This window comes from Euphorbia lathyris, chromosome 9, assembly GCF_963576675.1.
Source record: "Euphorbia lathyris chromosome 9, ddEupLath1.1, whole genome shotgun sequence".
NCBI classification, from domain to species: domain Eukaryota; kingdom Viridiplantae; phylum Streptophyta; class Magnoliopsida; order Malpighiales; family Euphorbiaceae; genus Euphorbia; species Euphorbia lathyris.
The window spans coordinates 42604205-42676293 of NC_088918.1; the positions used below are offsets into that span (position 1 = coordinate 42604205).

General features: G+C 36.9%; 4 protein-coding genes and 1 long non-coding RNA gene across 7 annotated transcripts; 4 read left to right on the top strand and 1 right to left on the bottom strand.

The window, feature by feature from the left end:
- The first annotated feature begins 27600 nt into the window (after positions 1–27600).
- On the top strand, positions 27601–31530 carry LOC136205727 (serine/threonine-protein kinase AtPK2/AtPK19-like). 3 transcript variants are annotated; one of them, XM_065996465.1, is made up of 7 exons: positions 27601–28558; positions 29075–30032; positions 30218–30300; positions 30372–30492; positions 30590–30763; positions 30913–31020; positions 31105–31530. In XM_065996465.1, the coding sequence occupies exons 2-7, from the start codon at positions 29373–29375 to the stop codon at positions 31387–31389; spliced, it is 1431 nt and encodes a 476-aa protein (XP_065852537.1). In that variant the 5' UTR covers positions 27601–28558; positions 29075–29372; the 3' UTR covers positions 31390–31530. The 3 variants fall into 3 exon arrangements, with proteins under 3 accessions (XP_065852537.1, XP_065852538.1, XP_065852539.1); XM_065996466.1 differs by lacking the exon at positions 27601–28558 and adding an exon at positions 28574–28674; XM_065996467.1 differs by lacking the exon at positions 27601–28558 and adding an exon at positions 28756–28777.
- Positions 31531–31678: 148 nt separating this feature from the next.
- Positions 31679–34653, top strand: LOC136205726 (serine/threonine-protein kinase STN8, chloroplastic). Its single transcript, XM_065996464.1, has 4 exons — positions 31679–32696; positions 32867–33022; positions 33174–33578; positions 33704–34653. Exons 1-4 carry the CDS (start codon positions 32097–32099, stop codon positions 34049–34051), a joined length of 1509 nt encoding a protein of 502 aa, XP_065852536.1. The 5' UTR covers positions 31679–32096; the 3' UTR covers positions 34052–34653.
- Positions 34654–34671: 18 nt separating this feature from the next.
- LOC136205728 (mannan endo-1,4-beta-mannosidase 6) lies at positions 34672–36704 on the bottom strand. Its single transcript, XM_065996468.1, has 5 exons — positions 36215–36704; positions 35953–36147; positions 35753–35875; positions 35342–35553; positions 34672–35236 (listed from the first exon to the last, which is right to left on the bottom strand). The coding sequence occupies exons 1-5, from the start codon at positions 36557–36559 to the stop codon at positions 34804–34806; spliced, it is 1308 nt and encodes a 435-aa protein (XP_065852540.1). The 5' UTR covers positions 36560–36704; the 3' UTR covers positions 34672–34803.
- A 153-nt stretch (positions 36705–36857) lies between these two features.
- LOC136205729 (uncharacterized) lies at positions 36858–55579 on the top strand. Its single transcript, XR_010676060.1, has 8 exons — positions 36858–37054; positions 38703–38952; positions 39034–39114; positions 39207–39287; positions 42633–43162; positions 43403–43477; positions 45320–45422; positions 55435–55579. It is a non-coding gene; the product is annotated as an uncharacterized lncRNA (long non-coding RNA).
- Positions 55580–58606: 3027 nt separating this feature from the next.
- LOC136207185 (receptor-like protein kinase FERONIA) lies at positions 58607–61935 on the top strand. The gene has a single exon (XM_065998490.1). It carries the CDS (start codon positions 58984–58986, stop codon positions 61657–61659), a length of 2676 nt encoding a protein of 891 aa, XP_065854562.1. The 5' UTR covers positions 58607–58983; the 3' UTR covers positions 61660–61935.
- The last annotated feature ends 10154 nt before the right edge of the window (positions 61936–72089 follow it).

Here is a 72089-nt window from a genome sequence, read left to right on the forward strand (position 1 = left end):
TTATTTTAAAACAAAACCGAATTTTATTTAACACGAAACGAAAATTAAATAAATACGTTAATTAAATAAAACGTGACAAAATAAATAAATGACTAAAGGAATAAAAAACTATAACATAAAAAAAATAAATAGAAGGAGAGAAATAAATTAAATAAAATAAAGAGTCTAGTCCTCGGATAATACCTTTAATTCGGTATCTGACAGTCGAAGCCGATTGATTCCACGAACCGCGAGCTCCCATTTTTTATGAAAAATTTAGTAAAAATTGAACTTAGGAAATTTAGAGATTTTCAATTTTAGGAAAAAAAATGTTTTTTTCCCAAAAAATCCACTTCCTCTCTCTAGAAAAATATCTAGTGTGAGAAAGCTCTCCCAAAAATCCTCCCTCCCTTTTCTCCTTGGGATCCGTGCCCTTATATAGGGAAACGGATCCCGGAACAATGGGCGACGCCCAAAAAAAATTGGGCGTCGCCCATTGTGGTTGGGCGGCCGCCCAACCTAGTGTTGGGCGGCCGCCCAACAATGTTGGGCGATCGCCCAACGGCGTTGGGCGAGCGCCCAACGCGAGGTTGGGCGCCCACGCCCAACCCTCGTCGGGCGTCCGCCCGACGTGGTTGGGCGCCCGCCCGGCGACCCTCGGGGCGTGCCCCGCGCCGTCGGACGCGTGCACTCCGTGGCCGCCGAGCGCGCGTTCCGCGCAGCTAGACGCTCGCACGTCGCGGCCGCCGAACGCGTGCCCCGCGCTGTCAGGCACGTGTGCTCAACGGCCCACGAGGGCGTGCACCGCCAGCGGTCCCAGGCATTGCTCGGGGGTCGAGAGCGTGCCACTCGCGGTGTATCCGACGGACGCCGCGCGCACGTCTCGAGCCGTCAAGCGGGCGTTCGACCATCGTCGTCCGCGTGCGGGATGCCGTTGTGTGCCCGCGCCGTGCCGTTAATTTTCCTCAGCTTATTATTCTTTATATATTTTTCAAAACTTCCGGAATCAATCGCTTTGACCGTCTTGTTTCAGGTTTTCGTCACAGGTCCTCCGACTCGGTGTCTACAGCGCCAATCACCGCTTACGTCGCCATGAGGTGTCCACCCCCCGGTCCGCCCGGGAGATTAGGCCGCGGCACCTCGTCTAACACCTATCCTCTGATTTCTTCAGACGTTAGACTTGTCTTCTTCCTGCAGACGTTGTCTTTTTGTGGCAGTTGTCTTTTAGCAATAATCTGTTGACCCATGCATCTCGGAATGTGTCTTTTGCGTAATTCCGAGGATTCAATTATTGGTGCAGAAGGTTTGCAAAACTTGTCTTCTAGTGAACGGATCTCTCATGCTGTCCTGAAGATTACTCAACTTCTACTTTGTTATTCGTCGTCTTCGTTTGTTGTCAATTTCCATGCTGAGTTCTGTTTTGCAAGACAACTTTTGAGAGAGCTTCTAATGCTGAGTTCCATTCCACTTAACTTTGTTGAACTTCAGACTTCTACTCTTTGATACTGAGTTTGATTCTACTCAGCTTGTTCTTTGATCTCATGCTGACTTCGTCCTGTCTTACTTTTTATATCTTTTTGTATTTAAGTTTATACTCAACATTGAACAAACAGATTAGTACAATTAAATCAAAGCACTTAAATTTAATTGTCTCTTAATCATGGATGATTTTGTCAAATCAAAATCTTGTGGAAAGGTGTTTCAACAGGTCGTGCCTTCGAGGATCGTCTTCGTACCCTCAGATGGCACGACCATTTTTGTGCATGCCACCGTATGTACCCTTCGTTGGTCCATGAATTCTACACTTCTCTCACTTCCAACAATATCCCCGGTGCTGTGGTCATCAACTTTCATCTCCAAAACTGACCCTACTCCATCAACACGGCTTGGATCCGTACCCATTTCACCATGAAAACGGATGCTGACCTCACCCATTGGCCCACCGATGCCTCGGCCCGCACCTTTTGGATGACCATCACCGGGTCGGACACTTACGACGTTTCCAACCTCCACCCGGGTAGCATCCATGACCCCGTCCTCTACCTCCTCCATCGCTTCATCAACTACTACTTCTCGGGGAAATTCGAGGCCAACAAGGTCAACAAGCTTGAACTTCTTGTCCTTTATTGAAGCGAGAACGACCTCGCTTTCGACCTCTCCTACCTTGTTGCCACCATGCTCCACCAAATGCCTTCCCGGAAGTGTGCCAAACTCGGGTTGGGGCACTTAATCACCATATATGCCTCCTCTGCTCTTTGCCCCGCCGCCCTTGATCGCCTCCCCCACTTTGAGCCCCGCCCCTTAGATAAAAATGCCTTCCAAACACTCAAGCGTCGTCCCTCCGGTCCGGGTGAAAGTTCGGGGGCGGGACAACAACAAGAGGACGACGAGTGGGACTCGGACTTTGGCCTCAACTTCAGCCCACCTCCCAACCCCGACTTCCAATCGATCTATGCCCGATTGGACGTCTTGAAAGGGAACCAAAGGCAAGATCGCGCGCACTTCAACTCCCGGTTTGACTCCCTTGAAACCAACGTCGCCACCCGCTTCGACACCCTCGAAGCTCATCGCCTCATGGACCAAGCCGCCCTCGCCACTCGCTTCGACACATTCGAGGCCCAACGGCAAGCGGACCGGGCAAACTTCGACGCCTTCACCAATGCCTTCTTCACCCATTTCAACATCCATGGCCATCCTCCTCCACCTTCGCAATAGTTCCTTTATGTTTTTATTTTCGGTTTTTATGTTTTTATGATTTTCTGTCGTTATGTTTTCATTTTTTTGTCTTTTCAGTGTTTTTACATTTCCGTTTTTCAGTTTTCTGTTTTCCGTTTCATGTTTCTTTTCTATTTAGTGTTTTTATTATCTTCATATATATATATCTCTTCCTTCGGTCTCTATTTTATGTTTTGTTCGGTTATTTTTCGCCCTTCGGTTTTATTTTGCACTCACTCGTTATTTACGTGTTCATTTTTCTTATTTTTGCATGCGTTAATAAGGTTTACGCGGAGCGTACTGATGCGTAGCGTACGGGTAGAGCTCTTTAACGACAAAATGTATATTATGATAAGTGCGTTACGACTATGGATGTGATCTTCCTAAATGCTCTATCTCTACTAGACGCCACTACTTAGGGGCAAGTGTACCCCGTCGTACCAAGTAATAATCCGGTTAAGACCGGGTATCGAATCCACAGGATTTATAACTACAAGTATTAAACGACTCGGTTTTATATGTTATCTAAGCAGTGAATACTTTGAGTTGATTCGGGGAAAAACTACAAACTACTCCTAACTATGGGTGAGACAAATTTATATGACCAAAACTCTACGAAGTGATATGGAAGGCGATAAGTTATAAATATGACAAACAATGACTCTCAATATATAAACGGTTAATGATTTACTCTTGCAATGACGACTACGTGTAGTGTGACCGACCCGTGAAGTACGTAGACTACGTGGTTCCTAGTCAATGCGTGTCTAATGCTTGGGACCAGAAATTAGGGCCCGTAAGTTCCGTGGTTTGTCAATTCCTACGGTTTCCGGAGCGTCACTTCCGGTAAGGCAACACCTATATGAATCCCTAAAGATAGCCCGAATGGCGTCGGAAATCGCGTTCTCCTACACAATAATCAATTACGAGTATCAAAACAAGTAGCAAACATCAACACAAATATAGAAAAAGAGATTATGAATCATAAATTATAAATATGGAGAATGTAAATATGAAATACAACCAAGCCTAGTACATAGGAAGAGTACAAGCTAATTAGCAAGTGAAAAGGGAAGAATCCACCCTCGGAACTAGCTAACCGGACTCAAGGCCGTCTCTTAGGACTTGGAGGTGGAGCTTTCGAGCTTGGTGAACGGAGATGGAACGGAACTTTGACGGAATGTCGGAATCAACGAACAAGCTCTCAAGGTGATAGAGAATTGCTATGTAAATTAAAATCTCAAACTATATAACAAGAACTTAAACTATAATAAGAATTGTATAACAAAAGCTTGGGGATTCAAAGGTGTCTAAATGAGTGCTAGTCACTCCTATTTATACACATCAAACTAGGGGTAGAGTTGTAATTTCACAAAATACAAGCATGGAGGAACATGATTTTCTGCAAATTTCCCATGCTACGCCTCGCGTATGGTGGAGTACGCCCCGCGTATTTGCCCATTCCGTCAGAAATCTCCTGCATGTGGACCAAATCCAGATCTTGTTGTCTCAACCACGCCCCGTGTAGACTGGGATGCGCCTCGCGTGGTTGAGTTTCTGAGATTTTATTGCTTGAATTGGGTCTTTTACGCCACGCGTAGCTGAAGCACGCCTCGCGTAAATAAGTCTCTGAGTCTTTTAGGTCGAAGAACTTCCTTACACGCCCCGCGTGTAAGGTGGGACGCCCTGCATAGGAGCAGTTGACTCTGGGAGACCATGCAGTGTGACTTTCAGGATTAGGCTCATTATTTCTGACACATGTCACACACCTCGCGTGGAGGTTGATACGCCCCGCGTATCGGTGAGTAGATTCCACGTGGTGCCTGTGGATTGAACAATTATTTCTGACCAAGTGTTCCACGCCCCGCGTGAAGGGTGATACACCCCGCGTATGTCGATGGATTTTCGCTCCTTGCTCGTACCTGAAATACAAATCTCGAGAGCCGAGTTAGCTTGATGTTTTATTTTCTAAATTAATCAAAAATAAGGAAAATTAACCGAAAGTACGGAATTTATTTTTATTTCGTTATTTTATTAAAACACTCTATTTTTGCAATTAAAAACTTATTTATTTCATCTAAAATTAAACCGTAAATCACGCTAAAAGATAGGGACGAAACGCCCCTATCAAACCTCCTCAGACTTTAAAGTTTTACTTGTCCTCAAGTAAAAGAAATCGAAAGACAAGGGATTGAGATTATTGAGAAACAAACCGTCGGTTGGTTTTACCAAGTGCGTGATTCCGAAGCTAAAGTTTTATGCAAAGTTTTCGGCAAGTACCTACGCAAACAAATGAGTGACCAAAACTTGTTTGAAACCTCCATGATCAAATTTAATAGGCAATATTAACGGGGGTCGATTATCTTTTGAGAACCCGATAGTACCTCACCAAGGGATTTCACTCTTACGCTCAAATTTTGGTGGGTCGGTGTTTTTGCACTCTCCTTTGCACTTACTCGAAGTCACTTTGAGTTTGCATTTTCATCCTGATGATTCCGAAAGCAAAATTCCCTAAACAAGAATGATCCCACCAAGCCACAATAAAGGCACTTTCACTTGTATTCTGGTCCTGGGCTTTATCCTCTTCCTGTTGGCTTATAGTAGCAGGCTTCTGAACCCGTATATAGTCCTACCAACCATAGTTGCATTATCAATGATGAAAGAAAATAAGCAAGTGAGGCAAAATATATGCAGCAAATGGTTTGAAGGGGATTAAAGCATAAGAACAAAAATCTACTTCATTTAGGTTGTTGGGACCGAAAAAATAAGGTTACCTAACACTTTTCTTGTTCAGAACACTGGAGGCCCGTTCAACTCCCTTTTAATTAGTCACAAAGCTAGTGAGCTCTGTAATCTAGTTGTACTAAAACCTATGTGTAAGCTTAAAACTTAATAATCTTTCCTCTACTCCTCCAAATCCTCACCAACTAAAGCTTCAGAAACACTTACCTGAGATATATGAAGATTAGCGATAAACACTCTCAGAGAAATGCAACTACCGTTTTGGATTATGATTTCTCCTCCTATTCTGAGCTTAGGTCGAGGACTGATTCTCCTCAAATGATTCTTCCTTGAGGTGTTTCGTTAAGGTTTTAGGTTAGTAGTAGAAGGCGCGAGATGAATTGATGAGAAGCAGCGATGGTCGAATTGAAGAAAGCATGTGAATGATGGTGGAATTAGGTTTCCGTAAAACATGAAATTTGGGGAAAACTGTGAGGAGGTAGGTCTAAAGCTTCTGAACAATAAAAAAAAAAAAAAATTATCAACAGTTTGAATTTGGCTATTGAGAGAAACCAAAAATATTGGGGGGAGTGTTTGGCGCTTAAAATTTGAGGAATTAAAAGGGGATTTGTAATGAAATTTATTAAATATTTCTTATAGATATGAAAAAATATTTTTTTGCAACAACATTCTTGATGCAAAAACATTATAATTTTCTACAACCAAACTGTTGTTGCAAACAATTGAATCTTTATCTACAATAATAGTATTGTTGCAAAAGTATTATTTCACAATATAAAATATTATTTTTAACTAAATAATATTTATAAAATATAAATAAAATAAGATGTAATATATTTTTGTACTTATTTTTCAATTATATAATTTTTTAAAATTTATTTTATCTATATTTAAAGCTTAAATACTAGTTAAAATTATTAATATTAAAAACTCAAATAAGAAATGTTTATTTTAATATTTTGTAATTCAATACACATTATCTAATTTATTGAAATTAAAAAAAAAAAATTTTGCAACAACACTCTTGTTGCAAAACCATTATAATTTTCCATAACCGAACTGTTGTTACAAATAATTGAATTTTTATCTATAACAATAGTGTTGTTGCAAAAGTATTATTTCACAATATAAAATATTATTTTTCAATCAAATAATTTTTTAATTTTTTGTACTTAAAATATAAATTAAAAAATATGTAATATATTTTTGTACTTATTTTTCAATCAAATAATTTTTTAATTTTTTAAAATTTATTCTATCTATATTATTTAAAGGTCAAATACTAGTTAAACTTTATTAATATTAAAAAAAATAAGAAATGTTTTTTAAGATTTTGTAATTCAATACAAATTATCTAATTTATTGAATATATTATATTATTTTAAATATTTAATTTAATTTCTATAAAAACAATATGTATTTATTTATTTTAATTATTTAAGTACTTTTATTTCATAACAACCTCTTTTATTGCTAAAACATTTGATTTTTACGCAACAACATAAAGTCGTTGGTATAAATGATTTCATTTATTGCAAGAACATGGAGTCGTTGCTATAAATACTTTCATTTACAGCAACAACAAATAGTCGTTGGTATAAATGCTCTAATTTACGGCAACAACATGTAGTTGTTGATATAAATGTTGTCATTAAAAGCAGCAACATGTGGTTGTTGCTAAAAATACTTTCATTTACAGCAATGAAACTATTGTTGCCAAAGTTGTTAACTTTTTTTTTTCCATAGCCTACTAATCAATTTTTTTTGGAGAGAAAGGTAAGAAATTTATAGCAACAATTTTTGGTGACGAGACAAAAAAATTGTTGCTAAAATTCATTTTTGGCAACAATCTTTTCTGTTGTTGCCAAAACTTGTTACCAAAAAGCAATTTTCTTGTAGTGTAGCTCGACTTTCTCATGCGACGGCTCACTGCAGGCTATCCGAATTGGAACTCGAGGGTCCGAACTTCTACTATTTAGGAGAGTTATTGCCTGTCCGGACTCTCTATTTTTGCCCCGCGGGTTTTGCTCGATGTTTGCCGGAAGAGTTCCTAATGGCCTCTCCTGTTGCTGACGATTCAAGTGGGCTACTTGGCGGCTAAGGTCCCTGCAAAACACCTCACTATCGGCCAGAAGGGTTAAGATATCCTTTAACAAGGACGTTACTGACTGGCCATGCACATTATCGGGAGGCAGAGTGTTCCGATTACCGGGTATGGTTTGTGATTGCCCTAGCCCATTTTCCCGATATTCTTGATCAAAGTCGGATGGGGGCCTCAACACATTATTATTATTGCCATACGACAAGTTAGGGTGTTGGTACCGAGGCCACCATCCGCTGTTATTATTATTATGGTGGTGTGAGTAGGAGTTCGGGTTAGGATTATACCTTTGATTGCCATTGCCTCCTATATAACTTACATTTTCGGTGTCGCCGGCGAAAGGGCTGCCGGCTTGGCAATTAAGTCCGTCATGATCTCCACCATAATGATTGCACAACAGAACCTGTGCAACTTTGTTAAGGCTCAACTGGGCTATCAAAGCGTCAAGTTTTTTATTCATTTCCGCCATGGAACGTTTCGGAGCCTCTTTCTCCACGGTGAACATTTGATGTCGTGAAGGTCCGACAAGCCGATCTTCTTGCCACTGTACACTTTTCCTTGCGAGCTCATGGATGAGCTCATATGCTTCACTGGCCAACTTCCTAAACAGGTCCCCACCTGCTGCGGAATCCACGGTGGCACGATTAGTAGGTTTTAATCCGTGATAAAAAGTTCTTACCAAATCGTGCTTGGGGATATCGTGGTGCAGGCAGCTTCGAAGCAAATTTCGGAATCTTGCCCAAGCTGCATGAAGGGCTTCGTGTTCGAGCTGCCGAAAGGTAGTGATGTCGTTCCTCAACTTAACCGTTTTGGAGGGTGGGAAGTAGTAAGAAAGGAACTCCTTCTCAAGTTCCACCCATGATGTAATCGAACCCGCCTCCAACGAGTGCAACCACTCCAACGCTTGTCCTGTCAAAGAAAAAGGAAACAACTTTAGTCGGACGGCCTCAACCGAAACACCATTTTGCCGAGAAGTTTCGGCACACATAAGAAATTTATCGAGGTGTTCATTAGGGTTTTCATGGGGTTCCCCTCCGAATTGACCAAGTTGTTGGATGAGCTGGATCATGCTAGTTTTGATTTCATATGTGTTAGCCGGGATGGTAGGGGCAACGATTCCGTTGCGGTTTTGAGGATGGTGCGGAGCAAGAATCTCCATCATCGAGCGCATGTTATTGCCTCCACCATTGCGGTTATTATTCATGGGTTGCACCGGCGGCCTTTGGTTGACCTCGGCCTGGTTAGCTTCATTGTTGAGGTTTGCCATTTTCTCTCTCCGAATCCTACAAAGAGTACGTTCAATTTCAAGATCAATAGGAACGAGAGAATCACTCCGGGATCGGGTGTGCATAAAATAAATAAATGAAATAATTATAAACAATAAAGAATGTTGTTAGTAAAAAGTATATATAAACAATTTATACAAAAATAATGCTTAGACTAACAATAAAACGTTTTTGTCTAATATTGCAAGAAATTATAAATCCCCGGCAACGACGCCAAAAACTTGATGCGTAGCGTACGGGTAGAGCTCTTTAACGACGAAATGTATATTATGATAAGTGCGTTACGACTATGGATGTGATCTTCCTAAATGCTCTATCTCTACTAGACGCCACTACTTAGGGGCAAGTGTACCCCATCGTACCAAGTAATAATCCGGTTAAGACCGGGTATCGAATCCACGGGATTTATAACTACAAGTATTAAACGACTCGGTTTTATATGTTATCTAAGCAGTGAATACTTTGAGTTGATTCGGGAAACAACTACAAACTACTCCTAACTATGGGTGAGACAAATTTATATAACAAAAACTCTACGAAGTGATATGGAAGGCGATAAGTTATAAATATGACAAACAATGACTCTCAATATATAAACGGTTAATGATTTACTCTTGCAATGACGACTACGTGTAGTGTGACCGACCCGTGAAGTACGTAGACTACGTGGTTCCTAGTTAAGGCGTGTCTAATGCTTGGGACCAGAAATTAGGGCCCGTAAGTTTCGTGGTTTGTCAATTCCTACGGTTTTCGGAGCGTCACTTCCGGTAAGGCAACACCTATATGAATCCCTAAAGATAGCCCGAATGGCGTCAGAAATAGCGTTCTCCTGCACAATAATCAATTACGAGTATCAAAACAAGTAGCAAACATCAACACAAATATAGAAAAAGAGATTATGAATCATAAATTATAAATATGGAGAATGTAAATATGAAATACAACCAAGCCTAGTACATAGGAAGAGTACAAGCTAATTAGCAAGTGAAAAGGGAAGAATCCACCCTCGGAACTAGCTAACCAGACTCAAGGCCGTCTCTTAGGACTTGGAGGTGGAGCTTTCGAGCTTGGTGAACGGAGATGGAACGGAACTTTGATGGAATGCCGGAATCAACGAACAAGCTCTCAAGGTGATAGAGAATTGCTATGTAAATTAAAATCTCAAACTATATAACAAGAACTTAAACTATAATAAGAATTGTATAACAAAAGCTTGGGGATTCAAAGGTGTCTAAATGAGTGCTAGTCACTCCTATTTATACACATCAAGCTAGGGGTAGAGTTGTAATTTCACAAAATACAAGCATGGAGGAACATGATTTTCTGCAGATTTCCCATGCTACGCCTCGCGTATGGTGGAGTACGCCCCGCGTATTTGCCCATTCCGTCAGAAATCTCCTGCATGTGGACCAAATCCAGATCTTGTTGTCTCAACCATGCCCCACGTAGACTGGGATGCTGTTAGACGAGGTGACGCGGCCTAATCTCCCGGGCGGACCGGGGGGTTGACAACCTCATGGCGACGTAAGCGGTGATTGGCGCCGAAAGCAACCAATCGTGGAATCAAGCTGCTCGGCAGGACCGGAGCTCGGAGATATGGAAGAGTCGCCACCCACGAATGGGAAAATGAACACCGATCCCTTGCGGGAGACCGGTGTGGGTTCGGGAAACTTAGGTACGAGACGAGAAGGCTAGCTCCTTTCCGGAGAAAGGCTACTAGGCACCCCGACATCGCCCGGTTATGAACCACCGGCCTCCTACTCAGCATGTTAGGTGATAACGGACTAATCGTATACTTCTTTAAGTTTAAAATTCATTTGAAACCCTTTTCTTTCTCTTTTTAGAAACCGTTTTGAGCATATATTATTGAAAAGCCACATCAGTAAAGAATCACCCATTTATGTTTATACATACACAGAGAGGGGAAAGAAAGAAGTGATTTATTTACACCCGTATTAAATGTGATGTTGTGTGTTCATTCTACATTAACTTATTTCCCCCAAAACGAGTTCATTTACATGGTTCGCACCTTAATCGCCGTTGGAACGATTTAGGTGCGTTTTAAAACCCCGTTTGATGAAATTTACCCGAATCGCCGTTGGAACGACTTGAGTATTTGAAAACGTTTGAGATAAAAACCTTTTAATGAGAAAACATGGTTTAAACATACAAGTCAATTTTATTTTGTACAAATTCTTTGAGAAAATGATTCAAAACTCTATTATTCACAAAGAAAACGATTTTAATTACAATGATCATTTAATCCGCCTTTGGAACGGATTAAGGTTTTAAAACGTGGTGTTTTGAGAAACGATTTGAAATATTAACAAGAATGACTCTATTTATTTACATTAGAAATCTAAAAACTCATTAGTTTAAATAATTCAATTGAAAACTCTCTTTTTATGATTTATTTTCCCCACTTATTTAATGGACTCTTTACTAATTATAATTACCATAATAAACCAATTTAAACCACCATCCATACTCAAACAAAGTCCACTTGAAACATGGACCCATGATTAAGCCCAAAAGAATAAAGAAAGCAATTCTAACATATATATATATATATATTTAAATCAAAAATAGAATATGAAAATAAAAGTTAATACAAAAGGAACTATATGTATATAAAAATAATAGGTACAATATATCTATACTTTGAAAATGTGAAAATAGTAAGTAAATCCTATAACTAAGAAAATAACATTTACCCAAAAATAATTTCATTCAATAATCAAGATAACCCAAATATCCCAAAACTATATATATATATACATAACTAATATAGTTTTAAATATCAAAAATGACACATACTAATATTTATCCATTATTTCTCAAAATATCAAGTAACTAATATTCAAAACATAGCCTAAATCAATAAAAAGGAAATACATATATATATACTTATACTCATATTGTAAAATAGAATAAAAATGATATACAAATATTCTAAAATAAATATATATGCTAAAATTCTAAAATAATTTAAAAAACATATATTACGTAATTATACATATATATATACTAAGGATCAAAAGCTTAAAAGTTAAGAAAAAGGGACTGAAATGGTATTTTTTACATTTTGGCAGATTTACCGACGGAAAATCCGTTGGTAAACAGCATTTAGTGACCGAATTGGTAAATTACAGCAGCACTCCTAAATGTTTCCAGATTTATTCAACAGCTTTAAATTAAATCTAATTCAATCGTTTTGGATTTCCGAACTACCAAAAATGGATCATAGTCGAAAACGGAAGTTCCTAAAACGACGTTTTTATTTTAAAACATTATTTGGAAATTTCTTTTAAATTAAAATGTTATAATTACAACGTTTTTGATACCCGAACTACCTTTTTATCGGATCACGGTTCGTATTGGGATATCAAAACGAGGTTTTTTATTTTAAAACAAAACCGAATTTTATTCAACACGAAACGAAAATTAAATAAATACGCTAATTAAATAAAATGTGACAAAATAAATAAATGACTAAATGAATAAAAACTATAGTATATAAAAAAAATAAATAGGAGAAGAGAATAAATTAAATAAAATAAAGAGTCTAGTCCTCGGATAATACCTTGAATTCGGTATCTGACAGTCGAAGCCGATTGATTCCACGAACCGCGAGCTTCCGTTTTTTATGAAAAATTTAGTAAAAATTGAACTTAGGGAATTTGGAGATTTTCAATTTTTAGGAAAAAAAATGTTTTCTCCTAAAAAAATCAACTTCTTCTCTCTAGAAAAAATATTCTAGTGTGAGAAGCTCTCCCTTCCTCCCTTTTTTTTCTTTTTCTATTTTGCATGGGGATCCGTGCCTTTTATAGGCAAACGGGTCCCCGGACCAATGGGTGACGCCCAAAAGAAATTGGGCGTTGCCCATTGGGGTTGGGCGGCCGCCCAACCTAGTGTTGGGCTATCGCCCAACATTTGTTGGGCGATCGCCCAACAATCGTTGGGCGAGCGCCCAACGCTAGGTTGGGCGCCCGCGCCCAACCTCCGTCGGGCGTTCGCCCGACGTGGTTGGGCGCCCGCCCGACGGCCCTCGGGGCGTGCCTCGAGCCATCGGGCGTGCGCACCCTGCGGCCGCCGAGCGCGCGTCCCGCGCCGCCGGATGCTCACACGTCGCGGCCGTCGAACGCGCGCTTCGCGCTACCGGGCACGTGCGCTCAGCGGCCCACGAGAGCGCGCCCCGTGCCACCGGACCCGGGCATTGCTCGGACGTCGAGAGCGTGCCACTTGCGGTGCGTCCGACAGACGCCGAGCGCACGTCCCGCGCCGCCGAGCGGGCGTTCGACCATTGTCGTCCGCGTGCCGGATGCCGCTAAGCACCCGCGCCGTGCCGCTAATTTTCCTTCACTTATTATTCTTTATATATTTTTCAAAACTTTCGGAATCAATCGCTTCAACCGTCTTGTTTTCAGGTTTTCGTCACAGGTCCTCCGACTCGGTGTCTACAGATGCGCCTCGCGTGGTTGAGTTTCTGAGATTTTATTGCTTGAATTGGGTCTTTTACGCCACGCGTAGCTGAAGCACGCCTCGCGTAAATAAGTCTCTGAGTCTTTTAGGTCGAAGAACTTCCTTACACGCCCCGCGTGTAAGGTGGGACGCCCCGCGTAGGAGCAGTTGACTCTGGGAGACCATGCAGTCTGACTTTTAGGATTAGGCTCATCATTTCTGACACATGTCACACGCCTCACGTGGAGGTTGATACGCCCCGCGTATCGGTGAGTAGATCCCACGTGGTGCCTGTGGATTGAACAATTATTTCTGACCAAGTGTTCCACGCCCCGCGTGAAGGGTGATACGCCCCCGCGTATGTCGGTGGATTTTCGCTCCTTGCTCGTACCTGAAATACAATTCTCGAGAGCCGAGTTAGCTTGACGTTTTATTTTCTAAATTAATCAAAAATAAGGAAAATTAACCGAAAGTACGGAATTTATTTTTATTTCGTTATTTTATTAAAACACTCTATTTTTGTAATTAAACTTATTTATTTCATCTAAAATTAAACCGTAAATCACGCTAAAAGATAGGGACGAAACGCCCCTATCACGTACCCCTGTCTACGCCCCGCGTGAACCGCCTTCTCCAATAAATAACGGCTTCCCACTCGGTCTACGCGGAGCGTACCCCTGTCTACGCCCCGCGTATGTGCGTCTCTGCCCAAAAAAAATTACACCACATCCACCTCTTACGCGGAGCACCCCCTTGGGTGCGCCTCGCGTAAGTCCAGACCTGTAAGGTCCTTGTTTCTCTTTAATTCCATCTTTATTTTTCATTTTGTTTTTGTTTTCATTTCTTTTGCGACGTCTTTGGAATGGACGTCATTTTAATCACGCGGAGGGCCGTGCAACCCTGCACTTACAGTTTGTTTTGCACTAACAAAAACAAAAATAAAAATAAAAATAAAATAAATAAAAATAATTAAACTCATTTATTGGCTCATAAATTACCCAACACACTACCTTCTATGGACAATAATTAAAAGTTCCGTTATTTGTCGTCAAAGGTAAATACATCGAAACATAAAGGATCGGTTTAATTAAGAAATTTAAGTCTTGATTTCGAAGTTATGGAATTTATGCAAAGCCAAGGTTCGTACTAAACAAAAGCATTGAGTCCTAACCCACAAGTGATCTCTATAATGAAATTTAAAAAGACAATAAAAACGGGATTTTTGAAAATTTTATGAGAACTTGAAAGTACACAATTTAACCCGAAATTCATGTGAGGTATTTTTGAGCCTAAAAGAGTTCGTACGAGAACTCTATTTCTTTCACAATTTTCAAGAGCTTTGACTTCACTCAACTCATAGATCCTTCACTCGATCTTTTAAGACTTCCCGAGTCGAGGTCTTTAATATGGAGTAGTATTGTCTAGTTTGGCTGTAGAGGCACGATATGTTCCCTTTCCTCGTGTGTTAGTCCAGTTCTCTTAAGTGCCACATGGTGAGTTTATATTCGTTTGATATCAAATGTCCCCCCGGGTCTAGGGGTGGCAACGGTCCGGGGCAGGGAGGGTTATGCAATTACCACTCCGTCCCCAAATGTTTACGGAACGGTTTCGGGGAATCCCCATTAAGTGATTCGGGGATTTTTTTCATCCCCATCCCCTCCCCACACGGTTTCGGTACGGTTTCGGGGAATCCCCATGCCCAATAAATTAATAGTACTATTTGTAATCGATAATTAAAATAAACCTAATTTAAATAAACTAATTATATTCCGTTGAAATTAGCTAGTTCTCAAAACAAAATAAACTCAATTAAAAATAATACCTCTAGCAGAATTTAAATCACAAATCTATCTGAGCTAGATGAATTTAAAATATAAAATGGTAAACCTAATAATACTCTGTGTAAAGTCTAGTATGAGTTAGAAGAATTTAAATCACAAATCTGAGTTAGAAGAATCTAAACAATCACAAATCATAAACATAAAATTTGATATGAGTTAGAAGAATCCAATGTATGATCAAGTAAAGTTTATGTTTATGATTTGTGATTGTTTAGATTCCCGTGTATATATTATGTCATCCTGTTACTAATTTATATGATACTTTGGTATAAAAATAATAGTTAGAAATTAAAATTAATAATTTTTTTCGGGGATCCTTACGGGCATTTACACGGTAACGGGGCGGTGATCCCCGCGGGGAGGATATAGCAATCCCCATCCCCATCCCCATTTAGATTTCGGGGAAAAAAATTTCCCCATCCCCGTCCCCATCCCCAATTTTTACGGTTTTTCTCCATCCCCGTCGGTTCGGATACCCACGGTTTTCGGATAATCCCCTCCCCATTGCCACCCCTACCCGGGTCTAATTTATTGTTCTTTAGGATAAGAAAACATTGGCTTCGAGAAGCATTGTTATAACCCCCTCACTAGGATCACATGATATCTCACACAACATCAGTTACAGACATGCTTTCAAGTCTCAATCATATAAACTTCAATCTCATATAAACTTTACATATTATAGATAAGAGAAAGCGTTTACAATTTACAATATATGTTTACGTCACTATCCTACATAGAGGATTGATAGGGGCATTTTTTCCCTATCTTTTAGCGTGAATTACGGTTTAATTATGGACTAAATAAGTGAGTTTAATTACAAAAACAATGTGTTTTTAATAAAATAACAAAATAAAAATATATTTTATGCTTTTGATTAATTTCCTTTGTTTTCAGTTAATTTCGGAAAAATAAACGTCAAGCTAACTCGGCTGTCGAGAATTGTATTTTGCAAGTACGAGCAAAGGAGTAAAATCCACCGACACACGCGGGGCGTCTCTACTTATACGCGGGGCGTACATGAGCAATTCTTCAATCTAAGTTTCAGAAGCTCAGGTACGCGGGGCGTGTTCCAAGCCGCGCGGGGCGTCAAAGGCATGATTCAAGCTATTGAACCCTAGAAGCTCAACCACGCGGGGCATACTCCAACCTACGCAGGGCGTGGTTATGACAAACAGTCTGAATCTGATCCACACAGAGTCAATTATGAACGGAATGGGCAAACACGCGAGGTGTCTTCCTGTCCACGCGAGGCGTGTTTATGACATCAGACCTGAATCTGATCCTCATGCAGGAAATTGTCAACGAAATAGGCAAACACACGGGGCGCCTGCCTATCCACGCGGGGCGTGTCATGGGAAAACTGCAGAAATAATGCAACTTGTGTATTTACAATTCTACCCCCGAGCTTGATGTATAAGTAAGAGTGATTAGCACTCATTTCAGTATTCATTTTTCTATGTATTAGAGTTCCTCACACCTTGAGAGCTTGTATAATCCTCCCGTTACTCCACCGAAGTTTCGCTCCATCCGCATTCATCAAGCTCGAGAGTTCCACCTCCAAGTCCTAAGAGACGACTTTGAGTCCGGTTAGCTAGTTTTAAGGGCCGATTCTTCTTCCCTATCTACTTGTTAATTAGCTTGTACTCTTTCTATGTACTAGGCTTGGTTGTATCCCCTATTTTCGTATTCCATATTTATAATACATGATTTACGATTCCGTTTTCACTATACGTGTTAATGTTTATTGCTTGCTTTGATACTTATAATTGATTATTGTGTAGGTCGTTTACGAGCTCCGAAATCTATTAGGAATCACATAGGTGTTGCCTCACCGGAGTTGACAAACCGAAAACCGTAGGAATTGACGAGCCACGGAACTTACGGGCCCTAGTTTCTGATCCTAAGAATTAGAGTCACCTTAAGGGAAAATCACGACTCTAGAACCTCACAGAGTTGTTCGGTCTATAAATAGTCGTCTTTGCAAGAGTAAACTATTAATCGTGTATATTTCGTTTCGTTTATCATAGGTTATAACTTATCATCACCCGTATCCCCCTAAAAGGGCTCGAAATACATGAAAATTGTCTCACCCGTAGTTTAGGAGTAGTTCATAGTTGTCACCCAACCAACTAAAGTATTCACCGCTTAGATAACGTGTAAAACCGAGTAGTTTAATACTTGTAGTTATAAATCCCGTGGATTCGATACCCGGTCTTAACCGGATTATTACTTGATACGACGGGGTACACTTGCCCCTACGTAGTAGCGTCTAGTAGAGTTAAAGCATTTAGAAAGATCACATCCATAACCCTAGCACACACTTATCATTATATTATTATCACTCTACCGGACACACATCAAGGATTTACAAAACAAAAGTACATCAAAATACTCCAAAATGCCTAGGCGAGAATGGACTGACACTGCCGGTGCGACCTTAAACAAGAAGAACTCGACCTAACCTGTAAAAATCTGTTGGCAAGGGGTGAGCTGCCTACTCAATAAACATATTATGCATACATGTATACAAAAGTAATGTAAAGAACACATATCAAAATATATCATCAGTACCAAGTTAGAATTTTCAATGGAAAGATATTCACTTGTTTCACTTATTATAGTAATACTTATTTCAGTAAGGGCCCTGCTATACTAAGATAATACATACATACATACACACACACACACACACACACACACACACACACATATATATATATATATATATATATATATATATATATATATATATAATGGTCCTTGGGCCCAATCTATATCCCAGCTCACTAAATTTGGAATACAATCATTTGTGCTATGGAGGAGTTAAACTCAATTCACGTACTCATATATCTCAACACATGTGCTTCCGGCTCACAATATTCGGATAGCACTCTCAACTAGGACCATTTCACATATCCATCTAAGTAAGCTCATATTCATTTCTTATCCAACCATTATCCAGTTCAAGTATGTGCACAAGGCTCAACATGTCACATTTGTACTCATAACACTGCAACATACTCAATCATATCACTTTCATATCTATCACAACATATCACAAACACTCAAACATTATTCACATCAAATTCAACCACATCTCGCACTCAATAAGTCACAAGCCACAATACATTCATACACATATATAAGCAATATGCTTACCGTCGCACTCGGTTTGATCTATTCTACACGATCAGGTGTACGTCTAATTGCACTTTGTCCTCCTAATGTCACATAACATTTATACAATTAGTCTTAACATAAACTTAATGAAAATGTAAACTAATGAATGCTATATGATTTACAAGACACTAACTCCACAAAGTTCATGCAATCTAAACCTTTTGTTTTAGATCACCACATGACCTACTTGCACACATTCTGCCATAACTCTCTCTATATGAATCCAAATGCCCTGTTTCTTGAACTTTATGCAACTAGACATATATGGGTATAACCTATCAAAAATTCACATTAATATCACTTATCACTTCTACACAATATATGGCATGCAAAATGATTCTGTCCTATTTCCAGCCAAGAAACAGACTACCCAGCTTTGCATCTACCATAATTCACTCAACTTAGCTCACACTAAACACAATAGATTGCCAAATCCTTTTACATACATATACTTCAAGTAGTTAGGAACACGTTTTTATAAGTAAATGTTCCCAAATTATGAATCTAAGATTCTCCAAATGCTACCTCAACATGGCTGCCTCATTTGACATTCAATTTCGAGCCAGTCATGATCCATCTAGGTTTTCTTCATATATATATTGAATTGAAGTCCTATATTTTACAGAGAGTTGATTAACATATATATGAACATAGTTTATTCTTTATGTATTTCCAAATTCTAACAATATCAAGATGAAAAACATGTTCCAAGATGACTGAAAGCAGTACCCTATATTTATGTTTAGGGCACTTGATACATATCTTTCATTTAGACATCCTATAACCAATTTAAACAACATCAAAACTCAAGAAAATCAATCGTAACTCATCCATAACAAATCCTATCATCATACCTAGGTATTTCAGACTATCAAACTTATAGAAAAGAAGCTAAAACAACATACTAACCTTCAATTTGTGTCTATCACCTAGTATGCTTCCTAACTTGACTTGTTTGGCTTGAAAATGGAAGAAATTGGAAGAGTTTTCTTTGGAGGATGTTAGGGTATGAAAAAGGAAGGTTTGATGAAGCTATGGTCGAAATTGTGGCTGAAAATAATAAGGATTGAGTTGTGTACATCCTTTTAAATTGAAGAGGTATAATTTGTCTTACTATTGGGTGACACCTCATGCTTAGTGAGGTGCTTCCTCACAAACCTCAAATTCAGCATCCAAAAGTGTAATTTAATCAATTTAGGACATATGCATTCATTCATTTAAGTCCTAACTTAATTAACCAATCGTTACATCTGACGCACTAATCGCCTACTAATCGCAAGATAATCGCACTATACATATGAAACTTCTAATGATAATGAGATGAATGTAAAATGTATGTACTCAATCATGAAAACATATATGCATGTGGAAAGACTCATATGTTAGGGTTTTAGGGATGTTACAGTTGTACTTGTTGATTCCTGATAAGTTAGAGGAAGGGGATTGATATTGATAATTTTTGGATTTTTTAAGATATGAGGGATTGATAAGGAAGTTGTGTGGGGTCCTGACAGTTGATTTTCCCGTCACTTAATCTGCACACTAATGTAGTCATTAGAGCATGTTTTTCCACGTATTTGGGCATCTTTCGAGTTGCTGATGGGTCATCTGTGTTCGCCACATGTCGTAGTTTCTCGTTTTTTTGAGGGGGTATGTCAAGAGCAGTTAATGCTTCTTGACCATTACTTGTTAGTAATGATGGCGCCCATCGCTTCACTTATTTCTCAAGCAGTATAAAATGAAAAGAGGTCAGGTGAGCCTCTTTTCTTTCCTTCTTCATCTGCTACGTTTTGCTCCTTTTGTGCGATTTAATCTTTCTAGAGGTTTTCCTTATAAGCGTAAGTAATCTTTGATCCTTTCTTTTTTTCCAATTCTATTTTAATTATGTCTCCTAAAAAATAGAACCCTAAAAAACCTTATAAGGTCGATAAACCTGATGGGAATAAAGTAGTTGATAAGGGGAAGAAAACTTATCCTCAAGCTGAGGAGCATCATTTCACCTTAAATGCCGAGAGGTTGCAGCTGCTTCTTGCTGATCATCTAAATTTACGAGGGATGGATGTGCGCCTCCCTTCCCCCACTTGTCAAGTGAACACCGATCATTATGGTTACTTGGGTATTTATACCCAACATATTGAGTTAGGGCTGTGATTCCTTCTAATGAGCAATGTTGAGGACATTCTTCAGGAATTTTCACTTTGCCCCTCCCAAATTTCTCCCAATTCTTGGGTGGAACTTCTGGATTTTGTGAAGGTCGCACATAACATAGGGATTGGATTAAATGGCACCATCTTTCGCCATCTTTGGAAGCCCAAATTGAGGGCTATGGACGAACTGATTAGTTGGGATATGCTGTTAGGAGAATTCCGCAAGTGTACGGTTTCGCTTGTAGTAATAGAAATATCGATCCCCACAGGGAACGTATGATAATTTGATTAGAGATTATTGTCTTGATTACATTCGTTTTCTCGAGGTTTATAGGAAAACGTTAATGATTTAAAATGGTATAAATGGTTGTGATTCAGAATCCAATTCTGTTAATAGTTTGGATTACAAATGTAGAAATTATGTTTAGGAACAAGTAGAATTCAAGACTTGTATACACAAAGCAAGAAATCAACTTATAACTTTGATCAGATTATTAAGATGTAACAATTTATCGATTAATTCAATTACTGGGCTTCGAGCTGCAGACAATCTTTCTACGGTCGGAACAGATTGCTACCTTAATCAAATTGGTGTTCTATGTTTGATAAGCCGAGCTATCGATCATATCAACCATAAATCCTAATTCTTTTAAGTGTTCAACAAAGTTTAACTTGAAATATATTTTGTGTAAAAAGGTTTTTATTGAAAACACCGGTTTATTACTTTAGAGAATATATCAGACTAAAAAATAACAACAGTAGAAATAAATTGCATTGAAAAGATATCTTATTAATTTATTATGAATCGAATCAAGTTAACGGGGAAGAAGAAACCTGGATAGCATTTTAACTAATTTGAGTTCCGGATTGTCAATCCTTTCCTCAAACTTCGTAGGTTTGTTAGACCCTGGGGCGCTTCAGCCGCTAATTCTTCTCACTGAATCCTCAAAATAGAGATCGCTGAATCCACTATTAGAGTGTAAACTCATTTTGGAACAACACTCGAACTCTAAACTATAAGAACTACATATTGTATCTCAAACTATTTACACAACTTGTAACTTTATAATAAGTTTGTGTAACAAAACTAACATAAATTAGAACAACTAACTGAACCAACTTCAACAACATGAATTCTGAATTTCTACATCTATTTATAATGTTCCAAAAGGTGTGTTTGAAGTGTCAAGTCCGCTGGTGAAGAGTCGCTTCTATCCAGACGAACAGACACATTATTTGGAATTAAAACATGTGAAATCAGTGCTGAAAACCTCGCTGCTGCTACCGAGATTCTGGAATCTCAGTCGCGACATGTGGCATAGGGAGATTGCTGAACGAATGTGTACTTTCGAGACTGAAAGACGTGTGTCGCGATCGAGATATTAGGAATCTCGATCGCGACACGGGCTTGTGTTCTCACTCGTGATCGTTTCCCAACTCCTCGTATCGGTATTCTAAATTCGTGCGTGCTTTTAGCTCGCAAATGTGATTTCTCTCTCGTTTTTGCTCCGTTTTAGCTCCTATTTGGATTTTACCAAATAATTAAGTACCTTGCACCATAGAAACAAATATAGACGTAAAATTATTCAAAATAAATATAATTAACATGATTTTAATACAAAACTAACGTAATAACTTTCTTGTTGTTTCCAATTCAAATGTCCTTTTTGCAATGTCAAAAGACTTTTTGGACCGCTTTGCCGACCTAGAGATAAATTTAACCATATCACGAATTTTGTCTAAGGGCTCCTTAATTACTTACAAACCGGATTGCACAATTAAATTAAGTATATGAGCACAACATCGTACATGGAAAAAATCACCATTCCTAATCAGATACTTTTTTTTGCCATAAGACGATTCTTTACATTAGCAATCATGACATCATTATAACTCGCATTATCAAGTGTGATTGTAAGAATCTTATTTTGAATATTCCATTTCGTTAAACTCAAGGCAATCTCATCAGCAATACATCTACCATCGAATGGAGGGGTCAGAGCCTTAAAACATATAATTCTCTTTTGCAATTTCCAATCATTATCCACAAAATAAGCAGTGATACAAACAAATTCATCTCTTGTGTGTACACTCTTCCAATTATCAGTTGTTAAGCATATTCGTCCATTTGAATTCTTAAACAACTCTTTCAATTTGTCTTTCTCACTAGCATGCATATTTTGAATTTCTCTCTTTAAAGTCTTACTACTAAATGCATCAAACTGAGGATTACATCTTGACATCATAAATGTAAAAGACTTTCGCTCAACCGTAGTAAAAACATGACCAGTATCAACAATATAAAGACCAATGCTTTTATGCAACTCATGATTGTCAAACTTATAAGTCCTAACACAACTTTTGCCTCCCTGTGTGGCACCAGTGGGAACTAAAAACTGTTTTATGTCCTGGTTTACTTTCTTTGGACATTTCACTAAATGACGTCTCAAATGTGAGGTCCCACCTGTTGAACTAGAAGAAAGGATGCACTTACAGTACATGCAAGAAGCTTTCTCATCATTAAGCTCATCAAAGTGTTTCCAAACTTCTGATGTTCTCCGACGCTTTGAAGACTGGCTATCTTTAGTTTGATTTGTAGGAGCATCAGCAGTAGAACTTGACACTTCAGAAGCATTTTGGTTCACGAGAACTTCAGAAGCATTTTGGTTCACGGGAATTTCAGCCATCCTGCAAAAAAAAAAAATAACAGTAATAGATTACTAATTGAATCCAAACAATAATCCCATAGATTACACCCAACGAAACACAAATTGGACATAACAAAACATTACAAAACAATTTATGAATCCAAAAAACATTACAAAACAGAACCAGCCTCTAACCAAATTTAAACAGAACCAAACAGAGTTCAAAGGACAATGACAAAAAAATATGGATGTCATTATTTACAGATTTGCACCTTGAATTATTAATGATTAAAAAGACATGTAGATAACATGTCATTGCCAAATAATAACTAAGATCTAAATTTTACAAGTTCATATACTAATAAATCGAAATTGGTGTTACTCTCTCAATACACTGCAAAAGTGTTGTCATTAACAGAGCAGGAGCTGAAAAAAACAAAGAGCATGAGCTGAACAAAGCAGTAGAAAAAAAGAGCAGGAGCTGAAAAAAAGCAGTGAAAAAATTAGGCTAAATAATTGAAACTTCTAAATTTTCTAATTGAAACACATTGAACTCTTTTTAGGACAAATAACAAAGAGCAGGAGCTGAAAAAAAAAGCAGTAGAAAAAATCAGGCTAAATAGGTTCCACCATTCAACTATTTAATCTCCCCTCAACTCAAAACAACATTTCCTAGAACCTCGTTCAGAATATGTTCGACAAAATAATTCCAGTTCCTTTAATACAAACTGATTCTCGTTACTTTTCTTACCAAAAGAACTGATAGGTCGGTCGGTTGAGGGGCGGGTTAGGGGCGACGGTCGGTTGTTGAGGGGCGGGAGTTGTGTGAGATGAGATGAGGGGGTTGAGGGGCGGCGGTCATTTGGTGAGGGGCGGTCGTTTCTTGTGTCTGTGTGTGAGAGATGGAGGGAGGCGTGCATTTAGGGTTAGGACTCTTTGGATTGGAGTATATATATATATATATAAGAGATCATGTGTGACACATTTCTTATGGTGTGACAAGCCTTATTGTGTGACAATGACCAATTTTGTAATTAACCAAAAGGAGGTGGCAAATTTGTAAATAAAAGGAAAGAGAAAATTGTTTTATTTTTTTCTTTAAATTGTATTTTTCCAACTTTTCCAACCTTGTTTTTCAAAAAATTTTATACCGTTGGACTCGTCTTAATTAGACGGTCATTTTAAGATCCCAGAAGCTCGGGTAAAAAAATTTCCGGTGAATGGAATCCGGCGATCCGTTTTTCTGTGAGAAACAAATGTCCAGAAAATTCTCAAAAAATTTCAGAAAATGTAAAACATTATTCCGAGAAACTTTAATTCTTGACTCAAAATGAGATTCCTTACGGTTTAGTCCCAAATCAACGGAATTTGGCGGTTAGATAGGCGTTTTTCGATAACAAAAGACGAAAGTGCCCAAAAAATTTTCAAACAATTCCAGAAAATGTAAAACATTATTTGGAGAAACTTTGATTCTTGATTCGAAGTAGGATTTCTTACGGTTTAGTCCCAATAAACCGTTTTCCTTAATTTTATCCATTTTACATCCTTCAACAATTTATTGGGTCAAAACCGTAAGAAATCCCACTTCGGCCCAAGAATTAAAGTGTCTTAGAATAATGTTTTATATTTTTTGGAATTTTTTGAGAATTTTCTGGGCACTTTATTTCTCACCAGAAAACGCCCACCCGGATTCCGTTCATCGGAATTTTTTTTACTTGAACTTCAGGGATCTTAAAATGACCGTCTAATTTAGACGAGTCTAATAGTATAAAAATTTTTGAAAAACGAGGTTAGAAATGTCAGGAAAATGTATTTTAAAGAAAAAAAATAAAACATTTTTCTGTTGGAAAAATATAAGTATTATGTTGAAACAAATGGTACACTGATTTGGAACAATGTAAGTAGGATAAAAACGTACTCAGAAAATTATCAAAAAATTCTAAAACATATAAAACATCATTTTAAGAAACTTTAATTCTTGGCTCAAAGCAAGATTCCTTATAGTTTTGACCCAATAAATTGTTGAAGCATGTAAAATTGATAAAATTAAGGAACAAGTTTTATTGGGATTAAACCGTAAGAAATCCCGCTCCGATCCAAGAATTAAAATTTCTTAGAATAATGTTTTACATTTTCTGGAATTTTTTGAGAATTTTTTGGGCACTTTTTTTTCTCGTCAGAAAACGCCCACCCGGATTCCGTTCACCGGAATTTTTTTTACTTGAACTTCAGGGATCTTAAAATGACCGTCTAATTTAGACGAGTCTAATAGTATAAATTTTTTTAAAAAACGAGGTTAGAAATGTCAGGAAAATGTATTTTAAAGAAAAGAAATAAAACATTTTTCTGTTGGAAAAATATAAGTATTATGTTGAAACAAATCGTACACTGAATCCGGCGATTTGCTTTTCTGTGAGAAAAAAATGTCCAAAAAATTCTCAAATAATTCCAAAAAATGTAAAACATTATTCTGAGAAACTTTAATTCTTGACTCAAAATGAGATTCCTTACTGTCTAGTCCCAAATCAACGGAATCCGGCGGTTAGATGGGCGTTTTGCGATAAATAAACCCAAAAATGCCCAGAAAATTCTCAAACAATTCCAGAAAATATAAAACAATATTTGGAGAAACTTTAATTCAGTCGAAGTATTATTTCTTACGGTTTAGTTCCAATAAAATGTTTTCCTTAATTTTATCCATTTTACATCCTTCACCAATTTATTGGGTCAAAACCGTAAGAAATCTTGCTTCGGCCCAAGAATTAAAGTTTCTTAGAATAATATTTTACATTTTCTGAATTTTTTTGAGAATTTTTTGGGCACTTTTTTCTCTCCAGAAAACGCCCACCCGGATTCCGTTCACCAGAAATTTTTTTAACTTGAGCTTAAGGGATCTTAAAATGACCGTCTAATTTAGACGAGTCTAATAGTATAAAAATTTTCGAAAAACGAGGTTAGAAATATCGGGAAAATGTATAAAGAAAAGAAATAAAACATTTTTCTATTGGAACAATATAAGTATTATGTTGGAACAAATGGTACATTGATTTGGAACAAATGGTACACTGATTTGGAACAATGTAAGTAGGAAAAAAAACGTGCCCAGAAAATTATCAAAAAATTCCAAAACATGTAAAACATAATTTTAAGAAACTTTAATTCTTGGCTCAAAGCGAGATTCCTTATAGTTTTGACCCAATAAATTGTTGAAGCATGTAAAATGGATAAAATTAAGGAACAAGTTTTACTGGGATTAAACTGTAAGAAATCCCGCTTCGACCCAAGAATTAAAATTTCTTAGAATAATGTTTTACATTTTCTGGAATGTTTTGAGAATTTTCTGGGCACTTTTTTCTCGCCAGAAAACGCCCACCCGGATTCCGTTCACCGGAATTTTTTTTACTTGAACTTCAAGGATCTTAAAATGACCGTCTAATTTAGACGAGTCTAATAGTATAAAAATTTTCGAAAAAAGAGGTTAGAAATGTCGGAAAAATGTATTTTAAAGAAAAGAAATAAAACAATTTTCTATTGGAATAATATAAGTATTATATTGGAACAAATGATACACTGATTTGGAACAATTTAAGTAGGACAAAAAAACATGCCCAGAAAATTATCAAAAAATTTCAAAACATTTAAAACATCATTTTAAGAAACTTTAGTTCTTGGCTCAAAGTAGATTCCTTACAGTTTTGACCCAACAAATTGTTAAAGCATGTAAAATGGATAAAATTAAAGAAAAAGTTTTATTGGGACTAAACCGTAAGAACTCCCGCTTCGACCCAAGAATTAAAGTTTCTTAGAATAATGTTTTACATTTTCTGGATTTTTTTTAGAATTTTCTGGGCACTTTTTTCTCGCCGGAAAACGTCCACCCGGATTCCGTTCATCGGGAATTTTTTTACTTGAGCTTCAGGGATCTTAAAATGACCGTCTAATTTAGACGAGTCTAATAGTATAAAAAATTTCGAAAAACGATGTTAGAGATGTCGGGAAAATGTATTTTAAAGAAAAGAAATAAAACAATTTTCTCTATCCTCTCTTTCATTTTATTTACAAATTTGCCACTTTGCCCTTTTTAAAACTACGTAGTTTTGTTATGTCACACAATAAGCTCTTTGTCACACCCTAACCCCTTGTCACACTAGATCTCACCCATATATATATATATATATATATTAGGGAAATAAATATTATATATAATTTATAAATGTAGATATAGAGAACGGACCGGACCAAACCCGACGGGTATTTATATAGTCCAAACCCGTCTATTTTTTAGACGAGTTTATTCAGACTTAGACCGGGTCGGACCTGACACCAATTTTATGTGTCTAGACCCGGCTAAATGGGCCTGGACTCGGACTGGGAGGGCGGGCTCATGGCAGCAAAAGTGAATTTTAAAGTTGATAAAATTTAGTCCGAACATGATAAAGTTGTAGGTATTAAAACTAGTTATTTTGGGCTACATTATTTTGGGGACAACTTGTGTGAGCCTTATCAATCAATTTAATAGGGACACCAAAAGTTAGAGAGAGAGGCTCCTCCTTCTCTCTAACTTTCATTCTTCCCCCTTTATTCTTCTTTTCCAACTTTTCGTCACCGTTACCGTCTTACTTCTTCCTTTTGTTTAGATTCCCTTAGAGGAGGAAGAAGGAAGTTTATCTTCCTTCTTCCTCCCCCCATTTATGTTTTAGTCTTTGTTTTTTTAGTTTCACTTTTATCTTTTCTTTTTAGTTTGAAGTCTATATACTTTCTTGAATCTTTTTTCCATCAGATCTACACTTGTTAGCTATATTTTTATCGTTTATTCTTTTTTCGATCTTAGCAAGAGCGGAAAAGGTTCATCTTGTCCGCAGATCTATAGATCTGCGTGGTTGCAAAAATAGAAAGGACTCAGATCCGAATGTCCGGAAGAGGCTAGATGATGAAGAATGGATTACAGCTGTTTTTCGATGGAATTCGACTTCCGAGAAGTATATGATTTCTATTTTGCTGTATTTGTACCTTTTATGGTTTTTAATTGCTCTTTGTAGTCTTTTTACTGCTCTTTGTAGTCTTTTCCTTGCTCGTTGTAGTCTATTTTCTTCCCTTTGTGGTTCTTATACTGACTATAGCCTGTATGGGTGGGAAGTTTTATCGTGCTGTATGTGTAATTTGTGATTCTATGAAATGAAATATGGCACTTTTATCAAAAAAAAAAAAAAAAAAAAACTTGTGTGAGCCTTAATTCCAAATTATTGTATCGGTGAGCCACTCAAGTTAACGCCACCTGTGAAGAGGTCAAAATTCGGAGCCATTGCCAGTTGCGAAAGAGAAAATTGCTGGCGTTCCGCAATCCAATATAAGTGGCGACGCGGCACCTTCGCTTTAGGATCTCTCTCCTCCCTCACTCGTTCACGTCTCTTATTTGGCCCTATCTTCGCATTCCCTCCTTTGCATCCTCACCCTGGTACTGCTTCTTCATCTCTATTCTCCTTCAATTTCCCTAATTATGTTGCTTACTCTCTTTATTTCGATGGCGTTTCTTTCATTGTTAGCGTTTTATTGCTAGATTTGCTTTTCTAGGTCGCTGTTTCCCCCCTTTTCTCTGGGTTTCTCACAATTTAGGTTGCATTTAGTTGCTTTTCTTTTTGTACATTTCCTAGAATTCTGCATTTGCGCAATTCAGGTTAGGTTGTTGTTTTGACTTTTTGGATATCTGGGATTTCTTATTAATTGTTATGCATCATGAGTTTTCTCATCGGCATGATTGAAGTTTAGGTCTTCCGTATGGTCTTTTTGTAAATTCATGCCTTTTATTTTGTTGGTGTGTTTGTCTGTTTCTCTTTTCCAATGAAAAAGAGATTACATTAAATCTAGTATTTGGCAATGTTGTTATTTCATGGGGATTAGTGAAATACAGAGTTTGAATTTGGGTTTTTTTGGCTGTGATTATCTTACACACCGTTTTCAAACTGAATTGCAGATTTGACGGATTCATCTCTATGAAGTCTACAACCACTGGACCATCCACTGTTTCCTGCAAATCGGGAAACAAGAGCAGCTTATTCTTCTGGATTCTGTTTTGCCTATTGCCGAAGTTTTTGGGAAATCCTATTACATACGTTAACTTCCTTTTGATTACGGCTATTGATAGGAGTCCCTCGGCAGTGCAACTCACCCTATAGCTCTTCTAAATTAAGCCAACTGCAGTTTGCAGTTAGTATCGATAGGAGTAATTGTTTTAGCTGTCTGCAGTTGGCATTTCTATAGTAATTGGTAACATGGTTTCCTCTCAATTAGCTGGGTTGAACAAGCCTTGCACTCGTAAACCATCCAAGAGCCAGTTGCTTTTTCCTCAGAACCCTCCACCTTCTGATGTTTTTTTGTCTGAAAACGTTGAGCTAGACTTTGCTGATGTATTTGGACCTTTGCCTGTACAAGCTTCAGCTGAAGGTAATCATGGCAAAATGGCAAATCCTTTGTCTGGGTCTGATGTTACCGAGCTTATTTATGATGATCCAGTTGTCATTTACAACCGATCACACTCATTGGTTGGTCCCTCTTCCTATGTTAGCCAGTCACTGAAGTTCAGTAAACTCACTTTACACGAGACAGAGGATTCAATGGAACTGGTGGAGTTTGAGGAATCCTCTATGGATGATAATGTTATTGAGATGGTTGAAGAGGATTTCCTTGGGGATTCTTTGGAGGTCTGTGGTGTAGGCATTGAAGATTTTGAGGTTCTGAAGGTTGTTGGGCAGGGTGCATTTGGAAAAGTTTATCAAGTTAGGAAAAAGGATACATCAGAAATATACGCTATGAAAGTCATGCGAAAGGATAGGATAGTGGAAAGAAATCATGTTGAATACATGAAAGCAGAAAGGGACATTCTGACAAAAATAGATCATCCCTTCATTGTCCAACTTAAATACTCCTTTCAGGTAATGTTGCATTGTGATATGAATTAGAATTGCTCAGTCCTTATTTACTTTTTTTTTTTTTTTTTTTTTGGAATTCTTCTTAGGATGAAATGTTTCTCCAAGGAATTTAGTTTTCTTAGATTTTTGGGGTCATATGGTTTCAATGTTGGTCCAAAGGTTTTGATGCATTGTTAATTTGGATGCAGACGAAGTACAGACTGTACCTTGTTTTGGATTTCATAAATGGGGGTCACCTCTTTTTTCAGCTGTATCACCATGGCCTTTTTAGGTATTCTTTTGTCCTGTGTTAGTTTACTTCTTTGAGAGGCTGCTTGTTTAATTCTTCCAATTGTGTTTTAGAGAGGATCTGGCTCGTATATATGCTGCTGAGATTGTTTCTGCAGTCAGCCATCTTCATGCAAACGGCATAATGCATAGGGATCTTAAACCTGAAAATATCCTGTTGGATGCTGATGGCCATGTAAGCACTTTCCCAGCCACTCACACGCTCACCTAGAGCCACTCAGACAAGAACACTTAGCATAAGGAATAATGACATTATATACATTGTTTTGAAGGTAATGTTGACTGATTTTGGCCTTGCAAAGCAATTTGACGAAAATACAAGATCAAACTCCATGTGTGGAACAGTTGAATATATGGCGCCTGAAATTGTTCTTGGAAGAGGCCATGATAAAGCTGCAGATTGGTGGAGTGTAGGGATCTTATTATACGAGATGCTTACTGGAAAGGTTGGTTCTATCTGATTATTCATGGCTTTTGCATTCTAAACTTTCAAAGGGTCAATTTTTTTTTTTTTTTTTTTTTGCTCTTAAAAGAATTGGTTTACCTCGTGAATTTTAGTTATTGTTAATATGCTTGTTTGGTGTTGATTCTGCAGCCTCCATATACAGGCGGGAACAGAGATAAAATTCAACAAAAGATAGTGAAGGATAAGATGAAGCTCCCAGCATTTTTGTCTAGTGAAGCACACTCATTGTTGAAAGGGGTATTTGATTAAGTTGAAACTGTGTGTGTTGTTATGGGTTGAATTTTGATAGGGAAATTGTTAAATGTTGATGTGTGGATGCAGCTGCTACAAAAAGATACTGGGAGGCGGCTTGCAAGTGAGGATATAAAGAGGCACAAATGGTTCAAGGGAATAAACTGGAAGAAATTGGATTCGAGGGAAATAAAGCCGAGTTTTCGTCCAGAAGTAGCAGGGAAGAAGTGCATTGCGAATTTTGAGAAGAGATGGACAGAGATGCCGCTGTCGGATTCACCTGCTGCCAGCCCAAAGACTGATGTCAACCCCTTCCTCAACTTCACTTACGTTAGGCCTGTCTCCTCTTTCCTTCAAAACAATATCACCTACTAATATCAATTTCCATCTTCCTCAACTTCAAATGTTCTTTCTATTCAGTTTTTGTTTTCTTTTTCCAATGTTGCCATTGTTTGGCGTATGGACTTAATTTATATTGTCCTATTTCTAATTTGATATTTGCACTTAATTGCAGTACAGTCTTTGCTCTATTATATTATTATTCTTATATACTATAACTCAATATTTACTTGATATGTGGACTCCCACTGCCCACTACCCCGAGGCTAATCCTCTAACTGAAGTTTCACCTCTTGTATTGTCTTTGGTGTATGCTTTTCCATAAAATTTATATTTAACCAGCATGTAATACAATTAGCCAAAATATTTTGATCACGTGCTGCTATGTGTGATACAACTGTGAAATGTCAAATTTTACTAAAAAAAATTAAAATATAGAGATTAAATATCTCAAAAATCAAAATCACCAGTGTGTTCTGTTATTCAAGGAATTTTAGGAAGCGAATAAAAAAGAAGAAGAAATGTATAGGTTAAACTACAAGCCAATTTTAATTAATTATTTAGCTCCACTATTAGGAGGCTAACTTAAGATGGGGCATTTTCTATCCACGTATTTCCTACTAAGTGGATAAAAGGGGAAGTGGCATGTGGCAAGCAATTACCTGCCGATGCTTATATAGAGTTTTTTTTTTTTTTGGTTTGAGAAATCAGACCGAGGCTGAGCTTCCCTTGAAACTGGTGGCATGGCTTCTTCTCCACTCTCTACTTGTACAGCTGCAATTCAACAGTATCCTAAACTAATTTGCTTCTCGTCTTTGAAGCCCAATTTCAGTTTCCAGCACAATCTACATTCTTTCACTATCCGTTTCAAAACCAGTACAAATCCAGGAAGGTGCAATGCCTATTTTGAGAATATCCCGAATGATTTATTAGAGAACACTCTCAACTTGGATAAATTTCCAATCTTTCAATCTGGGTTGGTGCAATTCCAGAATTATACTGAAGAATTATCAGAGTTTCAGAAATGGGGATTAGTAGTTTTTGGTGGGCTGGCATGGATTTACTTGACGGCAAGGCCTGGTGTTCTATTAGGTGCGATTGATGCGTACCTTCTAGCTCCTCTGCAGCTGGGTTTATCAAGTTTGAGCGGAAGGCGGAGCTTGAAGAGTTGTGATTTTCTGGTTGGGAATAAATTAGGAGAAGGGTCCTTTGGTGTTGTTTATTCTGGCGTGTTTATTCCCAAGAGTGCGGCTGAAGCTGAAGAAGAGAAGGTGCAGAAGAGAGGAAGACGAAAAGCATTAGAGTTGGATGGCAGATTCAAAGAAAAAGTTGTTCTTAAGAAGGTAACTGATTCTCTTCTCTCTTTCTCTTGCCATTTTAATTCTACCTATGCTAATTGAAGTTTAAGTTCTGTTTTAAAAAGCTCAATGAACTTCCCTTTTACTTAATCTTGAGTTGAGTTTCATTTTGATGATTTCCATGGTTTCCTTTCCGTTATAATGGGAATATGCAGGTGAAGGTTGGAATCAAAGGGGCTGAAGAATTTGGTGAAGTTGAGGAGTGGTTTAACTATAGAATGTCTAGAGCAGCACCTGAAACATGTGCCCAGTTCCTTGGAAGTTTTGTTGCTGACAAAACAGGTGTAAAATGGCTTGTTTGGAAATTTGAGGTACTCATACTTGTTAGTCTTTTGTTCTGCAGTTTCCTCATTCATTTATTTTGTTACTCTGAAATGTTTCTTTATCAATCAACTTCGTACACATAAAAATGGAACCAACTTCACCTTTTCCATATTAATTGTGGAGATATCCATGTAACAGGGAGAACGAAATCTTGCTGATTATATCAAAGATCGGAACTTCCCTTTTAACTTGGAGTCTGTCATGTTCGGACGTGTGCTGCAAGGACTAAATTCTGTTAAACGAAATGCATTAATCATCAAGCAAATAATGCGCCAGATTATTACTTCCCTTAAGAAGATCCATGATACAGGAATTGTTCACCGTGATGTGAAGCCAGCAAACTTAGTCGTTACACGTAAGGGACAGATCAAGCTCATAGATTTTGGGGCAGCTACTGACCTTCGGATAGGGAAAAACTATGTTCCCGACATTACTTTACTTGATCCTGATTATTGCCCACCTGAACTTTATGTACTTCCTGAGGAGACACCAAGTCCTCCACCCGAGCCTATTGCTGCCTTACTTTCTCCAATTCTTTGGCAGGTACTGTGTTTTTGGAACTGGAAATAAAATGAAATTTTCTAGTATATAAATTGAATAGGTTTATGAGGCACAATGCTTATATTCTTTCAAGTGTACTTCAATGGTATTTGTAATTTTTGTTGCAGCTGAATAGTCCTGATCTATTTGATACGTATTCTGCTGGCATTGTATTCTTGCAAATGGCAATACCAACGTTAAGGTCCACTGGCGCCTTAAAGAATTTCAATGCAGAAATAAAAACGGTTGGATATGAGTTGAATAGATGGAGGAATAACACAAGATTGAGGCCTGACTTCACAATTCTTGACCTTGATTCAGGCAGGGGGTGGGATTTAGCTACAAAACTGATATCTGAGAGGGGTAACTTTGTGAGGGGCCGTTTATCGGCTTCTGCTGCTCTTCGGCATCCTTATTTCTTGTTGGGTGGTGACCAAGCAGCTGCAATGCTTTCAAAGTTGAGCTTAACCAAATAGTCACTTGAATCTGGCTGCTGCCTCTATGAGGTGTTTCTTTGGTTTGCCCTTGGAATGTAACCCTTGCATTGAACTGGCAATGCCTTTTCTCCTATTGATTGCCGGCTGTTTCGGTCCATCTTCAGCCACTGCCAAAACTTGTTTCTTTTCAACCTGAGAAAAATGTCAATCATTACTCTTTCTATTTTCTTTTTCTTTTTCGGTTTCCAGGCCTTTGAATCGACTTGAACACAGTTGTCTTCGTTTCAGAACCGAATCATATTAGAGTTTTTAGATGATTGAATGGTGAGAATGTGGAGACAGGTTCTAAAGAGCTAGTTATCTTCAGGGAGCTCTCTCATACTGGACATGGCTAGAGGGAACAGCTCTTGATTTTCTCTTCACACTTAAAGTGATATCAAGGAAGGATTAAGTTTTACTTTTTTAACTCTTTTGTAGATCTACCATATCTTTCTTGAGTAACAAAATCAATTGAATTGATTTAACTAGACAATACACACACATGTATTACTGTTTTTTGGACTTTGTGTTCACATAGTTTGATGTGAATGTCGAATGTTGCATAAATTCTTGGCCTCAATAAACTATGGAAATCCCTTGATCTGCAACATTAGTAGATATACCACTTTTTAAGAACAAGTCTTGATATTTTTCTTCAGTTTCAAACATTAAAGTATTACAAGTCTTTTACAGTAGCAGGAATTAATATTTAGACGAGTAGGTATCTTTAAGATATTTATTTACGTGGTCATCTAGAGCTCATCATGGTAAAGGAACGTGTCCAAAGCATTCTTCTTCTTGCATCCCCATTTGCATTTCATGGAACACACTGAATTAAAAATTGCAAGGCGTGTGGAATGAAGGGAAATGATGTTTGATATTGAAGGAGATTTTGACAGAACAAGTGCATAGCCATCATCCATATAATCTGTTCCTTCTGGGAACAGCTGCCACATAAGGGTTCCGCCTCCGCTCCCGCCTCTCTTGGTGGAGTTGAGCAGTGTCTTGTATACTGTGTTGAACATGGTGTCCCGAAATGATGAATTAAAACCCTGGTCTTTTGCAGATACACCAAACTCTGCAAATATCACAGGCATTCCTAGATACTTTTCAGCATCCTCAATGTGTGCTTCCATCCATGATTTTGTGAACTCTATGTGCGCATCAGATATTGTTTGCGAGATCCTGAATCAATCAATTTAACATTATGCATCTTTACATACTTAAACAACCTGTCAATTGTAATGCTTATCATCAAACAACATATGATTAGGGGCAGTGAATGGTTACCAAGAGTCAGCATAAATGTGAACAGAAGCGAAATCGACACCAAGAGTCTGGTGGTTTCTTATAAAGTCAGTTCCAACTTGTGTAGCATATGAATTTGGGTTGAATTGAGCCCTCTCTGGAGCCGAGGGACCATAAAATCCTTCTGTTCCTATCTCCACCAAGTGCTTTGCATCCATACTCTTTATATAATATGCCATTTCTTGTATCCATGACTGACAAAAAAAAAAAAAAAAAAAAAAAAAGCAGAAAAATGATCAGGGTATCGAACAACTTGTTGTTTTCTTTTGCTATGTAAAATGACCAAATTGAAGTACCAAATTCACTTTTATTTGCAGAAGAACACAAGCAACAAATATATATGGTGCATGCTAGTATAGGCATCAAGTGGTGAAGAAGACTAGAGATATATACCTGCAGTTTATCACCAGAGGGATCTGTGGTGCAACGAGGTTCGTTCATCAACTCCCAAGCAAATATTGTGGGATCATCCTTATATGTCATGTTTGTGAATGTATTTACTCTGTTTAGCACACTCTGCATTGTAAATTATTGAAAAAGGTTAATGACCACCAGTTAAGGAATAGCTGGTAATTTCCAGATGGAATACTTGCCTTAACATGAGCCTTGTAGTAGGTTCTGAGAGTAGAATGAGAGAAAAAATCATCATCAGATGTCAAATTAAGACCAGCAGCTTTTCCCCATTTAACATATTGTGCTTTGCCACCATATGCTTCCCAATTGTTAGTTAAGGATAATATGAGCCTGATCTTGAATTTTTTAGCTTCACTGACCACAAAATCCAAGGCCTGCAGCTCCAACAATTAAACTATTTTAATGTCTAAAAAAAACAACATAAAACATAGCAGTACGTACCTTGAAAACATCTTCATCATAAACACCAGGAGATTTCTGAAGAGCACGCCATTGGCCATCATTAAATGCCCATGTTCTACAAACTGTTAAACCCACTGAAGATGCTTGTTGGAATACCTCAGTGACTTTTCCTCTTGTTGATTCATCAGCAGCAAAAACCATCAGCCAGTAAGTATTGAATCCATTCACATAAAAAGGCTTGTCATTTACCACAAATTGGTTCCCTTTCTTCCCCACCATTTCCCATGCTTCTTCTTCCATAACATCAAACCCACTGGAATTTGAAGTTCCAATTGACATTATCAAAATGGCTACTGACCATAGTCTTTTCTTCTGGGTATCCATAGTATTGAACGTTTTTTCTCCAAATTGGACCACATTTTTTCATATATATATGGAAGAATTACTCTCAAAATTGTGAAATTCAAGAAGAGTGTTGAAAAGGGAAGCAATCTACTAGCTTAAAAGCAAAGAAAAAAGTAGTTTATTCTCTTCTCTTGCAAACACAGACATAGATTAGCTAGGTAGCAAGAGAGATAAAAGAGGAAGGTGAATACGCAAGCAAAGTTGGAGATATGACTCCTAAGGTAAGTTAGAAATGGAAAATGGGCCCTCATCAAAGGATTAAACTTTGGCTTGTGTTGTGGTTCAGATGTCATCATATGAAGATGACAATGTCATTACCTATAAATGTATTTCTCTCTCTCTGAAAGGAAAAAGAAAAACAGCCCCTAAATTCAATTGGGAATTTGTTGTTTTGCCTAATAGGAGAAGAAGAAGAAGAAGAAGTGCAACAGAGAGAGATATAGCAATGCGTGTCAACTGATTTTTACTCTCAAGGTAAGCAAAAACTAAATTTGAATGCTTTCTAGAATTATGCTTGCTGGGTAACTTGTTTCCATTCATTTAGTGTCCAAGTTTCCATTAAAACTAAAAAAAGAAGAAGGATATATTGATATAGGTATTGATCAAGTTTCTCTTTTTCTTTTATTTCGATTAATTGTCTCCAACTCTATTAAGGATAAATTTTATAGTGGATGATCCACGAATATAGAAAATATAAAATTACCAAACACCCTGTGGAACAGTGGTGCGAGTGTTATAAGAGTGGATACCTTTTACCTCCAAGAATGTGAAAACCCTTTTAATAAATTGCAACAATTTTTCAATGTGAGATGCACATTTCCTTTTATCCTTTACCTCTTTTTTTTTGAAATAATATCCTTTACCTCAAGAGGGTAAATCTTAAAGCTTTTGATAAATTCAAACTTAGGTCAAGCCCAACCCAACAATCCCCCACTGTAATTTTTAAAAACATTTGAGCAATAACATAAGGTTAAACATGAATATACACTACACTGATAACCCCTTCAGATGACGGTTAAAAATCGTAGTCCAGGAGAATATAAAACTGTCACGGGGTTGCTGCCGTCTGATGATGCTTCAGATGACGGTGCCTTCTGTCGTTTCAAATAATGTCATATGACATCAGCCTATTTGTTTTCTATCATTTTAAGCACATTACGATGACAATATATTTATTAACTCCCGTCAACTCGATGACCCTTGAATGACAGTCTATTTAATATATACGTCAAAAACTTTATTGGAAATTGGTTTCTTATTTATCGTGATTATAGTTTGCATATTTAAGTTTGTCGTTGTAACGTGTTTCAGATGACATATGTCTTAATCAATTATGTCAATGTAGTGTGTTTCAGATGAAATATGTCTTAATCAATTATGTCAATGTATATTTTTTCAAATGACAAATTTTTTTCAACTATTTGTCTTCGTATTGATGTTTATATGATATTTTTTTTAATTCAATGTGCTTTATAAGCCATTTTCTGGTTTTTATTCACTTTGGCATAGAAGCCAATTTCATGTTTTTACCTCAATCATGAATTAAACCTATGTACTTGTGTACATAATATGTAATCTGTATTTAATCATAATATGTATTCAATCAAGATTTGAATTCAATTAAACATCCTTTTATACAAGAAAATATAAATAACATCTTCGTTCTTATGATTTGAATTCAATAAAATATCTTCATTGCCAACAAAAAATAATCCAAAGGGTCGAAATCTGCACACAAAAAAAAGCAATCATGATATTAGCAAAAATGTTTAAAATTCCAAAGAATGCTAATTCAAACATTAACTATAATATACTGCACCGATTGACTCAATTAACCCACCTTCAACCTACCCTTTCACTTCCCACATCAAACCAATTATAAATTTAAAGTCTTTTTACCATTTCTGTAACAATAGAAAGGTTGATTGAGAAAATGTTTTACCTAATGACACTGGTTTTAAACCGCATGGATTTGGACTTGGTTAAGCTCAGACAAGAGTCACCCATGTGGCTATTGAGTCTTCAAGGTATCTCTGTTTCTGATTACCCTTCTTTATTTTTTTTTCTTCTTATTTTTCTTCAAGGTATCTCTATTTCTTATTACTCTTTTTCTAGCATGTAGATCGTGTAAATGGAGACCTATTCTGTTGGGCAGAAGATGAGATCAAAGTAGAGGTAATTGCAGAGTTTAGGGAAGAGATAGGGAGAAAGAAGAGGGAAATGGCTGCACATATTAGAGCAAAGTTGAGGGTAGAGCTAAGGGCAGATGTCAGACTGCATCTAGTTCTCATGTTAATGTAGATGGTGCAAATGTTAATGTAGATGCTGCAGATAGAATTGTCAGTCCGAACTATATGGTAAATGACGTTGAGGTATATTTAATCATGTTGTTCTATGTATTTACATTCTTGAGTTTATTACTCAGTTGGGTTTGATTGATTCTATTTTGATAGGATGATACCAAGGAGAAACAAAATACTCTGAAGAGTGATGATGATGGTAAAACACATGCAGTTCACACCGTAGTTGTTTAGGTAGATATACTTATAGGTTTCTGACATTTACTGTTCAATATTTAGATTAAAAATTATTATTTAAACTATTTTGGTTGATTTTGTTTTGATAGGATGATACCGGGGAGGAACAAAAGATTGTGAAGAGTGATGATGATAGTCGTATCCTCAAGGTTGACACTCATGCCATTCAGGTAAATATAGTTATAGGTTTCTAACATTTATAGAATCTTTGTTATTCATATCATTTTTCTTTGGCAGTATTGTGATTGTGTTCCACTCGGCGTGCTAATTTTTGTTTGCCTTTTTTCTGCAAAATGCGAGCATGCTAGAGAATTATAGTGTTCTCGAACTATGAAATAATATTGCGGCTTCTAAGTAACAAACAATTGTAAGAAATAAAAGACATGTAATTCCAAAGGATTCGATTATCAAAACGATACGGACCTTACAAAAATTATTGAAGAACAAAATAAAATAAATAAAATAAAATTGTACTAAGAACTTGAGTGAACTTGAACTTAAATTAAAATGAAAACTACAGGTAAGGAAATGACTTAGAAATTTAAATTGTTGGCGTCTGGAGAGAATTTGCTAGAGTTTTGCATGACTGCGTATTGAGTCGGGCCATTTTCATCGTGATTTCTTACTTTTGTATATGTTGGAGGTAACTTTCTACTTCCTTCTACTAAGTCACATTCTCCAACTTGATATCACGTCTTGAGTAACTGCTCCACCATCTACTCCCGTGATCTCCATGATGGATTGGCTTTGATATTTTCTAAGTTTCATGCTTTTTAAATTGGCTCACAGAACACATGTTAAAGTATTAAATGGTCATCTAACCCCCTTAGGTTTACCTCAAAGTAAGTTTCACCTGAGGTTCACTCTAAGAAAATAGGTTTCTCGTGAGGTTCACTTTAGGAAAATAGGTCTTCCTTGAGGTTCACTCCAAGAAATATGTTTCCTATAAAGTTTACTTTAGGAAAATAGGTATCCCATGAGCTTCACTCCAGGAAGTAAGTTTTCCATGATGTTCACTTTAAGAAAACAGGTATCCCACGAGGTTCACTCTAGGAAGTAGGTTTCCCCTGGTTTCCCTTAAGATGTTTCTTTTAGGGTCTCTCAAGATGTTTCTCTTAGTTTTCTTCAAGATATTACCCCTAGTTTCTTTTTAAGATGCTTCCTCTGGGGGAAATTGAGGTTCACTCCAGGAAATTATAAGTGAACGGTGCACTATGGAAGATAACCCAAGGAAAGTGAAGTGTATCAAGAATGAAAGACATGCACCAGGAAAACATAAAAAAGTTCCTTAAAATGAAAGTTTCTTGAAATGAATACAGTTTCTTAAGAAAAAGTTCTCTAAGAAGTTATTTTAAGAAAAAATTTCCTAAAACTAAAAGTTTCTCCTATGAAAAGTATACACCAGAATATACATAATTTGAGGTGGAAACACCTTCATTTACTTAAAAAAAAACTTTAAAAACAAAATTAATCTAATAATTTACATTCTATTACTTTCATTAACCTCCTCTAAACTCCTCCGAACAAAGGCTAAAGAAACAAAACCTTTATGTCTATTTGTCTCCAGAAAGTTATTTATTAAATTAGAAAATGAGACAGTATATTAGTCTCTAATATTAATTGCAAAGAAATGATTGAGGACAAATATTTAAATTATATCAATTATTTTTTTAGTAAGTCCTAAATATTTTGCAGTAGTGGTGTATCTTTTCAAATGGTGGATTCTAAGTATAGCTATGTTTGGCGTAGTCGATTAGATTAGGTGCTGTTGGACAAAAGTAGTATCAATATCATGAAACGTAAATGGGTTGTAAGCCTTTCATTTTGAAAAACTTAGTTTGTGCTTTATTTGATTGATCATTAAAAAAAAAAAACTTAGATTATGCTTGTTTCTATGATGAATATGCTACCCAGATTGTATGAATTCTGATCAGATCTTAAATCGTCAGGATCATTGGCTAAGGATTTCTCTTCTATATATTTCCTTCATGTTAATGAAGTAGCACATTAAGAGGGTGTTTGTTTCAGCTTTTCGAATGAGCGTTTAGCGTTTCACTCCAAACCGCAAGAAATATAGTGTTTGGTTAGGTTTATATAACCGCAACGTTTAACATTTTCTTTGGAAACTGCAGTGTTTTGGAGCGTTTCACGAAAAGCTTCTAATTGGAGTTTTTCATAAACAACTGTTTGTAGTTATATGTTCAGTAGCGTTCACCGGGACCCTGAATGACCAAATGAATTTGGTCATTCACCGTTAGATCTATGCTCATTAAATCTACACCTTAGGATGCTTTGGATATCCACCGTAGGATTATAACGAGTATAGATCCAACGGTGAATGACCAAATACATTTGGTCATTCAGGGTCCAGGTGAACGCTACTCGTTATATGTTATTGACAAAATTATCTTTCTTATTTCCATAAAATATGTTTATTCTTTAACATTATTTATATTTCTACAACATAATTACCGGAAGAACAAGGTTTTGGCCCTGTTTGGTAAAGAGCGTTTTGGGATAAAAAGAGCGGTTTTGACCAACTTTAGAGGTTTGACCACTGAAACCGCTGATTGGAGTGTTTGGTGGAGAGAGGTTTGGGAGAGAGTTTTGGGATGAAAACGCTAATTTAGAAAAAGCTCTTAAAATGAGCTTTTTCAGTTAGCGTTTTGCAATATTAAAATTAATGGATTTCTTTAACCCTAATAGTTTCTTAAAAGGAACTTTTTCAATTAGCGTTTTGCAATATTAAAATCAATTTGAGAAATAATTTATTAAACTGTCTTTTTGGTTATAAATATTGTTATCTACACTTCACATGCGCACCATTTTATCATCGTTAGTAATAGATCACAAACATATGATTAGACGTGAATTTTTTTTAAGAAAATAAAAAAATATTATTTACGAGTTGGACAAAAAAATTTCAAATATTTCACCAAATTTATAAATTAATTTTCAATTTTATTATTAAATCACAAAAAATTATGAAATCTCTTTTTTAGAACTACTGATATGTGCAATTGATGTAGAATAAGAAATAAAATATCAATGTTTTCTAATAATATCTGAAATCGACCTAATTTGCCAATGTCATGGATAAAATTACACCATTTTAGACGTTAAGAGTAAAATTATTCCTAGTTGTAAACGTTATGGCCATTTTTTCATATTTTTCCTTTTATAATTTCATCATTGATTAATTTAAAACATGTCCATTTTAGACATTTTAAATCCGAACAACAACAGTTTCAGTATAATTTTACCAAACACTAGTCATTACAGTTAATAACAAACAGCTAACAACAACAGCTAAAAGCTTACTGCGACTGCAAACAGCTAACAGCAACCGCAACAACTATTAACTAACACCTGAACCAAACAAGCCCTAATTATCTACCACTATCTATGATTATTCTCTTACAAGATGTTTTTGTGCTTGTGCAACTTGTATTTCCCATGATTATTCTTTTATTTCTTCTTAATACAAGCTTAAAATATTTTATATTACATTATAGGTATTGATGGAGAACTGAGTTTGCGGGTGGAAGCTTTCGTTCTGTGCCGATAGAAGTCCCTTGAATATACTTCGACGATCAAGCTGGAGAGGGAAATAGTAAACAGTGATAGAGAGATCAAATCTCTGGAATAGCTATAACATGTTTGCTTTTATAGACTTTGGGTGGTGGTAATAATTCTTTATTTCCCTTAAGCCTCGGTTGGTTGTAAGGGTTGGAATGACCATGTTTGCCCGATATCAAAGCCTTTAAGATGGACCTTATATAGATGGAGCCGTGATATGGGCCTTATGTCGGACCGGATGGGCCCTGGACTCATATATCGTATCAAGAAGTCCCCCGAGTGGTGTAAGACTTTTAATGTGAAACGACAGGTTGGTCCATGAGATTGGCGACTCATTTGGTGTACCGGAAAGGGTGGGGCTCCTTTGCACAAATGGTTAGGATGGAAACAACGATTGTTGGGGTTGAGTTGATCCAAGGAACATTCTTGTCTTTGTCAAGATCTAATTGGCAAGTGTCTGTATTTCGTAAGTTAATCGAAATGTGACTTTACTTTAAAGTGTTCTTGCATTTTAGATGAGCATTAAGTTGAGGTTGCATCATTATTAGGGGTAATGATGAACATGATACTTGGCCTTCTTAGCGTTCAGTATAAAAATCCTTCAATAGTGTTATTAGAGGACATTTTTGTGTCTTGGGAATTTCAAAATTTCTTCTGTGAATCGCATTTTTTTTGTTATCGCTCTGAGGACTTTATTTTTTTATAGGAGGCGTATAAAACTTGAGAGCCCGAACAAAGTAATTTTGATTTGCGATTTTTTTTCTTGTCGCCCGACTGCGAGGTTAGTCCTTTCACCCCTTTTAGCCTTTATCATTTTCCTTTTCTTGTTCTCTTGTTGTCTTTTGTTTCTTTTGGCTTTGTAGAGGGGGAAGAATTTTGTTGGTGTTGAGATACGTTTTCTAAGTTGGTTAAGCGAGATTATGTCTGAAGCGGTTGACGGGTCTTAGTCGGTGTTGAGGGGTCTTATTATTCAAGACTCCGTTTTGAGGGAGCCTTTAAAGGCATGAATAATGAATCGGGTGGAGGGGAAGAAGGTCATTGATCCGACTTCTACTTCGCCATTTGAGGTGGAGCATGAATTTCCTTATTCACCGGTGCCAGCTCCTCGAAAAGAGAAGCGAAGGTCGGTGGATCTCAATTGGTGTTTCACAAAACTAGGCCTATCAGGGGTCCTCCATCTAGTGGACTTTTCACCTTGAAATTCGCCATGCCCTACCCTCTTCTCGGTTTTCCTTATAGGGTTCTTCTTCTTTTTTTGTAGGGGAAGGATCCCTCATCCCATCAAGTGCAGTTTGGCTCCCTAGAGTCTGCCGCCTGGTTCCCTTTTTCTTCTTTGCCTTGGTCCTTCATGTTATTGTCTTTTTTAGTCTTCTCGTAATATGTTGGTATGTTGCTATTATCATATCAAACGAAGCTCTGTTTGATGACCATTAGCTCCTCAAATGATTGAGGAGGGTTTGTGTAGCATTTATGTCAAAGGGTCACATGTAGTTCCCTTAGCTAGAGTGTCAATGGCGACCTCTAGGTTCATAAACTTCACTTAAGAGGCAATATGATGAAAACAAGTCAAATAGCTTCTCAATGACGCGCTGGCAGACATCATTGAGATTATAGCTCATTCTTCTAACTTTCATGGTGCATATTAATCGTGCGACGTAGAGGTCCTTGAGAAGATCGAAGCAGTCAATTGATTCGAGTTCTGACCCTCGGTAATCATTCTTATGACAACCCTACCAGGGTTGTTGGAAAAACCTTGCACATTACGCGATAACCCTTAGAATAGAGGTTGATCATGCTTATAAAGGTTGCACAATGATTGTTTGCGTCTTTAATATTGGTGTAGGATGGCAGCCTGAGGGTTTTCTAGTTTGTTGGTAAAGTTGTACTCAATGATCTGTTGGACTAGTGGTGTTTTGCTAAAGGTAACTTTCCCTCTGATCGAGCCGCCGATAGCCTTTTTGTCTAAGAACCTTTGAAATTTGACCTCTTAGGGCCCATTCTTCTTCGCGGGGTACTTTTCTATGTGTTTGGATGTTCATGGAACCTCTAGGATAATAGGTCCGTCTGTGGGATGGGCTCCTATGGGGAGCCCGCCATTATCCGGAACTACTTATGTAGCTTTTAAGTGCCTCTTTTCCTGCTCGACCAAGCTCTGAACCTTGAGAAATTCTCATATCTTACGGTGGAAACCGATGAGTGTGCCCATAAGCTTCTTGGTGGGACTCTGGAGTCGTCTTCAGAGTGTTTACACGAAGACGTTGTCTAGGTTCCTTCCAGTGGGGTGATTTCCTTCTCCTTATCTTTTGCCTAATCATTGGTTTCTACGACATGCTTGGTAGGAGCAGGCTCAACTAGGGGTAGGTCAACCATTCTGTTTACTGGACAGTGAAGAATTTTTCACTGTGTTTGATCACACTAATCATACTAAATGATGGCTACCGAATTTGTGGGTTGAAGCTTTCGTCATGTGCCGGGAGCAGTCCCCTAAATACGTTTGTCAGTCAAGTTAGAGAGGAAAAGAGTAATAAAACAATAAAAGAGAGAGATTAAACCCTTTGAATATATTTCATTTGTCTACTTTTATAGTCATTCAGATGTGGTAATAAATCTATATTGTCTTTAGACCTTGATTGAGTGAAGGAGCTGAAATGATCAAGGCATGAGATTTCTCTTAAAATAGGCCTTATGTGGATACTAGATGAACCCTGGATCCTATGCCGTATCAGGTACTAATGTATTTTATTGGTTCAATTTCGATAAGTTTTTTTGATATATTTATTTATTTTATTGATCAATTTAATTAAGCGAGTGATAAAAAAAGAAAATAAATTCTTGTAAATTAAAGTTGTGAACATATAGGAAAAAAGAAAAAAAAGGTTAACGATCATAATGATAAAATGGAAAGTAGGTAAAGGAAATTACAGAAGGCAGTTGAGAATAAATAAAAATCGCAAAAAAACATCGTGGGGTTTTTTTATTTTTTAGTTCATTAAGTAATATATTTTTTAGTTGTATAAATTAAATTTCTGATCATTTTTTTTATCTCATTAACCCTTTGCTTACTAAATTAATAAATTTTGACCATCTAATTTTGTTAAAAAAAACATTATTTATTTTATCTGTATTTAAAATTATATAAAAATATATTTTTTATTGGATTAAAGTTTGTACAGTTTTCTATAGCTACATTACACATTCAAAACTGTTTTCAAACAGTAAAAAAATACAATCAATGAATAATAATATTTTAATCGAGTTTTATATTTAAAATTGATTTTTTTATAAAAAAACAAGAACTTAATTAATAAAAAAATTGAAAGATAAGAATCTAATCATATTTTTTTGCCAATAAAATAAGCAGAAATGGAGTTTGAATAATTAAATAAATAAATAAATAAACAAAATGACCAAACAATAAAAAAAGCGCGTTACACCGTCACCGTCTGTTGTATTTTGGACGCGTTTGCTCCACTTTTCTCCCCTGTCTGTCACCCATTCGTTCGTTATATGCAAATACAACTGTCTTTGAGGTCTCTTTCAAAAAACAAAACAAAAAAAAAACTGTCTTTGAGGTCATTCTAGTCATTTTCACTTCCAAAACAATATAATATATGTTTTGAGAAAGGGGTTATTTTTCTTTTTGAAATTTGATGGATTTTCCTGCGGCTCATTTCATTTGTGACAAAGCAGTAGTATTTTATAATTTGGACTGTTTGCATAAATACATTAAGTTGTAATGTGATATTGGTTTTTCAAAATCCAGGGAATTTCTTTTTCACCTATAAAACTAAATGAGATCAGGTTTTAAAATTTTTCTTAACGTTTTTTTAGGAAGTTCAGATATAATGTTAACCTAATAAATAGTAAAATTTTGTGATTCATATTCTTAATTTGGAATGATGGTATTTTACTAATATGCCGATTCCAACATTGACTCGTGTAATGTATTTAATATGGACGTGACAAAGAAATTAATTTCCAAGTAATTTTAATAGTTTTGAGTTCTAAAATGCATGTTAAACTTAATGAATGATTTTACTCAGGGTCGGTCCTAGGCTATGAAACGAGGGGCGCCCGCCTAGGGCCCATAACGATAAGGGGCCCAAAAAATATCTTTATAGTGTTTTTATAAAATATTTTTTATAGTGTATATATAAATATAGATATGAATATGTAACATTAGAATTAATTGGTTCAGTTGGTAGGAGGAGTTTCTTAGTGAATTTATTTTAACTTGAGGTTGAGAGTTCGAGCCTCATCCTTCCTATTTTTTAATTACTTTCAAATATTTTTTTTTCTCACCCACCTTATTTATCACTATCAAATATATATTTTTTCCATTTATTGAGGTAGATGGTTCGAACCTCTTTCTTCCCATTTTTTAATTACTTTCAAATATTTTTTCCCCCTCACCTTAGTTTATCACTATGAAAAATAATATACTTATTTACTTCTTGCAATTTTACATGACACATATACTTGTTATTTTAGTAAACAAATAATTCTAGTTAGTATACTTATTACTATTGCACTACTAATTGTTCTCCATTTCCAATCCCCAACAAAATCAACAAACAAATAATCAATCAATTAATTAAAATAAGCAAAATCATTGCTTACCCCCCTCAATTTTGAGTATGATGCCTTCGATTCTAGGTTCAAGTTCATCTCCATCGATTTTCATTTCTCAATTTCAACTCAAAAAGCTCAATTAAGTTCATACATTTCAATAATTGTTTCTCCAATTTCAGTCGATACAATTGTTATCTGATCATTCAAATTCTTATCTTATAATTTTCTATTGTCATCTTCAACCTTAGCTTCAACTTCCAACTCACAAACCGAAACACTCAAAACCCCATTTTCGTGACGTTTTCGATTTGCAAATCTTTTCTGAATCATATTCATAATCTATTCTTTGATTCTAGTTAATCAAATCACCTAGAACCAATATTTTTGCAATTATCGATTTCAAAATCAACATAATTTTCATTAAACATCTGTTCTGTTCAGCTATCTTCCAAAAATGATTTTGTTCACTTCAAAACCAATCTTAATCTCTTTAATCATATCCAAACTATAAATCTTAGCTTTTATTTCATTCAAAATAGTCCCATATAGCCATCATTTTATTACTCAAAGTTCCATTGTTACTGGATCCTTACATACTTGAGAGCTGCTGAAACTAGTTTAATTTTTGGTAAATATACACTTTGGTCCTTCAACTTTTAAAATGGCACCAGTAAGTCCAATTTCTACATCAACTTCTACAAATTATAGTCCAATCTGCAAGCATTCTAGCGACATCAACATCTATTTCAATGCCTCAACGACAAGTTTGATCCTTCATTTAATTACGTACATATTTATTTCAATTACTGTTACAAACAAGTTTTTTCAATTTTGCAATTTATATTATGCGAGATCAATTTGTTGATTTCAAATTAAAAAACATCTTTGTGTTTGGTTTTATTTATTTTTAGTAAAAAGTTAATTGGTTTACATGTCAAACGAAACCAGGGACCTAGGAACAATTTTTTTATTTTCAATCCTTGCATCCTCTATTCAATCGATACGTTTTTAGAATTCAGGTTTAGACGCATTCACCCTATTCATTGCAGTTATTTCATTAATTGTAAAAAATATTTATTATTCTTGAGAAGAAATTTCTCTAGCACGCCCGCATTCATACATTTTTTTCCACACATGTCAATGTTGAAAATTAGCATATATATATATATATATATATATATTACAAAGTTATCGCCAACAAGGTGTTATATTTTTCCTTCATGGAAAAACAGAAGTGATTTGTCTGCCATCAATAGTGATATCACACGGAATAAAAGGAATGAGCTTGGACACATGTACCAATCAAAAGCCTTAGCATAAAGCATAACTGACCAGACACATGGACCAATAAGCATTCCGAGTCCAAAGATACGCTCCTAATCTCAATAGCATGCTATATCTTACGAAAAAGTAAAAAAGGAATTGTACATGAACCAATCAACCACTTACACGTGGAAAGGTATTCAATCACATGTATGTTTCTGAATGTCTATCAATAGCTCATTAGCAAAAATCACAAGGTATGCAATTATTCTCCAAACATATTCTGATATCAAGTTATCTTACTTCCTTTAAGTACATTACTGACTTAAGCATCAAAGAGGGGACGTTAGATTCCAACCCCTCTATGACTGTTTGTTGATTGTATCCATGTCCATTCAAGTTTGATCAAGACCTTCTATAGATTGAGAGACATCAAGTGGTGCAGTGAGCATGGATAAACTTCGTACAAATGACTCATCTAAATAGTTTTGTGGTTTAGCCACTTCTTCAGCAAGTTCTTGATATTCTTAGTACTTCAACTACACCTAATCATGACATAATAGATGCCAGTAATAATGTGTTGGAGCCTGTGCACATATCACCAGCTTTGGATCAAAAAATTAAGGCTTGTTTAGGATAATTTGGATCATGAGAAGCATCGGTTTATGGATGGTATAACAAAGCAATTGATATATAATATAGGCCGCGTTCTAGAGCCTATGAATACCCTAAGGGCGAAGCTTATGATGTAGATGGAGGTGATGGGGGTGGAGCTTAAGGGGGCTAACGAGGTGAATAAGTATGTGGATATGCATGGTTCAACAATTTGTTCTACATGACATCACATCGTTCGGACCTGTCCAAGGAAAAGAGAAGCTTCAGAAGAATCTCATCCTAGGTTATTAATGGAAGTTCGAAGGAGAATAATGTTAGTCCATTATATAGAAGGTATTATCATTCACCTACGCCTCCCAAACAAGTTTCAAGGCCTGGCGGTTCCAAATCCCTGAAGTGGCGTTGATGCATTCGTCATGATTCCACTAAATCCTTAATTCTCCACTACAAAGCAAATCGCAAAAGGCCAGACACATCCAGATCTCCATAGCATAGAAATCAACGAGCAAATTTAAAATCGATGATGGATCAGGCAACTTCCTTAAAAGAGGATGTAAATACTCTTATAAGGAATGAGCTTCGACATGCCATGAAAGATGAAGGATTTGAGTCAAGATTGCCAGAAGCTAATGATGTGGATACTCTGCTCAACGCTGAAATTATGAATCAGCCTATGCCTCCAAGATTCAAATATCCACTCCTCATGATTATAATGGTATGACTGATCTTACTTTGTACGTTAAATTTTTTCTCAGGGCCCTCCAAACAACAACGTCTACCGATGCCCCATGTGTCGGTTGTTTTTAACAACGTTAAAGATTCGACAACTTATTAGTATGATTACTTATTGCCAGGATCCATCAGATCATTCAAGAAGATGTCATATGAGTTTGCCGAACATTTTATCACTTCCATTCCTATTATCTTATATATGAGTCGAGTGAATCTTTGAACGCATGGGTGGAAAGATTTTAGCGAACAACCATGTGGACTAAATATCTGATGGAGAAGTGGAGGCCATGTCAAGCAATTTCCAAAGCAAAGATTTATCCAAATAGTTGACAACCCGAAGGCAAAAAACGTTTCCAGACCTTATGAGGAGGGCACGTGACTTCGTAAAATGGGATAGTCACCATTTAAATCCATTGCTCAAGGATCGATTGGGATCAATACATCACCCAAAGGAGTCTAAAAACGATAGGGGCATGGATGAGCAGAGAAGATCTAAAGAGCAAACGGGTCGAAACTATGCTCCATTTAACGCTTCTAGAAAGGAAATTTTATACTGGGTGGAGTCGAACAGGAAACACATTCAATATCCACCAAAGCTGAAAACATCAGGCTAAAGGCATAACGGTCTATATTGTGAGTTTTACAAGAGTGAAGGCCATGATACTGAAGACTGCAGAAAGTTGGAAACTAAGCTTAACAAAATGGTTGAGGCTAGAAAGCTAGACAAATTTCTTAAGAATGCAATTAAATCAAGGGAGCCTAAAGATGGGCATAAGACAAAGCGTGCTCCTAGAGGTGAATCTATGTAATTACAAGTGGCCCAAAGGAAGATCAATCAGTCAAGAGAAATCGAGTATTTAAAGACGAAGAACGGATAACCGATTCTAGATCTAAGTTTTATTTTGGCAATTTTTCTCATCAAGCACACAATGATGCCTTGGTCATTGAGATTATGTTGGAAGAATACAAGGTCTCAAGAGTTTTTATTGATATAAGAAGTTCAGTCAATATCATAACTCGAAAGGCACATGAAGCATTGTGCCTTATTCCTGAGAGGTTGTCTCCTACCTTATCACCTCATGTGGGGATTTATGGTCATTCAGTACCTTTATTGGTTAGTACATAAATGATGGTGGAAATTGAAGATGGCATAGTCAAATGGATCACAATGGCCAAATTCCTAGTAATTGATTTGGGTTTACCTTATAACTTGATTTTTTTTTGAAACAATAATTTGATTATTAGTCGACCACATTTATCAAAGTTTGCAGGAGCTTTCTCTATCCATCATCTGGCATGGCAAATTCCAACTTAGAGAGGAATGTAAATTATACAGGGTAATCAAATTATTGCTCAAGAAACCTATATAGCCTATTTGATATGAAACCATCGCATCATATTGTGAAGGAGGAAAAAGAAAGAGTGGAGCCAGTAGGTGCTTTAGAAACAGTTTGGCTTGCCAAAGGAAAATCTGTCGAGATCTCTGCATAAATTCCAAAGCAACCTAAGACAACTGTGGTGGAAAATCTGAAGGCTAATATTGACGCTTTTGTTTGGTGCCTTGAAGATATAACATGGGTTTCTCCAGATCTCATGATGCACTCTTTGAATGTTAATCTAGATGCTACTCCAATCATCTAGAGGAAAAAAAGAAAACATGGGATTGAAAAGTAAAAAATTTATTCAAGCAAAAGTAAAAAAGTTAAAAGACTATGGTCAGATAGGAGGTATACTATCCAAAATGGATAGCCAATGTTGTTATAATGAAAAAGCTAACGACAAATGGCATTTATGTGTTGAGTTTACATATTTGAATAAAGCATGCCCAAAGGATTCATATCCATTGCCTTGCATTGACATCTTGATTGATTCAATAGTAGGTTATGCAATTTATTCACTTCTCGATGCAGTGACTGGATATCATCAAATCCTAATGGATCTGGAAGATTTATTTTGGACATGTTTTTGAACAAATGAAGGTACTTATAGTTATAAAGTAATGCCGGTTGGTTTGAAAAATGTAGGTGCTACATACCAAAGATTGGTAAATAAAATATTCAAAGATGTAATCTGTGATAAACTGGAAATCTATGTTGATGCTATGATCGTCAAGAGTCGAACTATGGAGGAGCATGCAACTGATCTAGATACGGTCTTCCCTACTCTATATGAACACATCTCAAATTAAATAAATAAAAATGTATATTCAGTGTATCTTCTGGTAAGTTTGTAGGCTTTGTGATCTCTCAACAATGTATTGAAGCAAATCCAGACAAGATTCAGGCTAGTATTGACACTGAGCTGCCAAAGAAATTGAATGATGTACAAAAATTGAATGGAAAAATAAATGCATTAGGGTGTTTTATTTCCTGTTCGCCTAAGCGATGCATGCAGTTCTATAAAAGCCTTAAATGAGCTAAAAAATTCAACTAGATGGAAAAATGCCACACGTCCTTTGATCAGTTAAAAATTTCTTTGCTTCACCTCTATTACTGAGCAGACCTTTGCCCGGTGAAACTTTATACTTGTACATAAATCTAGTCGAAGATTCCATAAGAATGGTTTTGATTCGGGAGGAGGGCACATAGCAATTTTTGGTTTATTATGTAAGCAGAGTCTTAAGAGACATTGAAATAAGGTATATAAAGCTCGAAAAGCTAGCATTCAGAGTGGTGATAACAACACAGAAACTTCGGCATTACTTTTAGAGCCATTCAATTATGGTTCGGAATGACATGCCTTTGAGGAAAATTTTGGAGAGACCTGAAACTTAATGGAGATTGGCAAAATGGGCATTGAAATTAACAGAGTTTGACATCCAATTTGAGCCTCAAAGAGCTTTTAAGGCACAAGCACTAGCATATTGTTTTGATAGAGGTGCCAAAGGAAGTCGATGAGTCATCAAAAGCTTCTAAAACATGGGAGATCTCCGTATATGGCAGCTAAAACACAGATGGAGTTAGGATTGGGGTCTTTGTGTAGGATTCCTTATGGTCTTAAGCTCAAATATGCGGCTACCTTGGATTTTTTTGGCATTTAACAATGTGGCCGAATATGAAGCTTTACTTCAGGGTCTTTAGATTTTAAATACAATCAAGCCAGATCGAGTTGTATTGAAGAATGATTTTGAGCTTATAGTTTGTCAACTTATGGAAAAATACAAAGCAAAAGATGGCATCATGAAGCAATATCTGCTAATTGTAAGACAACCCTTACAAGAAGGAAAGGCCAAAGGCCGAAAGATGGATGTACATAGAATCCCAAGAGAAGAGAACGAAGAGAAAGACCATTTAGCAAAATTACCATCGAATCCTAACGGGGCTCGTTTATGCTCATGTCGTGTTGAGAAATATATCCTGTCAAAATATTTGGTATCTTCAGGCATGATGGCTAGTCGAGCAATATCTTCAGCAATGGAAGGAATCCGAAGAAATATACCATGTCCAAATAATTTATGCCACAACTGTTTAGAGTAAATTATTACAGTTCTTCCAAAAATCGAAGCATATTGTAGGAATAATGTAAAATAGATGAAGATAAGTCAACTTATGTTAGGCCGATCATACATATTATATGCATCAAACATTTCTTTGCTTAAGTCAAGAGTGTTTCGGTCCAGGGTCAATATATCGGCTTCAATTGTGATTTTTCCTTTTCTCTTCTTATTTGATTGCTTCTGATTTAAAGTTCTTAAACATTTGGGAGCATGTTCAAAGGAGGAATAATCTCAATAGAATTAGAAGGAGCTTTGACCTCGGGACCTTGAGGCTCTAGTAATATCAATAAAAGCTGAATAACTTGAGCTTTAGGAGGGGGATTATTTTTGGTTAAGCTTTCTACATTCGTTCCCTCAATGGATAATAGAGCAGTTGAGGCTTCAGGGGGCTCCCGAAGACTTCTTGGCAGTATTCAACTCCTTGTTTCGGTCCACGAATTAAGAACGAAGAGAGATATTGTAAAAATCACCTACATCTAGTAAAATAAAAATAGGAAAAGTAAGAAAAGAAACCACCTTCTATCTTTTGAAATCTTTTTTATCCGGGGTAGACAATTTTTCCCTTTTTTTATTACAAAGGCGGAAAACCTTCAATCCACATTAAAGCAAGCATCTCATGGTAAGTCCATCACTTGCTTTAGGCCTGAACAAGTGTTGCTCCCTCTTTCTCCCTGAAGCTTAATGTACTGGAAATTTTCTAAGAGGTTGGTTCGTAAAGGGGTTCGTTCCACTTGGTAGAGAAAGGAAACCCTCGAGAATATGGATATTCAGGGTGTGTAGATTCGGTTTTATCCAAAACCACTTCGGTTTAAAGTTCCCAATAATTTGAGCTTTCTTTTCCAAGAAAGGACTATGTAAATAATTAGCAGACCAATATATCATGTCTTTTTCTGATTTCTTGTTTGGATGCCAGACGAAACAAAACAAGGGGCGGTGATGTTCACGTCTAAGTCAGAGCAATTTTTTTTTTTCAAAAAAAAGCAATTCAAGCAAAACATTGGGGGAAATTTGACAATGACTCAAATTGTATTCATTCAAAACAGCAACAAATCCTCTAGGCAAGGGAAATCACATTTCCCATTCCAGATATTGGGTAAAAATACCCAGAGTATTCATCGGTGGATGGTTGGATTTTCGTTCTCTAAAGGTAAACTAACAATCATTTGTCTTAACTAGTGATATTGATTTATAGTTTCATCTAAAAGGGTTTGAGTTAAGGTCGAAGGGTGAAAATGAACTTTCAAGTTCACTTTTTGGACTTTAGCATGAAATTTCTTAGGGGTTTCACAACACAAGAAGTAGAGGGTTTTTTAGTCTTAGAAGATGAGCCTTTTCAGGATTCTGGAGCCATGGAACACAATCTAAGTAAAAGAAATGAGCGAAAATAGAAGCAAAGAACAGAAAAACTTACAAGAGTTGCAGATCAGAAGATGAAGCAAAGTGTAAAAGTAGAAATTCCATTTCTTCGACAGATATAGAATAAGAAGGATAAAAGTTAGTAATTACCTATTCTTTTTTATCTTCTAAAAAACTAGGGTAATAATTGGAGTTTCTGAAATGACAGTAGCCATATGAGCTGAAGGTAACATCAGCAATAAGAATTAGTTGTTTTAAATATTGGGTTCATTTTTCCAAAGAGCTTTCATAAAAGCTAGGGGGAACATCTGATATCACACGGAATAAAAGGAATGAGTTTGGACACATGTAGCAATAAAAATCTTTAGTATAAAGCACAACTGACCGGACACGTGGACCAATAAGCATTCCAGATTCCAAAGATATGCTCATATCCCAATAACATGTCCTATCTTGCGGAAAAGTGAAAAGAGGATGGTGTATGAACCAATCAACCGCTTACACATGGAAAGATATTCAGTCACATGTATGTTTTCAAACGTCTATAAAACCTCATTAGCAAACATCAAAATGTACGCAATCATTCTCCAAACACATTCTGCTTTCAAGTTATCTTACTTCCTTCAAGTACATCACTGACTTAAGCATCATAGAGTGGATGTTGGATTCCGACCTCTCATTGACTGTTTGTTGATTGTATTCAGGTTCGTTCAAGTATGATCAAGACCTTCTGCAGATTGAGAGACATCAAATGGATATGGCTCATGTGGAGTTTGTTTCTCATCGTTATGTCAAAAACAGTTTCAAGCATTATCTATCATTGCTCTATCACATTTTATGATATTGAACGTGCATATTCAAACTTCTCTGATAATTTTTTAATTACTTATATCAAGATGTACTATTTTTTCTATGAATGCCATAATTACTTAAAAAGCTAATACAATAAATGAATGATAAATTACTAAAAAAAATACTCTGTCCAGCTTATAATCATTTGTAACCTTAAAATTTTGCATAATATACAAGTTACATTTACTTTTTTAGGTTTAAGGTGAAATTCGTTCATATAATTATTAAAAATGTCAATTTTATTCCTACGATATGAAATAACCTAATTTTATCTCATAATAGATAATTGAGTTCAATTTTATTATTATGGTCGAAAATCTAATTTACTTTATCATTTTCTAAGTAAATATAGACTGCTTTCTAAGACAAACGTGTTATATTACGTATTTTTCCGACACATTTTAAGGTACTAATTAATGAATGCAATTTGAGTCTTGTCCTATTGACAAGTTTTGTTTGGTTTCTTTATGAGTCTAATCACATGAAAATATCTTAGGTTGGGCAACCTACGGATAGTATGATTTTTTTTTTCTATGGATTTTTTCCATTAACATAATCCTGATATCATTTCCCTTTTTGAGACTCGAATTCGTCTAAATCGTTTAGATGCACTTATAAGAAGAATTAAGTTTATTGGGTGTGTGAGTGTTGACTCTGAAGGAATGAGTGACAATTTGGATATGTTCTGGCGTTTGTCGATGATGGTTAAAATTATAAATTATGATCGGCATTTTGTGGATGTGGAAGCCAATTTCGGGGTAGTATGCCCTGGCGGTTTACTAGTTTTATGAGATTCCTGAGCGTGCTCGTCGGTCTGCTTTTTGGGATCCGCTGCATAGTCTTTCGATCAACCTGCTTACACTGGAGTTGATGTGGGTGCTTTGGTGTTTGCGGATTCTAGGGTCCTATGGATTGACGTTGTTGTGCGAAATGATAAGGGTGCATTTTTTGGAGCGTCTTTTCGCCACCTTCCTGGGGAGTTTCGACCTCATTATGGGAAAGTTATAGGTATTCGATAGGCCTTGAGCTGGTTAAATGCTAAGAGTTTGGATGAGATTGAGTTTGAGTCAGATGTTGCGGCAATTGTTGCTTATTTAGTCGAGCCAAGTTTCTGGTCTGCATATGATATTTTAATTGTTGATTGTTTTTATAGAAACACAAAGAGATCGAAAAGCCAGAAGTCTTGACACCTTCTTCATCATCTTTCATCTTCTTCTACTCAACTACGGTATTGTATGGGTAATTATGTACTAATGATGGAGAGGCTATGAGGATTAGAGAGACTCTTAGGGGGCGTTTGGTTCGCATAAGGGTAACAAAATGGAATCAAAAAAGGAAAACAAGGAGAAAAGAATGGAATGACCCTGAATTTCCATGTCTGTTTGTTTCCATTCCACAAAGGGAATGATACATCCATGATTCCCTTTGTAGCTGTTTGATTCAAATGATGTAATAAACTAGAGTTGTGTTTTTAACATAAATTATATACATACATGTGTCTATATTAATAAATTAATCACATGTAAATATCAGAATGAAAATCAATTTATTCAACCATTAAAATCAAAAGACTATGAAACTGTAGAAATTGAAATAAAATACATCAAAGAAAATGTATAAACATTTTATTTTAAAATAATTAAAAATAAATTGAATAATATGATAAAAGAAAAATATTTGTCAAAATTATTTTGGGTAAATTCCAAAAAAAAAAAAAAAAACTCATGTGGTTTCATGTTATTCCAAAAAAACCCTTGTGATTTATTAATACAAAAAAAAAGGACTGTGGTTTGCGCCGTTACCCGAAAAACGGAAAATAGCTTAACACCGTTAAAGTGCTGACGTGGCACATGGGTAAAGTTGGAAATTCGAATTTTTATTTACTTTTTTATTTTTTTCCCCCTCTCTCTCCTCCTTCCTTTTTCCTTCTTCTTCTTCTTCCTTCTTCTTCTTCTCTCCTCCTCCTCCTCCTTCTTCTTCTTCTTTTTCTTTTTCCTTTTTCTTCTTCTTCCTCATTCTTCCTTCTTTTTTTTCTTTTTTCTTTAAGTTTCTGGAAATCTGGAAATTTTCCAGATTTCTGGAAAATTTCAGATTGTCCGAAATTAAAAAAAAAGAATAGAGGAAAAAAAAGAAAAAGGAAGAAGAAAGAAGGAAGAAGAAGAAGAAGAAGAAGAAGAAGGATCAAAAGTGAGATTAGTATAGTGATAAAAAATATAAGGATCAAAATAAAAATAAAAATTAGTCAAAAATATTTTTGAGAATAAATAAATAAATAATATATAAGTATGAGGATCAAAAGTAAAATTAATGTAAGGATTAAAAAATTAAAAATAAATAAATTTATGGACCAAAATAAAAATAAAAAATAAAATAGAGACTAAAATGAAATTTTATAAAGAGGTAGATGTTCAAAGTAGTGAGAGGGATGAAAGAGAATGAGAAACCTTAAGGGGTTGGGAACCTCCTCTTTTCCTCACCCTTTCTTGAAACACCAACAAAAGGAACGGAACCTCCTCTTTTCCTCACCCTTTCTTGAAACCCCCAAAACAAACGCTCCCTTAGTTGGTTCAAAGTAATTTGAATAATTGTTTGGTTGAAACTTATATAAAATAGTAGTTGAGCATCTTAGACAATATCATTTTTAGTCAACTTATAACCTTATTTTAAAAAGAGTATAATTTTTTATTTTCTTCTTTTAATAATATTAGTGTTAAATTTGTTGATCGTTATGCGAATAGTAGTGTAGCTTACAAACTAAGTTGAACTGACTATTCTATATCAAATGGTTAGATAGACCATTAAATTTTATTTGTCAAATTTTGTACTTTGAGTATTTTATTTTTCTTAAAAAAAATATGGACCGAATTCCTTAAAGAAAAATTGAGTTAAATCTTTTACCGAGGTAAAATGGAAACCGTTGAGGGTAAAAGTAATCTTTCTCAATAGCTTAAATTAAGATATCATATTAAATTACTGGTAGTTATCATATTAAATCAAGTCAATTATCTGTGACTGAGAAAAAAAAAACAGGTTGGGGTGATTGAAACTTTTGTTGTCCTAAAAAAATCCTCAGCTGGCAATACAAGTAATAAAAAAGAAAAGGTAACCATTTCTCTTCCACTTTCTTTCTTCTGCTTCCAAATTTCATAGCCAGATCTCTGCTCATCCTGATTTCAAAGGTAATCTATCTACTATCTCTTCTTCAATGCTAAACATGGCCTGAAATCTTTTTCCGTTCCTCAGATTGCTCTACTACTTGTTTGAACTTTGCTTTGCATTTTCCTTTATAGCTTCTCTTATGCTTTTGGATCTGTGATTTTCCTGGACTCCACTCGGTTCTAAACTCAGATCTTACCTTTTCTGCTCTGCTTGCTTTCAATATTTCACCTTTTTAGAGGAGAATGGACAAGTCTTTTCTTCTCCTCTTACTCTGCTTTGCATCTGCAATTGTTCTAGTTTTCCCCCAAAATTATGATCCTACTGATAAAATCCTCTTAGACTGCGGTGCAACTTCCGATAGTCCTGATAACGACGGTCAGAAATGGACCGCCGATAAAAGTTCTAAGTTCTTATTATCATCGGAGAGCTCATCGTCTATATCCATAGCTACAACCCAAGATCCTGCAGTTCCTCAAGTACCATTTATGTCTGCTCGTCTTTTTCGCTCAGCTTTTACCTACAGTTTCCCCTTGGCTGCTGGTCGGAAATTCGTCCGCTTGTATTTCTATCCTGCTTCCTACGGCGGATTTAATGCATCGGATGCTATATTTTCCGTCACGGCTGCCTCTCTTACCCTTCTTAACAACTTCAGTGTTGCTCAAACTACACAAGCTTTGAATTTTGCTTATATTGTGAAGGAGTACTCAATTAATGTAGATGGTGGAAGTTTGAATTTAACTTTCACCCCATCTTCAAATTATTCTAAGGCTTTTGCATTTGTGAATGGGATTGAGATTGTGTCTATGCCTGATATTTATGGAAGTACTGATGGGGCTTTGATGATGGTAGGGTTTAATACTCCCGTTTATATTGATAACAATACTGCACTTGAGAATGTTTATCGGTTGAATGTGGGTGGGAATGATATTTCTCCATCCAAGGATACTGGCATGCTTAGGTCTTGGTCTGATGATCAACCATACATTTATGGAGCAGCCCTTGGTGTTCCAGAGACTGCAGGTCCAAACATCACGATTAAAAGCCCTGTTCCTCCTTATATTGCACCTCTTGATGTCTATTCTACAGCTAGATCAATGGGGCCGAACGTTAACATCAATTTGAACTACAACTTGACTTGGATTTTCAGTGTTGATTCTGGTTTCAATTATTTGGTTAGGCTCCATTTCTGTGAAGTTGCTGTAAACATAACCAAGATTAATCAGAGGGTATTCAGTATCTTCCTCAATAATCAAACTGCTACTGATCAGGCTGATGTGGTTGCGTGGGCAGACGGGCACAATGGAGTTCCTGTACATAAGGATTTTGTGGTGCTTGTTCCTGGTGGGAGTCCTCAGCAGGATTTATGGCTGGCTCTTCATCCGAATACTGATTCAGTTTTGAAGTCCCAGTTTTATGACGCGATCTTAAATGGGGTGGAGATATTCAAACTTAGCAGCAGTCCTGAAAACAATCTTGCTGGCCCCAATCCAATTCCTGCTCCTAAGCAGGAGGTAATTGATCCTTCATTGGCCAGACCATCCAGCCATGGACATTCGAAGAATCAGAAAGCAGTTATAGGTGGAGGTATAAGTGGAGCAATTGTTGTAGCCCTTGTCATTGGTTTCTGTATTCTTGCTGCATCTAAACGCCGTAGACAAGGGAAGGAGTCGAGTACAAGTGATGGACCATCCGGGTGGCTTCCTCTATCTCTGTATGGTAATTCGCACTCTGCCGGCTCGGCCAAGACAAACACAACAGGAAGTTATGCTTCATCCCTGCCTTCTAACCTTTGTCGCCACTTCTCATTTGCTGAGATAAAAGCTGCAACCAACAACTTCGAAGAGGCTCTGCTCCTTGGCGTGGGAGGTTTTGGCAAAGTGTACAAGGGAGAAATTGATGGTGGAACGACTAAAGTTGCTATCAAGCGTGGCAATCCCCTTTCCGAGCAGGGTGTGCATGAATTCCAGACTGAGATAGAAATGCTTTCAAAACTACGACACCGGCACCTTGTTTCATTGATCGGGTACTGCGAAGAGAACTGTGAGATGATCCTTGTTTATGATTACATGGCTCATGGAACACTGCGGGAGCATCTGTACAAGACCCAAAACCCTTCTCTCCCTTGGAAGCAAAGGCTTGAGATATGCATAGGTGCTGCCCGTGGTTTACACTATCTCCACACGGGTGCTAAACATACTATCATCCACCGAGATGTTAAGACAACTAACATTCTCCTTGACGAGAAGTGGGTTGCAAAGGTGTCTGATTTTGGGTTGTCAAAAACAGGTCCTACCTTGGATCATACTCATGTGAGTACAGTTGTGAAGGGAAGTTTCGGCTACTTGGATCCAGAATACTTCAGGCGGCAGCAACTAACTGAAAAGTCGGATGTTTACTCTTTCGGAGTTGTGTTGTTTGAGATAATCTGTGCTCGACCAGCCTTGAACCCTACGCTGGCAAAGGAACAAGTGAGCTTGGCAGAATGGGCAGCTCATTGCCATAAGAAAGGCATTCTTGATCAGATAGTGGACCCGTACCTGAAGGGTAAGATCACACCAGAATGCTTCAAGAAGTTTGCTGAGACAGCAATGAAGTGCGTCTCTGATCAAGGTATCGAGAGGCCATCGATGGGTGATGTGCTGTGGAACCTAGAGTTTGCTTTGCAGCTGCAAGAGAGTGCGGAGGAGAGTGGAAAAGGTATAGGTGGGATAGAGGAGGATGAGGAGGATATGGCATTCAAGTCTTCTAAAGGGAAAAAAGACCCTGATGCTTCCCCTGGTTTTGATGGCAATATAACAGATTCGAGGAGCACGGGGATGAGCATGAGCATAGGTGGGAGGAGCCTTGCGAGTGAAGATTCAGATGGATTGACACCAAGTGCTGTATTCTCGCAGATCATGAACCCGAAAGGGCGTTGAGATTGCATTAATCATCAACAATTTTCTAATTATCGAAGAAATGAATTTGCAATTCATTTACTTGATTTTTCTTCTTCAATTTATTTGGACAATGTTATGGTATGTTTTCATCAAATGTATCTATAGAGTGTAAAAAATAAGTTATTTGGTATTCATTAATTATATTTGGAACTCAAACTGTATTTTCCGGTGGAACATTTTCATTGGGGATTGGTGTTGTATCTTATCACAGTCAGACCTACTACATTCAATTGGAATCATTAACTCTTTAAACTATTTATTTGTTGATATGCTTGTACTAATTTTACTCTTCATACATTATAAATTCATTTTTTCAATTTTGAGCTGTATTGCATATCACGTAAGCTGTAATGTAATGGAGATATATAGATCGGCCATTCTTATTATTAATGTAATACTATATAATATAATAAAAAAGATGGTTGGGTTGGGTGGGGTGAGTGGAAATCACATATAATCGGGGTGTACTACATGTGGGTGGGGCCAGTGAAGGATGATAACGACATTCCAACCTTTAAGTGTCTAAATTAATAAATAATACAAAAAATTGGGGAGTGGTGTGAACAAAAAACAATATACTCCAATTTGTCTACGGCGTCCACCTTCATCCTCTTCTTTTCTTGACTAATTCTCAATTTCTCATGCATTTCTAAATTAGGCGCTATTTCATTAACATTATCATTTGCCTAAATATATTATAAAAAGGGGTAAATTACACCCGTGGCCGCTGAACTATACCTATTTTCACATTGTGGCTACTGAACTTCAATTCTTCCCAGTATGGTCATTGAACTTTACACTTTGTTACACTGGTGGCCACTGTGACCGTTTACCATCATTTGTGACATTTGACTCTCATTTTCTACATGTTCTCTCTCTCCTTTCCCCTTCAAAAATCTAAAATACCTGTTTTACCCTTCCTTTCGCTCCCTCTAACTCACTTTTCTCTCTCTAACACCATTAAAGTACCATAGAATGGGGTGTGAGATTGAAGATTGCTATAGAAGTAAACATCATTAACCATCTTATCTACCTTTAAACATTGAAATAATACTACACAGAGTCAATATAATTCTCCCCAAAATATTATCAGACACCATCTCATCTATATAGTTGTACTCCTGTTTAGCGTTAACATGAACATCACCTGCATCAACCTCAACCTCAACCTCATCATGTTTAATCTAATTGCAATTTCCACCCTCAACCCCAACCACGACACCCCTGGATTCGCCACTACTGCTGATGCTGCTGCTGCAGACCAAACGAACTCTGTTTCCATTATTGTCTCGGATAATAAGGGCAAACGAGAAAGGGAGAAAGAGAAGGAGAGAACCAAGCTTCGTGAACACCACAAAAAGAGAGAGTGTGTGAAAGAAAGAGAAGATGGAGAAGGAAGGGTAAAATATGCATTTTAGGTTTTAGAGAGGAAAGGGTGTTGTTATACCTAGCCACTAATTCCCACCCCTAGCCCCGTGAAAGGACGAGAATGCCCTTTTAAGGGTTGCAGTTGGGAAAGGCTATTTTTTTGCCTTCCCGACAAGAGGGCGTGTGGCAATCACGCCCCACCGTGTGGTGGGGCGTGATAGCCACACGCACGCGTGTCAGGGAGGCAAAAAAAATTTACCCTGTTATTCAATTAAACCCGTAAATACCTATAAACGCTATACAATTTTAATTAGAACCTGTAAAGACCATACAATCTTAATTAAAACCTGTAAAAATAATATAAGTTAATGAATAAATATTATCAATCTTAATTAAAACCTTTAACAATTATATAAGTTAATGAATAAATATTATCAATTAAAACATATAAATTCGTATATATCAATGTAATCTAGTCCAAGCCGCTCTCCTGTCGGTATAAATATTATCCAAGTGATGAACACTCAGATCACAAAATCTATGTCATTGGCTGGCAATTGGAGGTACTGAAAATCCAAGTCTTAAATAAAGACGTATATAGTGTTCATAACTCCCCAAATGACAAATGACAATCTCTCGCTCCGGTGGTCTTCCATTGTCCGAACGCATCGGTAGTATAGTACAACATCCTAACGGTGGCACAGTAAAAACAAATATCACTGCATTCAACATAGATGCAGCAGCATATAAGTCATCTAGACTCACCATCCAGTGAGATTGTGCACACCCCGCTCATGTCCATCTAATACGCGTGAGGGCATCATCTACTCGGTTCCAGAACACTGGCTCATACAGATCACGGTGGGCCTGCACCTCATTTTCTATAAGCACTCTCAACAGCTTCCACTCCTCCTGATTATTTGTGATGGCGTCGGCTAAAACACGAAATCCACAGTTACCATCTGATACAACATCTAGGTATCCAGTAATATATGGTACGATTAGTCCTTGAACCCTATGTAAATGTTGGTATCCGCTGATATCCGCATCAAATCCGACTACAAATATGAACATATGAAGTTCGTCAGTGATAATATATTTACTTTAACATGAACTTATTTATTACAAAAATAAAATATATCCGCCATCTCATTGTTATGTACAGAGGACGATGAGCTTTGTCCTCGATTACGACTACTCCTAGAAGTAGAAGACCGAGCACGACCACGTGCACCTTGACTGTACTCCTATGCACTCAGATTTCACTTCGTAGATGAATTCCCCTTTGGTCTACCCCTAACCATTTCTTTGACCTCGGGTTCTTTGTAACTGCCTTGATCCGGGTTAATTTGATCATGGATGTAGACAGATATGCTACACACCATTGCAGGATCTAATTTGTCAACCTTTTCCATAAAAGAGTGAAAAACCGGTGATCCTCGGACCCATCACCATATACGGGAGCAGTAACTGGTATGTCACTCAAACCATCAAATGCAAGAGTTCTCCAAAAAGGATATATGCGCTCTACACTAACCGACGTATTCGACTCAATATATTTTTTAATTTCACATGCACAAGGAATACCATAAGTCATGGGCAACACACATCTGCATTGCTGAAACACATCCACACTCAATTCGCGTATATGCACCATCTCATCATACAGTACACACAAACAGTAATGTGAAACATGTAAGTTAAGGTATGTGAAATGAGCTACACAGTGAGACATCACAGACCTTCGTCTCGAGTACTCAAGTGAGTATCTAGTTATATATAGTAAAACATTACAAAACTAATTTGTTACAATTAAAAATATTAAATTTAATAACAGGAAAAATGTCTTACTTGATCGCATCAATCTGAGCCTCAATGTCCTTGTGCATCTTTGCCCATACTGTATCGAGTGCACCAGTAGATGAATTCAACCACTACTTCAACTTTGCATGTGAACTCTCCACTCGACATGTTATTGTGTTTCCTAAGTGCAACACCTTGTTCATCCACGCTCGACAGAACTTCTCCGTATGCACTAGCCATGTGGTCTCCACATACTGTATCACACGTGGTCATTTGACAGAAGTATTCTTCATGCTTATCACTGCCTCCTCATATTCGGCTACTGCCGGCGCTTTAATTATTTTTTTTCCATTTGGTATTCTTACAAATTTCTCCAAAATCCTTCATTCCAATCAACTTGTCTACTATATCCTCCACATCTTTATTAATATGCCATGTACACAACAAATGACGAGTTTCAGAAAAAACCTCACTAACCGGTCTCATCAATCCTAACTCCCGGTCAGTAGCAATGGCTGTTGGATGCACATCAGCTCCAAGCAAAAGCCTCAATTTTCCTAAAACCCACATATAACTACCCTTAGCCTCATCCTTCATAATTGCATAGGCAATCAAAAAGTTCTTGTTTGAAAGCGTCATTCCAATGATCTCAAAAAAATGGCATTTTATACTTGTTTGTTTTATATGTTGAATCCATACCAACAAACAAGTAGTAAGATCGGAACAGGGTGATCGAAGTAGGATGTGCCATAAAGAGGTGAGTCACAACATTGCTGCCTGGCTCCGCTTACGTCCAATGTATGCAATCCATATCTTTAGCAAGCCGATAAAACTGACTAATTACATCCTGACCCTCAAAACTCTCAGTCCTTATTTTTTCCTGTAATTATACATATGTATTTGTTGGAAATTAGGCTAAGGTATAGCAGCGGAAATATAAAAATTTTAACCTATTTCCATTAACCCTAGGATCCGTTAATCGTTATTTCATATAAAGAGAGATAAGAAGAATTACCTTTTGATGATCAATCTACCGTTGTTAATGAAGTGCCCACAACTCTTCTCCGAGTTCCCAAGCACAAAATAAAACACAGGAAGATTAAGTTAGAATCAACCGTTGAGTAGCAACCAAAATAGATTGCCTCTAATTAATCAACACAAGATCAAGGATAAAAGAAATAGATGAAATCAATTGATCGGAAGGAAGCCGTGGAAAATCTCGTCCTCAAACTGGGGGTCAAAATTCTCTCTCTTGCTCTTAGGGATGGATTTCGAAAATCACTTAGGGTTAGCCTTTAGTGTGTTTACCGAAATTCCTATATAGGGGGGTATTTATAATCTCTTGTATCTAATCCCTAGTTAGATAGAATTAGGTTACTGAATAGGAATTCAATTCGGAATAGAATTCCTAATTATTATCTCATTATATATCTAATATATTAAGGATAATAATAATAACCTTATTGGATAATAATAGGAGTATTATAATCTAATTAAAACTCCTAACTTATTTATCTTTTAATTAATTTAATTCATAATCCTAATCTAATTAGGATTGATTAAAATCAAATTAATCATTCATGTATTATACATGAATTTCGACCCCCCTTATGGTCCATGGGCCTTATTGGGCTCAATTGGGCTTCCATCAATTAATTAACATCTATCTCTCTTTTAGGTTCCAAGTCTTATGTGTGACCCATTAGGTTCCTATTACTTCTGGCCGTATGCAACTATTAAATTAATTTTCAAAGAATTATATTTAATCTTTGCATAACGGAATGATGTATAGAGTATGTGATTAGCAAGTCCGTAATTATTCCCCCAGAGCCATAAGAAGACAGGTTGATTCTGTCGTTAACCTTTCCGTATTAGTTACAGTATAATTCGATCCTTTATCAACTACATCCTTGAACTGAATCTTATGACTATGGATGATGTCAAGTCACATATAGCGAGACGTTCGTTTTACTTGTACAGGCCGAGTCAACTCAAATAGATAGGTTAAGTGAAATCTGTATTTCAAGTCTTAAGCTATCACCTTGCAAGGATTTAGAGTCGAGTCTTCCACAAGCGATCCTTGGATGTATCTCCCATTTATTGGGAGTGATAAATGCTCAATCCAATGTATAACTATCCTGAAATTACCTCCTTTGACACCCAACCTTTGCTGTTCACACCCCAGAGTCATCTCTGTTAAGGATCGTGTTACAACAGGATCAAAGTCTCACATTCAGTAATTCAGAATGACCAATTAACATTCCTTTGAGTCTGAGGATTAGTTATACCTATTAATACCAATAAGATGAACAAGTGACAATGATGAATCTACCCATCCTGTTATCTCAAATCAGATCCCCAATCCTAATGAACTCCCTTTCATTGGATCCACGTAACTGTCCAGATATCTATATATATGAAGCTTGTGAGATCAGCTTTCTGTCGGACAGAAGACATTGTTACATGCAAGTCTCAACAGTGATATGTCAATCCTGGGCATATCACTTGACTTGGGGTGGTTTTAAGTTTATTAGTTTATCATAAAGTTTAGTCTCACTTCATGCTTGTATGAACACTTTATGATCACTTTAAACAAACTTACGGATTTCCTTTTATTAGACTTTATTTAGTGCTTAAAAGGGATTGCATTTATATAGTTATAAAACATATATCTCATTAAAACAAATGATATAAAGAACACTTCATTTACATTAAGTTTGTATCTTAGAACAATTGTCTATAGGACACTAAACCCCAACATACTCCCACTTGGACTAAAGCCAATTGTTTCTAAAACTTATCCCAGTAGAAGTTAGATGACGATCATGTACTCTCTGGGTTAAGGGCTTTGTCAACGGATCTGCAACGTTGTCCTCTGTAGGTACTCTTTCTATTCTCACATCTCCTCTAGCCACAATCTCTCTTACGATGTGGTATCGCTTTAGGTAATGCTTGGATGCATTATGAGACCATAGTTCCTTTGCTTGCGCAATGGCTCCATTGTTATCACAATACAGTGTAATGGGATTTACAATGTCAGGCACCACACCAAGTTCTGTAATGAACTTTCTAATCCAAACCGCTTCCTTTGCTGCTTCCACAGCTGCGATATACTCTGACTCGGTCGTAAAGAAAGCTACGCTTCCCTGCTTGGAACTCTTCCAACTGACCGCGCCCCCATTCAAGGTAAACAGGTATCCTGATTGGGATTTAAAATCATTCTCATCTGTGAGATGACTTGCGTCTGAAAATCCTTCTATTTTCATATCACCTTCTCCGTACACTAGGAACATGTCTTTAGTTCTTCTCAAGTACTTAAGAATGTTCTTGACGGCAATCCAATGCTCGTCTCCCGGATTTCCTTGGTAACGACTCGTTATACTTAACGCGAACGCTATGTCAGGTCTAGTGTATAGCATAGCATACATAATCAAACCGATTGCGCTGGCGTACGGGACTACAGCCATGCGTCTTTTGTCATCATCGGTTTTAGGACATTGATGATTGTTTAACTTTACTCCATGTAGCATGGGTAAGTTACCTCGTTTCGATTCAAGCATGCTAAACCGATTTAGCACCTTTTCAATGTATGTAGCCTGTGAAAGACCAAGAAGTCTTCTCGATCTATCTCTGTAGATCTTTATACCAAGTATATAAGCTGCTTCACCAAGGTCTTTCATTGAGAAGTTACCAGATAACCATACTTTTACCGACTGTAGTAGAGCAATGTCATTTCCCATTAATAATATATCGTCCACATATAGTATGAGAAATGCTATAGAGCTCCCACTTGCTTTCTTGTAAATGCAAGCTTCTTCGCAATTTTGTTCGAAACCAAATTGTTTTATGGTTTCGTCAAAACGCTTATTCCAGCTTCTCGATGCTTGCTTGAGTCCATAAATGGATCTCTGAAGTTTGCAAACTTTGTTTGCATCTTTTGATATGAAACCTTCAGGTTGCATCATATATACATCCTCAAGCAGGTTTCCGTTTAGGAAAGCTGTTTTCACATCCATTTGCCAAATCTCATAATCGTAGTGAGAGGCAATAGCAAGCATGATTCTCATAACCGTTGTTTTATGGTTTCGTCAAAATGCTTATTCCAGCTTCTAGATGCTTGCTTGAGTCCATAAATGGATCTCTGAAGTTTGCAAACTTTATTTGCATCCTTCGATATGAAACCTTCAGGCTGCATCATATATACATCCTCAAGCAGGTTTCCGTTTAGGAAAGCTGTTTTCACATCCATTTGCCAAATCTCATAATTGAAATGAGCGGCAATTGCAAGCATGATTCTGATTGATTTGGACATAGCCACATGAGAGAAAGTTTCGTCATAATCAATTTCTTGCTTCTGACGATATCCTTTCGCTACTAACCTAGCTTTGTAGGTGCTAACCTTTCCATCCATGTCTGCCTTCTTTTTGAAGATCCACCTGCACCCAATGGGTATTATCCCTTCGGGTGGATCAACCAAAGTCCACACTTGGTTAGTATACATGGAATCCATTTCAGAATCCATGGCCTCAAGCCATGCTTTAGAATCTGGACTAGTAAGAGCCTCTTAGTAGTTTTCGGGTTCGTCGTCTAACACGGGAACCTCATTATCATCTCCCACTAGAAAACCATATCTAACTGGGAGTTCACGAACTCTTTGTGATCTACGAATAGGTGGCACTGGAGTCTCATCTAATGGGACTCCTTCGGGTACCTCAACCGCCTCTGTTGTTTCAGTCGGTGTTTCTTCTTCTTGAACTTCGTCAAGTTCAATCATGCTTCCCTTTTGTGTTTCTTCGAGAAACTCTTTCTCTAAGAAGGTTGCGTGCTTGGATACGATTACTTTCTGATCATCTGGATGATAGAAGTAATATCCTATAGTTTCCTTAGGGTATCCAATGAAGAAACATTTATCAGATTTCGAATCTAGTTTGTCGGACGCAATGCGTTTGACAAAGGCTGAACAACCCCATACTCTCATAAATGAAAACACGGGTTTCCTACCAACGAACAATTCATATGGTGTGGAACTAGCGGATTTAGTTGGTACTCGGTTTAGGGTGAAGAGGGCAGTTTCTAAGGCATAGCCCCAGAACGTCTTTGGAAGTAAGGCCATGCTCATCATGGATCGTACCATATCTAGTAGGGTACGGTTTCTCCTCTCGGATACACCATTGTGTTGTGGTGTATAGGGAGGTGTCCATTGTGAGCATATCCCACATTCAGTTAGATAATTCAGAAAATCATCTGAAAGATATTCACCACCTCGATCTGATCGAAGTGTCTTTATTTTCTTTCCTAATTGATTTTCTACTTCATTCTTGAAGTATTTGAATTTCTCAAAAGCTTCTGATTTGTGCTCCATCAAGTAGATGTAACCATATCGGGTATGGTCATCTATGAAGCTTATGAAGAATCTGAATCCTCCTCTTGCTTGGACTGATATAGGACCACATACATCTGAAAGAATGAGTCCTAGAGTGTCTGATACACGCTCACCTTTATTGCTAAAGGGTGTCTTTGTCATTTTACCTTTTAAACATGATTCGCATGTTTCCAATGATTCGGGATCGATTGGATCTATAAGCCCATCTGAATGTAGCTTTAGCATGCGTCTCTTGTTTATATGGCCTAAACGACAATGCCACAAGTAAGTTGAATTATCTAGCTTATGTCTTTTGGTATCAATTGCAAAAGCAGGAATTTTGTTATCTAACACATAAATCCCATTTTGTGATATTCCTGAAAAATAAAAGATCGAATCTTTATAAAAATTGCAACTTTTGTCTTTTATTGAAATATGAAAAGCCATCGTCAACAAGGCGGCTAATAGAAATAATATTTTTAGATATTCCTAGAATATCCTCAGGCTGCATCCGATATCAAGTACCAAAAGATTCAGACTGTGAAATTTCAATATAAAACATACCAGATGTCGAAGTCCCAGCTTCTTCCCCTTTTGAGGAAGGCTAGGTACACCAACAGTTTCTTTTCCAATGCCCGTCTTTACCACAGAAGTGGCACTCTCCTTTGGGCTTCTTCACTTCCTTTCCCTTAGCTTTGTATGGCACGGCTTTCTTACCTTTCTTGGGATAATTAGGATTGGGATAATTCCCTTTCCTTTTCTTTGATCCCTCAATGACAAGAGCCGGTATGGCTTTGTCTTTCTTCATATTGGGCTCAACTGACTTGAGCATATTTGCAAGCTCTTCAAGAGAGGTTTGCAAGTCATTCATCTGATAGTTCATAATGAACTGTGAATAACTTTCTGGGAGGGATTGAAGAATTAAGTCTATACTTAATTCGTTATCCATCGCAAATCCAATACTAGAAAGTTTGGTAATGTAGCCAATCATCTTGACACAATGTGTCATGACAGATGTGCCCTCTTGCATCCTACTACGATATAGCAACTTGGATATCTCGTAGCGTTCGCACATGGTTTGTTTCCCAAACAATTCATTTAGGTGCATGATGATGGAATAGGCATCCATTTCCTCATGTTGCCTTTGTAATTCCGGTGTCATCGATGCAAGTATGATGCATCCGGCATGATCATCATCAGCCTTGTGCTTCTGGTAAGCATCAATTTCCTCAATAGGAGCATCATCATCAGGGAGAGGGGGTATCGATGTATCAAGTACATACCCTATTTTATCGAACTTCAAAACAATTTTGAGGTTACGAAACCAGTCGGTGAAGTTTGAACCATTCAATTTGTTATCGGTAAGAATGTTTTGCAGATTGGTTTTAGTCATGATTATAAGAGTGGGTTTAATTAAAACTTGAGATGTGAGAAAGAGTAAACATATGTTATTCATTTGTTTTATAGTATATCAATCTAAAATTATAGGCCTTTTGTTTATTTTAGATTGCTCCCACTATTTTGCCAAATTAATAGCCCTCCATATTAATTCGAAGAATTTCACAAATCCTTTAGCGAGCTAGGATCCTAACTCCTGAGATTTCGCCTTGAGTTTACTCAACAAGCTAGTCTCATTCGTTAGGTAGATTCATGTAATCAATCACATTTTTAATGTGATTCCTAGGTTATTGGGTTTCTAACCACATTAGTAACTAATATGCTATTCATATTAATCCCAACCGTATTGCCCATTAGTTTATGAAAACATGAGTTTACCCATCCAATTATCATAATCTAATTTAAGTATTACCTCATATTCATGAAAAGTGATTTTCGATAATTCAGGTGTTACCGTAAGACCCCGAGCTTGAGTTTA

Coding starts and splice junctions, on each gene's coding strand:
- LOC136205727 (XM_065996465.1), top strand. CDS start 29,373: ATGGTTTCCTCTCAATTAGCTGGGTTGAACAAGCCTTGCACTCGTAAA. Junction 30,301..30,371: donor TATCACCATGGCCTTTTTAG/GTATTCTTTTGT, acceptor ATTGTGTTTTAG/AGAGGATCTGGCTCGTATAT. Junction 30,764..30,912: donor ACGAGATGCTTACTGGAAAG/GTTGGTTCTATC, acceptor TTGATTCTGCAG/CCTCCATATACAGGCGGGAA.
- LOC136205726 (XM_065996464.1), top strand. CDS start 32,097: ATGGCTTCTTCTCCACTCTCTACTTGTACAGCTGCAATTCAACAGTAT. Junction 32,697..32,866: donor AAAAAGTTGTTCTTAAGAAG/GTAACTGATTCT, acceptor GGGAATATGCAG/GTGAAGGTTGGAATCAAAGG. Junction 33,579..33,703: donor TTTCTCCAATTCTTTGGCAG/GTACTGTGTTTT, acceptor TTTTTGTTGCAG/CTGAATAGTCCTGATCTATT.
- LOC136205728 (XM_065996468.1), bottom strand. CDS start 36,559: ATGGATACCCAGAAGAAAAGACTATGGTCAGTAGCCATTTTGATAATG. Junction 36,148..36,214: donor ATGATGAAGATGTTTTCAAG/GTACGTACTGCT, acceptor TTGGAGCTGCAG/GCCTTGGATTTTGTGGTCAG. Junction 35,876..35,952: donor ACTACAAGGCTCATGTTAAG/GCAAGTATTCCA, acceptor TTTACAATGCAG/AGTGTGCTAAACAGAGTAAA.
- LOC136207185 (XM_065998490.1), top strand. CDS start 58,984: ATGGACAAGTCTTTTCTTCTCCTCTTACTCTGCTTTGCATCTGCAATT.